Source organism: Eublepharis macularius, chromosome 4 (genome assembly GCF_028583425.1).
Source record: "Eublepharis macularius isolate TG4126 chromosome 4, MPM_Emac_v1.0, whole genome shotgun sequence".
Lineage (NCBI taxonomy): Eukaryota > Metazoa > Chordata > Lepidosauria > Squamata > Eublepharidae > Eublepharis > Eublepharis macularius.
This window is the reverse complement of record NC_072793.1, coordinates 70,122,143-70,194,231: the sequence shown is the minus strand read 5'-3', so window position 1 is coordinate 70,194,231 and position 72,089 is coordinate 70,122,143. Positions and strand designations below refer to the sequence as shown.

At 41.5% G+C, this 72,089-nt stretch overlaps 1 protein-coding gene across 3 annotated transcripts; it reads right to left on the bottom strand.

The window, feature by feature from the left end:
• Window positions 1–14,244: 14,244 nt before the first annotated feature.
• On the bottom strand, window positions 14,245–61,652 carry P4HA2 (prolyl 4-hydroxylase subunit alpha 2). Of its 3 annotated transcripts, none has more exons than XM_054976288.1 (16): window positions 61,435–61,652; window positions 61,130–61,178; window positions 46,796–46,895; window positions 42,581–42,677; window positions 40,992–41,143; window positions 36,172–36,309; window positions 33,554–33,793; window positions 30,873–31,072; window positions 30,118–30,294; window positions 27,011–27,081; window positions 26,623–26,722; window positions 22,468–22,521; window positions 19,778–19,837; window positions 17,828–17,896; window positions 15,570–15,666; window positions 14,245–14,731 (listed from the first exon to the last, which is right to left on the bottom strand). In XM_054976288.1, exons 3-16 carry the CDS (start codon window positions 46,875–46,877, stop codon window positions 14,661–14,663), a joined length of 1,608 nt encoding a protein of 535 aa, XP_054832263.1. In that variant the 5' UTR covers window positions 46,878–46,895; window positions 61,130–61,178; window positions 61,435–61,652; the 3' UTR covers window positions 14,245–14,660. The 3 variants fall into 3 exon arrangements, with proteins under 3 accessions (XP_054832263.1, XP_054832262.1, XP_054832264.1); XM_054976287.1 differs by lacking the exon at window positions 19,778–19,837 and adding an exon at window positions 19,651–19,716; XM_054976289.1 differs by lacking the exons at window positions 19,778–19,837; window positions 61,130–61,178; window positions 61,435–61,652 and adding an exon at window positions 19,651–19,716 and having other exon boundaries at window positions 42,581–42,672; window positions 46,796–46,818.
• Between the last annotated feature and the right edge of the window lie 10,437 nt (window positions 61,653–72,089).

Genomic DNA, 72,089 nt, shown 5'->3' with positions numbered 1-72,089 from the left:
AGTCTATGTGGACTAGCTCATCACCTTCATGGGCAAGAGCAGCTGCTTCCTGAGGGGCCCCACCAACTGCCTGTGCAGTGCCATCCCTGGCGCTGGGAGCCCTCACCAGGTGCACCACCAGCACTTGGTCCATGAGTGGAAGCCCAAGGCAATACCCCCATTAGGTATGGGCTGCAAATGAACTGAAAATGGGGTTGGGACAAGTGTGGCTTCTTAAAAAGAAGAGAGGGAACCCAAACTAAGAACACCACTGCAGGAGAGAAGGGAGGGGAAGGGCTCCTGCCTTCCTTCCAAGTTGTTTTCCCAAACAAAAACAGCACTGGGAGAGTTATTTGCCTTTTTTGCTGCTCTACATGAAATAGAAAGACAGGATAATGGACTAGATGGATCACTGCTCTGATCCAGAAGGCCTCTCCTTATGTTATAAACAGGAGCCACATTGTGTTCTAGCCCTGCCAGCCCAGCAGTTTTGCATTCATAAAAAATAATTTATGTGTAGGCACACTGTGGCCAGGTAATGGTAAGAAGTTGGAAGTTTGGTCAGACATTGGTCCCTAACAATTTTTCATCACAGAGTTAGAACATTCTTGTGAATGCAAAAATACATTTTAAATCAGCTACAGCTAAAACTTTATTAAAACCTGGGGAGAAATGCATTCCATTTGGGGGCTACAGAATCCCTGTCTTCATTTTAAGAGGTTTCTCTGTCAACACAAGAACAAGGAACAGGAGAAAAGTTAATTGCTGTCAAGCACCCCATCAGATTGATGGCTCTCCCATGCACCCAGTACCTAAGGCTTGGATATGCAAATACTAGTCACTAGCACAGCACAATCAAAGGGCCATCTCACACTCTGGCAAGAATGTTACACTTTGGAGGGAACAGAGAGTGGGGGAACGCTAAAGGCCAAATAGTATTTCTTTCTAGGAAGTACAGGAAGAGAAGGAATGGTCCACAGCAGGGAGGGAAGACAGAGGTAATATATTTCCTGGACACAAGGAGGAACAATGACCATTTTGTGAGGTCCATTTCACAAGGTCTTTTTGCAGGGTCTATTTCACCAGAGCTCCATCTTAGATGGCTACCATATGCCACTGGGGACTAACAAAGGGACAGCAGCCTGGACAAAGACTCCAAGCTTTTAGAACACTGGGAAGCTTTTAGAACACTGTGGCTGATTCCACACACGTTGGATAATGCACTTCCAATCCTCTTTATAGATCATTTGTAACAGATTTTTTTCGTGTGCAGAACAAAAAATCCACCTCAAACGATTGATAAAGTGCATTGAAAGTGCATTATCCAACGTGTGCGGAATCAGCCAGTAACATCTAAGTTTAAAGAGCCTGCCTTACAATAAGACCAGCTAGGGCATGTACAGGGCTGAGGCAGAGAAGATTGAGTCTATGCACAATTTCTTTGTATTTCTTTCTCAGGCCATTCCTGTGCATAGTATGTGTGTGGACTTTAAATCCTGTACTATTTTAAACACTGCTAGTCATCAGTAGCAGAACCTGTGATAGCATCCCCATATCGCTACCAATGGGGGCTTCCTGTGAATATGCTCCCTGCCCTCCCCATCCTTTTCAATGGCAACTGGGCACATTCCAAAGTGGTGCCAATGCATGTCTCCACCCCTTCTGTAGTATTACACCAGCCCTTTCTGTCTCCTGGTTCCCACTTAACTCACAGCCAGCGGTAACGGATCTTCATTTTCTTCCTGTCCAGCAGATGCTCTGGACTGCAGGGAGGAGTAGCCATATGACCATTTAAAAGGGTAGTTACCAGTGGTAATCAGGACCACCCACCCACCTGTCCTTTTATTCTCCCCATTGGTTGCAGCTGTGCTGGCCAGTGCACCCAGCCCAGGGCAGTAGGGTATCCAAATCCTTCCCACTGTCCAGGGCCAACATCAGTACACAGTGAGGTGGGGCAGCTGCTAGTTTGTTTCTTGCCTTTTCAAACCTTTGATTCAGATTTCTTGGCTTGTTTAAGCATAGAGAGTTTGTTTCTGGAAAAGTACAGTCATCGTCACTCTGCAGTTTTCAGAGGTGAAACTGAAATACACAGGTGGAAGTCGATATCAGAGTTTGAAGGTTAGAGCCTAGAAGGGAGTTTTGCATCAATATTTCGTCATCAGCACAAGGGGTTCTGGGTGTGAGTACATGCCAGCTGTACAGAAACCCTTGATTGGTCAATCAGGATCAGACCATTGCAGCCAGTTTGGAATAAAGAAAAGGTCTACATTGTGGTCTGCCTCCACTTTGTTCTGTGTGGTTGCTGGTGAATATTTGTGCTACATGTTCTTTAGATCTGGTTATCAGGAGGACTATTGCTCATGGATTTTGGAGCTCTATCTGGACTTTGTGATTTTAGCCTGACAAGGTAACATCTATATCAGAGGACCAAAGCTTGTCTAGTACTTTAGGGTAGTAATTGTTATTTTCCTTTCCTGTTTGCACACTTCTATGTTTATAATCTTTGCACTCTTAATAAACTCTATTGAGTATACTTCTGTGGGTGTGGGAGAGGGCCCTGAGCATTCTCTGCCCAGGACCCCACAAAACCTGGAAATGCCCCTACCGCTGCCCAGGACTGGATTGTAGCAGTTGGCCCTCCTGGGTTAGTGAGCTTCCAGCTACTCTCCAAGAGAGTTCAAAACACAGCTTGAACTGGACAATCTTTACCACCTTTTGAAAGACAACACTGAGCCGCCAAGGTGAACCTTGCTTAGCAGAAGATTCCAAAGCTACACTGCTACCACAAAAAACCCTTAAGTCCAACAGATCTAAGATCATAAAAGAAACATATTTATTTAAAACATTTATATGCCACCTTTCCACCCAAAGCAGCAAACATCAGACATTTAAAATGTATATATAAATACAATATGAACATATAGACAGAAACACACACAACCAGGGAAGAGAACCAATAAAAGTTTACTGGGGGAAACACCAAACAAAACAGAAAAGTCTTCTCTCACTGGTGGAAGACAGTGACAGGCAAATCTCTCTGGGGAGGTAGCTCCAAAGTTTTGGTGCCACAAGCATGAAGGCTCTTTTCTGGTTTGTCAGCCAAATAGCTTCAGATGGTGGGAGCACCTGAAACAAGGCTTCCAAAGATGACCAGAGTAGAGGGTTATGTTCATATGGGTGAAGATATTCCCTCATATACAAGTGTAAGAAAAAATTCTGTATGCTTTCATATTGTTATATCTTGCAGTTCACATTAATTCTTGTAGCTAGTTGTGTACTTTGTAAACGCATAAGCCAAATGAAATACCAGGACTTAGATGAGGACCAGCACAATTATGAATTTGAATTAGGAAAGTGGTCAATGCAGCTCCTTGAAGACAAGTGTAAAATGGTCACCCAAGGTATCAGCTAACAATCTAGCCACAGTTCTCTAGATTAGCTGAAACTCTGGCAAGACTTCATTGGCACCCTTATAGAAGACACTACAGAAAACTTAACGAGACATTATCAAGGCATAATGGATAATGGAAACAAAAGTATTTTCCAGAAGGCAGCATGACTGGCATACTTTTAAAAAGGCGGTCAGGGTGATCACAGCTACCTCCTGGTGCAATAAGGGGGCCCAGTAGGACCTGTTCTTCAGAAAGAATGCATTCCCTTCCGAGACAAGAAGCCCATTCGAAATTTTACTGGCCTATCCTCAAACGACAACTGTGTCCTCTCCAAACAGAATTTCATTTTTTTTAAAGCTCTCATTCAGAAAATGCATTAGTTGAGGAGTATGTTCTGGGCTCCCATTCAAGGAAGAAGAGAAGACACATAATTAGGTGTTATTTGCATAGTTATTATGCTGGGTTCTAAAATCTTGTATGACATATCCCTGCAGTTTTATGTAGATGTTTAAAAAGGGAGACAAGATGGCAGCCTTGTGGAAGCCAACAGGACCATTCCCATGGGTGGAACAACAATATTCCATTTCCATCTTCTTTAAACTGCCTAGCAGAGAGGAACAAAACAATTGATAATGCAGACATGTAATCCATGCAATATATATACACTTATTCCTGTGGAAGAGAACTACAAAGATCCACATCTTAGAGGGAGTGATGCAGCCCAGAATACTGAACAGATTTTCTGCTTCTAACAGCCCAGTTGCCTCACTGTGAAGTTTACCCAAAGGCAACCTCCAGCTTTTTTTCTGGAATAATTAAAGCCAGCTATTAGGCAGTTCTCAAGAAAGATGTTATAAACTTTTATATGTGGTTCCATCACTTGAGGTTAGATGTGTTAACCACTACTTTTGAACAGGTGTTTTTTCACATTTTTTTTTACTTGTAACTGGGTAAATTACTAGATAAAAATCTATCTAGATAAAAATCATTATATTGTCAGCATTTTTGTGAAAAAATGTATACTTTTGCTTAAAATATACTTGTATTTCAGTCTGGCAGAAATAACAAATTGGTTGCAGATTGATAGAATCTGTTTCCATACATTAGAAAAAGCAGTGTTTTGGAAACATTAATACACATTTCCAGACTAGGTGAAGAATCACAAAATGAGCAAGTTTGTTCCATGGAGTCTAGCAGATAGCAATGGCAAGGGTTTTTTTAAAGCATGTTCATATCAAATGCACACGTTTTTCTTGAATAAGAGTACTTTTTTAAAATGCAGGTGTCACATACTACTCTGCTTACTAAATATTAAAAAAATTGAAGTTTATATGCATTTCTATAAAGTAAAATTCAGTCCCTCAAACATTGTACCAGCTGAAATGTGGAGTTAGCAGGCTGTAATACAAAGCACAAATTTGGTGAGCATGTGTATTTTGAACTCACAGTGAGCTATAGCTGGAAGGTCTTACAGGACCTGGTTGCTCAGATGATAAAATAATTATTAAGAAAAGATGAGTTGCATATGGCAGAAACTGGGTACAAACCAGCAACTGGTTCTAAAACTTGCAGTTTCTCTGCATATTAGCAGTGTTACCCAAATCCATCCAGGTCTGTCACATGGAGAATTCCCCTACACGTGAAAGCCTCCTGGCAGGGAGGAACCGGGAAAAGCCTTTTTGTTAGGAGCAGCTGAATAACATCTTGCTGAGTTTGTTCTCCTCTCTGCATACTGTTATATACAAGGACTGGGTGTGCCCAGAGGGGCAAGAGGCTATGGACTCTTATTCTTCACCTCATAGAATGAAGGCCAGTCTTAGAGCTGGGCAGATCAGCCAGCAAAGATGAAGTCTCCTCCTTCCTGTTTCTTGTTTGTTTTGTTTTTCTTCCATTCATTATTAATGGTTTTGGGTCCCTACAGGGATAAAATCAGAATATAAATATGATAAATAATCCTGAAAACAAAAGTTCAGAGGTAAGGTGGGACCATTGGAGTCTAATGTATGCACAGGTTAAATCAAGTCCCACAATGCTCCTGGGAAGAAGAAATGTGAAACGAGTAGTTTAACAGCAAGAAACTTCATTGCTGTATCCAAGGTACAGAAATTAAAGAGATGGAGTTAAGGTTAAAGCATGTGATAGCAAACTGTGGCAAGAATATTGCAGCAATCTGTATGGCAACCCAATAAAACCATTCTCATTTGTACAATCTTGATGTACAGTCACATTTCCTTTAGCTAAGTTCTCAGTTCAAGTTGATGTTGGCCTAGATTGTGACCTCCTGCATGTTAGTCCAGAGCAAACCAACACAGAGGGATGACCTAGGTGACAGGCGGTGTAGGGAACTAGAACATGCAGTGGGAAAGATGAGAAGGAAGTCTTCTATGAGGGAGAAGGAATCCCTAGCCAGTCTGGAGTCCAATGGGGAGAACTGGCTGCCAGTAGCACAGGCTATCCCCAAACAGGAGAATTAAGAGGTGGGTACAGGTAAGCTGGACCTGTAAGGTCAAACGTCAAAAAAGAAGAAAAAACATGAGACAAGAAAACATACTCTGCCTTTCTTAAAGAGAAGAGTCTGGTGCAAGGTGTTTATGATGCTAGAAGAAGGTGCAGCACCAATTCCAATAGAGATCTCGAGAGGCTTTTTTTTATGTTCTCAAGAGTTGCCAGGGCTTCAATAAGGGAGCCCTACTATTCACCTGTTTAAATAATTAAAATAAAACATACGGTGAGCAAATAATTTGAGGAGAAGGTGATGCAATATAAAATATTTTATAAATGTGTGAGGAATTACCACGAAATTCCTGTCCAAAATGGCACCACCATGTAGACTAAGAGAGTCGCATAATGGTGAGGCAGAGGAAACATCCGCTGAGGAAAATCCTAGTCAAGAGGTAGAAATTATGGGAGGTAGAAATTATGATTAAAATTGAATTGGCAGTAATTGAAGCAGATAAACAAAAAGCCAGAATTAAAGCAGAAAAAGAACAACAGTTAACCAAAATTCAGGTAGATTAGCTAAAATGGCACAGCAGAGGAGAGAGAGAGAGGCTGAAAGGGCACAGCAAGAGAGGGAAGCTGAGAGGGAACATGAAAAAGAAATGCATACTATGAAGAGAAATTATAAGAAGGTGGGGCAAAACATACTCTTCGGCTAGGTTGTTGTTTGGACAGAGCTTTAAACAGATGGGTGGAAGGAAGTAAGGTACAGACATTTGAAGAACTGAAGTCTAGAACTATGTATAAATGATGGACATGTTATTCCCAAATTGTATACATTTTTGTTAAAATTTGAAGCAGAAGAACAAGTGAAAGACTCTATGATAAAATGAGCAAAAAACTTTGGGTACAATATACAAATGGATCAGTGGGAGAATATGTGGTGAAAGGAATTAAATTTACTTTGAGTTCTGTGCTTAAAGAGCATTTTTATAAGCTGATGTATAGGTGACATGTATCTCCAGAAAAAATAGCTAAAATATGTAAAGGCATCTTGAGTAAGTGCTGAAAATGTGAACAATGTGAAGGAATATTTTATCATCTTTGGTGGACTTGTAACAAAGCAAAAAATATTTGGACACAAAATCATATGTTAAAACAGAAAATCTTGAAGATTAATATACAATTTAAACCAGAAAAACATAGAGGATTAAGTGAATTAGTGGCCCAGAGTTTGAGGTGAAGTTGGCAGAACTCCCTATTACATATAAATGAATCCAAGGAAAATGGATTATGGGAGTATGGAAAGAATTGAACATTCCCATTTTATTAGGAAATGTCCTGGCCTCACAGGCTAGGGTAGTTAAAGTAGTGACCAGGAGTGGGCTGCAAAGTTAGGCTTCAGGGCAGCAGACTATGCCTGAGATTCAAGGGGTGCTATAAATATGTAGTAACTACCTGGCAGAAGATTTGCAAACTGAGCCTAGAGGAATAGATACAGGCAGCTTGCTTGAGGAATCCATGCTTCAGAATTCCTCAAGGAGCAGAGGCCAGATGAAATATTGCAAGATTTGTGGCAGAGGGCAGAAACCTCTCAGAAAGTGACTATTGAAAGTTCTTGTTTATTTAAGATCCTAGAGACTGTAAACTATCTAGTAAATGTAAATTCTGAAGCGGGGGAGGGGGGGAGTGCAAAGTGTTTCATGTAAACATACTAAATCCTTACCACGATAGAGGTAACCTGGTCTTTATGGTAAAGGGCAGAAAGAGAAAATAGCATTGACAGGTTGGGGAAAGGTAACCCAAGGTAGCATGATTAGCAAGGTGAATTTGGCAGAATATCAGAATATCAGACCATCTTTTCCAATTTCCCAGGGAGAAACACAGTTAGCTCAACACCTGATTGATACTGGAGATGCCAGGCCCGTTGCTCCCCCACCTTACAGAGTAACAGACCCAAATGCTATCAGTATCAAGAGGGAGGTTAAAGAAATGTTAAACCTTGGACTCATGGTTCATTCCAAAAGTCCTTGGGCTTTATTGGTTACTAGCTTGATGCCCGTGCTTCGCTATGGTATTTAACTACTTTAAATCCAGTTATAATATTTATGGGTATGTAACATTTTTTGGTTTGGGGAGGGGGGTTGTGTTGGTTTTTTAGTATAATAGCATAGTACCCGAGCTTCACAAAGGTGTTTGATTAAAGTGAAGCTTGTTGATGCTGAAAACTGATGAAGTGAATTTCAAAATGTAACATTTATTGAAGAGATTTTAAAAGAAAAAGATTGTAGTGCAATAAATAAAGTGAAAAAAACATACAACCGGGTTTTTTTTCTACAGAAGGACCTCTTTGTAGACCTCATTGGTGGATTTCCCCTCAGGTGCTAGGATCACCAGGCTGCTGGGTGAGCTCCCTCTGCAGCAGGCCATATAGAACTGCCCATGTGAGAAGCAGTCATCTCTCAAGTCAATTCCTGCCACTTTCAGTATCTGCCCCTGGGACTTGTTGCTCGTCATAGCAAAGCAGACCTTGAGGGGGAACTGCAGCCTCTTGAACTTGAAGAGATTATCTGATGGTATGAATGGTATATGTGGTATGACCACCGACTACCCCTGCACACTGCTGGTGAACAACATGGCCTCAATGATGTTCCTGTGGAGGGCCTTCACTTCGTAGTCTGGTGCCACTGCAGAATTTGGCTGGGTTGAGGTTCTGGAGCAGCATCACTGGAATCCCCATTTTGAGTAGAAGCTTGTGGTTTGGGAAGCCAGGAGGGTTGAGCATGTTGAGGAACTCCACAGGGTAGTGGACCGCATCATCCATTTGCACCACTGAGTCTGCAGATCTGCACTCCATTTCTGCCCCTTCAAGGGAATTATATTTCATTAGTGATAGTGATGCCAGCCTGTTGTTTTTGGGGGTCAGAATGGCACGCTTGCACAGCCAGTCCATGGACATCTCCGTGATAGTGATGATATCAGGGTATATCATGGCTGTTAGGTCTGCTAGGGTCGTCACTTCTGTGCCCAGGCCTGCAGGGATGGTCACCTTTCCCTTGGACTCAGGATACGCTCCACCCCCTATTTTTAGTAGGAGCTCAGAGAATTCCCCAGCCTTTCAAGTGGACCCTTTCTTAGTGAGAGTTTCCTGATGACGGGCCACAGATACGATGCCTTAACAATACGTGGTAACCTCGTCAGCTCGAGTTCCCCTTGGGACTACTGGCAGAGTCTGCCAGAAGTCTCCAGCCAGCAGCACTGTGACTCCCCATCACTCTCTCGTTGCCCCTGACATCTTTGAGGGTTATGCTCAGTGCCTCAAAACACCCCTTAAGCTCCATGGTGCTCTCATCCCAAACAATGAGCTTACAGTTCCGCAGCACTTGGGCCATGTTGCTTTGTTTTGAGATGCTGAACAGGGGTGTTTCTGCATGGATGAGGTTAAGAGGTTAAGAGGTTATTCCACTCCTACTTGGTGCACCACAGGAGTACGATGTGCATATTTCTTTGCTGCATCTCTAAGTTGCTTCCTCCTTTTAGCGTTGGTGTATCTTGCACGATGTCTGCCAGAAGGCTTCTTGGTGGCAGTAAGACAAGATGGCTGCAAGAGGTGTGAGGTGGAGTTTGACTGAGGGAGGTGTGGTGTGGTGGACACTTCAGCAGGTTCATGTGAGAGGTTCACATTGAAATGGCCCCTAGAAAGGTCATGCACCATCTCCCCATGAACATTTAAAAACTCAGTTGCCATACTGACTTTTATATAAAATTTCTATTCAGGAGTCTTGTACTGTCTTTCTTCAACTGTCTGCAGTTTCCTTTACCTGGTTTTACCTCAGAACACAGAGTTCTACAGCTGACCCATCAGGGAGGGGAAGGGTGCAAGCAGGCAGGAGCCTGCCAGCCACACAGGAAAGCTAGGCTAGGCCCCTCAGGGAGATTGGCAATCCTAGAGGGGAAGATTGGGAGGTGTATTTTTACCTCAGGACACATTCAATGTGTCCAACCACAACTACATACTGTTTAGTGTGTTGGGGTGATGACCAATCAGGCCGCATATGCAAATGACCTCAGGGAAGAGTGGCCAAGTTGGCAGTTGGTGGTGGTGGGGAGCAGCCTGCCAGCCTCACAGGGAAGCCGTATCCCTATGGGAAAACACATTTTACCCCTTTTTACCTCCTTAGGGGGTGAAATTCTTAAAATCCCTTCTTAGTGAGTCTCTAAATCACAAAGGGAATGTTCTCCCCAATTTCACGTTTTTAGGTCCAGGGGTTTGGGCTGGGCGTTGATGAGTCAGTCAGGACAGTTGTCTTTATATAGATAGATTTTAGTCCCCAAACCGGATAAGACAGTGAGATTTTGTTTTGACTATTGAAGGTTAAACAAGGTTACAGTCCCAGACATATACCTGATGCCAAGGGTAGATGAATTGATGAAAATCTTTGGGGCTACACATTTCATTTCCACCATTGATTGTTCTGACCCATACAGAGATGAAATGGTTGAGGTTTTTCCACAGAACAGGGTCACATATATACAGACTAAACTATTTACACATACTTCTCAAGTTTCAGATTAAAAACAAATTCCCTAAATTAAAAGGACTAAGAATGTGTCCAGCCTGTAAAGCAACCACCTTTCAGAATGTTCTCACCATAATAAGCAGCAGAACGATGATCTCTGTACAGCAAGGTTTAGTCAAGCCAGTTGTAAAAGGCCTAGACTCTCGTTTAACCCATGTAGAGCTACAGTTTGAAGTCCAAGGATCCATTCCACTTCCTTCCTCCATAACTCCTTGCTTTTCTTCTCTACTTTACTGTATTTTGTTGCACTTGCTGAAGTCACTATTGTCTGGACTAGAAAACCCTGTTATCTTGATTTGCTATGTAGTATGTTTTTTCTAGGAATCGAGCAGTGTCCAATAAGAGAAACTTCTGCTAATTTATTACTACTGGTAACTAGCTCTAATCGTAACTGTCCCACAGTGTCATTCTAAGGAGATTTATACCCTTCTAAATCCACTGAAGTCTTAGGATGGGCTTAGGCATTTTTAAAATCGAAAACAGTATCAATTTGTATTTGAGTTTGCCATTCAAACATTCCAAGAACTTTTAGTTTGAAGCTTTGTTTTTGGATTCTACTTTATCCCAAAGTTTACATGTCCACCATATGCTGCACACATTTCTATAAGTAATAACACATGATTTCATGTGTTGTTAGGGTGCCAGAATTGGTTGTGAATATAGCTAGCCAAAGACTACACAAATATTTGGAAGCAGTAACTGGGGGATGAGAACTTGGAAACGTTATACAGAACAAGGCAAACAGCTGTAGTCACTATCATATGGAAAGGGAAATGCGTTCTAATGCCTTATTTTGGATCTAAGAGTGGCTTTACACTCAGGTCCTGGAGTAGCCATTATTTTCATGGTCATTCTATCATGCCAGGTGCATTCCTGACACATTATATTATCTACTGTTTAGTACACTTGTAGAATATATCCGTACTGCCACTGGCTTGCAAAAAATGCTTTACTGTTCCCTATGGGTTTTAAAAAAATATATAGTTCAAGTATAATGTTAGCTACTTACACTATGTAGCATACAAAGACTTAATCTGCATATATTCTCATGCCCTTTGCAAATAAAAAATTGCAACTACCTATTTAAGCTGCTACAGTGATACAGTATTCTCAAGTTTACTATTCCCTCCTGTTCTACCATAATGCAATTAACTTAATCTATCTTCCCCATTTCCCTAATCTTTAATGTTAATTTGTAATAACAGGCACCACACCAACATCCCACATGATGTCAGTCCTCAAAATTCTTCTGCTGAACATCTGATTCTCAAGGTGTCGCACCTCCTGAATCCCAAGCTTATGCTCACAACCCTATCTGTATGACACAGATGTAAGTTTCATATGTGGATATAATCACAGAGATGGCAAACATGAAATGCAGAACTTTACATGAATGATCTGTTTACACACCATCATGAAGAAAACAAAAATTTTCATCAGCTTTCAAACAGACATTTCAGACAGCATGGCACCTATATCTCAGTCAGCAGAGGCAGTGAATGCAACACCTAAGAGAATCTGGAGAATAGGCACTTAAGTTGCATACATTTTAGTTTCATTAAACTGGATTGAACTGTACTGTAATTTACATCTTAATCTCATGAGAGGGATGTCAAAGACAGTTGTAAAGAAAGCACATTCTTTATGCAATAGCATATTTTAAACACAGAAGCCAATTTTTTAGAAATTTGAAGAATTGGTCATATTCCAGTTCTAGATTTCCTTTAAAAGACAGATCAGTTACCCTACCATTCCTCCAAGGAGCACAAGGTAGAATACATAGTTCTTCCACCCAATATAGATTATGCTGAGGGATATCAACTAACCCACCATCACCCAAGAAGCTTCAGTAAGGATACGAATTCTGGCCTATTCTGTCCTAGCTTAGCTCTCTAATGACTGTCCTGCAATGGGTGGTTAAAACTAAATCTTTAATTAAATCTTCATTCTGTTCTGAGAAATCACCATGCTTATCAAAGAATGTCAGGATCTGCTGTGGGATAGGAAATAGATGGGAAGGGAAAGGAAGAGATTGCATAAGTAGAGACGGAAATTAGAAGTAACCAACTGTGCAGGAAAAGGCGAGACTAGCTTCATAATACTTACTACCTTAAAGAGTGTGTCGATGTGTATATGCGTCAAAGGTGATGCTCTTTGACATCTCTGATAAGCAAATGCCAAATGTTCATTTAATCATAACTAAAACATGGGTTACTAATGATGCTTTTCTTGTAACATTTGACCACAGCATGTCAGGATGTCTTGCAACTGCCTGCAAAAGAGGATACAGGCTATGTTCTGTAAACTAAAGAATCCCTCTGCTGTTAGAACTCTGAAGACTGGATTTGTTCCAAGCCTATTTCCATAGGCTGCTTGAGCCACCAAAGTGAGAACCCACACACACAGTAGATTTTTTACTTTTTAAGTGGCACCAAGTTACTGCACGTTCTTGTTTCAGTTGCATTCTACTTATCCAACGGAAATCATTCAGAAATAGGCTTTGCTTGACCTATTATTTGGGTCTTTTGGGTCTGAACCACCTTCAGAAACATTCCCTTTATCTTGCAAACTAAACTTTAGCTGTATTTATTGCTAAGGCTCAAACCTCTCCAGCGTAGTTGTGCCTCAGGATTATGCAACAAAACATTGTTTAAAACAGAAAAAGAGAAATCCCTGGATGAAGAGAAAGCTGGGACTCTCGACAAATTTATATGGTATGCTAGGGACCAATGGGGTCAGCACTGCATCCAGATCTGTTGAATTACCCCAATGGATCGAATTCATTGCTTGGTAGGACAATAGGGACTTTCAGTATTCAAGAATGAATACCATCGCCTTCACAATTTCGCCAAATGAAGGAATTCTAGCTTTGGAATTCTACTACTTATGAGCCTTGAATGAACTGCAGGTCCTTGTTTAACACATTGATAGTATAAATCTTTTTGGAAAACCAACAGTGCACATGGCTTGCTATAAAGGAAGTAAAAAACAATTCTGTATGTAATTTATGGCCATGCCATAAATAGGGTTGCTGCAGCTAGAACAGCAGCTTATATACTGGTGAGAGAGCCAAAGTTGTGCAGTTCTACTGATTAACTATTAAAATGTACTTATTACTGGAGAAGAGAGATGTGTAACTAGTTTCCATTGCTGTGGGTTTGTGTCTCTGCACTGGCATGGGTGCATTGTATGTCAGTGCTGGAAATCTATTCAAATTAGCCACAGGAAAGAAACAGATGCAATGCATGACAGTAGGTAGTATATCAGCTGTACTGTACGGTCCTAATCTTATCTCAACTGGTTTGACGGACTCAGTTCTGTGCATGTTCACTTTCAAGTAAGGTCTGCTGAGTTAAATGGCAGCTAGGTATGTGTAAGACTGGAGCCAGAGTATCCTTTCACCTAGTAAAAGTTTCCCATTCATATGAATCAAAATTTGAAAATCATGACACATTTCTTATTAAGAGGCACACAGGATTAGAGATCCAGGATTTCACCCACATGAGGCTCCCATTTTCTAAATGGTATATATACAATCCAACTTGATTTCTCTAGACCCATAGCAATGCAATAACCTGACTTCCTTCCTGGTCTGCAAAAAAGGGGGGAGCAGGCCCTCAGACTATACAAAAAGTAAGGTATGAGACCAAAGGAAAAATATAAACACGTACTGCAAGTGAAAAACAAAACTGTTCGATCCTTTCCCTTGCTTTTGTACTTCCTCTAGTCCTACATGACTTTAAGATTATGGGAATAATAAAATGGAAATGGGATTTCTCAGGGAATACAAGAATAACAAAGGGAATAACAAAGGCAGATTCTGCCATGAAAGAAATACACACCACAAAAGCAGCTTCTTTGAAATAATATTTATGTTTTTGTTAAAGATGGCACATTTTAGAAATTCAATAAAACTGTACATTTGAAAACTGAATCAATGAGAAATCTTTAACATCTAAAACACTGGATATTTAAAAGGCACAAGACCATAGTGCCCCAAAGGAACTGAATGGACAAAAGGATCATTTCTGTTGTTGTTACAAAAACTGAACAGGACAGGGAAACTGAAGAAGGCGACATGTGGGCAAAAACAGACTTGTAGCACCAAGTGTGAAAAGAGCACTTTTCTTTCACTGACAAACACTGACTTTTCTTTAAATAATTAGTGCCATCATTCTTTTATAGCAGAGTAGGAGTCATTTCTCAGAAATGAACTGGACTGTATATAAAGAAGTGGGCAGAAAGGAAAAAAATAATAAGTAGGTCAGTTTCAGTCAACTTCCGTTCTTCCACAAGGTCTTAAAAATTCATTTCCTCGTTCGTGAAACCACTTATTCGATACTGCGGCAAAGAAAAAAGAAAAAAAATGAGTGTAAAACTGGGCTCCATGTATTACTTTCATCTTGGTGGTTGTGGTACAAAACACAGCTGTGGCAATAGCAAAAGACAACTGGGAAGCATGCAAGCAATCTCCAATTTAATTTCCCTCCAAAGAGCACCAGCAAGAAGTGTCTGTAAAGATTTAGTGAGCAGCACATGCCTCCAAATTAGGTTTTAAATAGGCATCGATCTATACATTCAAAATTAAATGATCAATTTTCTCCATGGATGCCGTTATGTGCACAGGAAACAGCATAAAGTCTCAGTGGAGCGCCCCCTTCCTGTCTGACCCTTGGCTGCATAGTCATACAAGTACTGTGGTCTGGAGCACTGAGGAAGAGAGGTATAGTTGAATGTATCAGATATACATTCTGCTGCAAGAAATGCCAGAAAATTATACCCCAGACTGGCAGGGCTGGGGGGCAGGACACAGCTCTGTCAATCCCAATGTACACGGAAATTTCAAATGCATAAAAAGCACTACTTAAATGTGGATTTTCTCCTGGCCGTCCATATTCTGCTGTTGCTCTGGAAATCACAGCAGATCATATTTTTAAAATGGCTTACTCTGCTTGGACTTCAAAATCATAGAGACAAATCTAACAGTGAAAGAATCTTAATGTGACATCACACAAAGTTATCAAGGGATAAAATGAGGGATAAAATGGCTTACGGTCTGACTTAATTATTTCTATGTATATATCAGAATCCTAGACGATAAGCTACACATCATTTTATCCTTTGAAAGCTTAGAGAGCCTGCTGTTTTTACCATTATGATCAAAGGGAGGATTACTTACCCCATTTACACCCTACTAGCACTGGGCATGCTGCGTGCCTCGTTCGGTAATCACCCTCTCCACTTCTGAAAAGATTATACCAAAATACTGCAGTCCCCTGAAGATGAAAACAAGTCATTACTAATTTAAGTAAATTGGGTATCTGAGTGAGAGAGACCTACCTTCAAATAATAGCTGGCTACTTCAAACATTTTGCCACTGAAAGCCAGATTTAGGTCATGAATCCCCAAACATTGGGCTTAAACTGGATAACACAAAAATGCTATTTGTTTTAGGAATTTGCCAGTATCAAAAGTCCTGCTTCTTTTGGCAGCAACTTCTTTGAAAGTGTTTACCTGCTTATTTACATTGCTCCCTCTTTGTCTGAACTGATTTTTACCTCAGTGGAATTCTCAGGCAAGCAGATTTTCATATATGCTGTATGACTCCTGCTTGGCTAGAATTGTTCATTATCTAGGTATTGGTTTCAGTTGCTTCAGGGATGTCATGGCTATGTGGCATGACACTCATTATAAGATTCCTGATTGCCTGAAGCAAAAAGCATGTGACTAATCCAGAAAGGAGGGAGAGGGAAAATGGCAGCAGTGGTAGCTTGGGAAAGCTCTAACAACAAGCATGATTGAGAAAGGGCAACATCAAAGTGGGAGAATATTTGTTGCAACCATAGCATAAACTTCAGTGCATGTTATTGATGAGTAGTTATTACCTGGTAAGCACTGAGTCAAATCAATAATTTCAAACCAGTCTTAATCTGTTTGTGCTGTTTCATGAACGAAAATAGCAGTCATTTCAATGCTGAAAGGCACATCAAACAATTTGTCACTAGATTTATCAACATAAAGCAGGGACTCAGTGGATGACACACAGGCAGAGACAGCTACCACACCTCTTCTTATCCAGCTGCAGGATCACTGTCTATGGCATGCCAAGAAGCCCAAATCTCTATCCATCATATGGTCAGAATCTCTGTCAGGACCCAGCCTCTACTTCACAAATGCACAACTCCTAGCCTTTACACAAACTATTTATTTTCATACCCATTATGAAACTACAGGTAGTTGGAATGCTACCTGCTTTTTACTACCAGAGAAATCTAGAAAAAAATAACAAATACAACTATCCTCCCAAATGGATTCTTTTACGTGTTTGCAACATTTGAATGGTGAGCTGAATTAGAATTTCTAAGGGGGCTGCATGGGCTGCCTGATATCTCATTAGTTTTTGATCAATGCTTTCCCTGGACTGGTGCATTTATTGTTTTTGCAGATCCATTCTAATTTGAGCAAAAGCTTTGAAATTATGTATTTGCTTCCATGAAGAAGAAAATGTGAACAGACTTTTGGCTCACACCGCTTCCCTGCTTCTACCAAAAATGTCTCCAGTACTGGAGAGAGAGAGAACTGGTATTCTAGAATTAAATGTCGAGGAGGGGGTGGTGGTGATGGTTTGTAAATGGTCCTGTGGCACAGGTGGTGGGCAACCTTGCTCATACCTGCCACCACCTGTGCCACAGGACCATTTCCAGACTACTTTACCTCTCTACCTCCTCTCCCCGCCCCACCCCGTTCCAGTATTTAATCTTAGACTTAGAAGTTTAAAGGTTCCCATTAGCGTAGTACAAAAGAAGCATTCAGCCTCCAAAAATAAATTTAATTTTTTATTTTAAAAAACATATTACATTTGTTTCAAAATGCAGAACCCATAAATACACTGAACTACAGGCACAGAGGATCACCACCAAGGCAACCACTACCCAATGACAGTTGTACCGGCACAGCATTCCATGGAAGCTAGGCCAAGACAAGCAAACACCACTGCTGTTTACTGCTGGGAAAATGTGATTTCCAAACTCTAATGGCAGCAACTCAACCAAACAAGTTAAGAGATTTAAACTCCCTTAATAATTAAGAGCATAACCAAGCATTTATTATGTAATAAACAAGTGTGTAACGTCCCTGAATATGCCTACCTTTCAAACAGGAGCTGCTTTTGATAGAGAGACAGACTTCCTGAATACAGTTTAAGAGGACCTCATTATACTTGAACTAAGGGTGTTTGTCTTTAAATCAATTTAACTGCATATATAAGAACAGATATGATTACTAATGTTTAGATAAGGGCACCTATTAATCAAGCCTATGGACGCCCTACTTGCTTACTATGCCAAATAGCTGATTGAAGAATGCCAGAAAAGAGTAAAAATGGTGTTCAGCATAATTAAAATAGTAAAACACTAGTTATAGACAAACTCAACCTACCTTTTTGGGCCAAACTGCAGCCCCAAAATCTGGGAAAACTGTCGCACCTCCAGCTTCTACATCACTCATCTGGAAAAACAAAATATCCATAAAAGAAAACAGTTGATGATTCAACATCACAGCCCACAAGACTACAGACAGAGCCTTGTTTTACTCTACAGTTTAATTAGATTAACTACTGTTGATTTTTCAGGATTAAAATATAGGTGGAAATGTATACTTTTAGTAAAGATTCTCACACTATCCTGCATCTTTATTCATTCTTATTTACATAATTTTAAATGTTAAATAGCAATCACTAGTTTAGTATTTGTTATAAAATTAATATAGCACCAGTTCTCAACTGAAATGAAATCCTGTTACAGTACACATCAGACAGACATTTCCTTAGTAAACTGAAGGCATATCTAAGGACTGCCTTAACACATTTTAACTATATGCGTCTTTGAGTAAAGCAACTATCTAATAAACAAAACTGATACTACTATTTCTAAAAGTGCTAAAGACTATCGGATCAGTGAGCCACAAATTCCACTAACCACCCAAATCCTAAGCACAAAGTTGAATGTGTTAGACTGTAATCATTGGCACTTATTTCCTGGTAACACAATTAACAAAGAAGCCACAAAAGGGATGTAATTGTTACACTGGGATTTTAGATTTAGCCAGTTGCTTTTTAAACGCAAATCCCAAATTCTTGCTTAAATAAAGTCCAGTTAAAACTCTATGAGTGTGGTCCATAGCAATAAAAAGGTTGCCAAAAAAGAAGTTAAGTCCTAACTTGGCTATTGTATAAACCTATGAAAAAATCACAAAAATTCAAGCCTATACAAATGTATTTATTAGTAGTTTCCATTAACTTCAGACATTATCTCAAACATTATTTGGCTGTAGATCATTTGTCAACCTATATGCATATTCCATTTGCAATATGAAGTCGGTAGCCAAAAATGACTAGCTGATGCTAAGCTTCTGCACTAACTGATTTGGCTGAGATGAACAAACAGGTTTGGCAATTCAGATTCCACTACCCTGCCCAAGACATTGCCAGGTTTTCATGCAGTGGCCATTCCGACATACGTGCATGCACACACAGAGAAGACAAAATGGAAATGAAAATATGGTAATAGTGCTGATGTCAGGACAACCTGTAAAGGTCAGAATCCAGCAATACCTATTCCCAGTACCAAAATCTCAGAATCTCATCCATGCCTAATTGATGTTAATGTATACTACACAAACGTACATTATCCTTAGACAACTCACTAAACATGCTGTGTTGATAAAGCATTATTAAGTTACATTAGTTAATATGCAAAGGGATTAATCAAATCAACAGCAATCTAAAAAATGTTCTATTGGTAAATTTACTACAGTTCACTCATTTGGTGAGAGGCATTTAAAAGCAAAAATGAAGAAGTTTCCTGAGAGACTCACAGCATCAGATGCTATCAGGTGCCATCTGATAAAGATGGTACCTGGTACACATACTGCAACCTGCACCAATAACTATGTTGAAATAACTTTCTCAATCAACTATCAACAAAAAAATTCTACTTTGGAAATGATATTTATCCCTCTAGTACTTAATTTTTAGCTCATCCCAAAGCTACTACAATTTTAACAGTTAACACTCTAGTATAGGTTGCATTCTTTCCCCTCACAGTTATTGCAATTGCATCTGATGTTGAGACAACCAGAAAATCCCCGCATTCAGAATCTGCCACCATCAGTAAACCCCAACAATCTGTGCAATTGGTTATAGTTATGCTGCTGTTGGACAAAAGGTCTTACTCAGCACAGCTAGGGCTGGTCATACTTACATAGTTTAAAAAAGTGGCCACTCGATTTCCCGTCCCTAAACGTTTGAAAGCATCAGGTTCATCTTTCTATAAAAAGAAAGTAAACTGCAAACTTCAAGCACACAGACCATGACACAGAGGTACTTACATAGTTAAGAAACGTTGCTAGCCTATTTCCTTCCGTTTTGAGTGTGCTGTCAAAGGGCCGCTGAAACAAACAACAACTTTAACCCAACTTCCAAACTGGAACACGTTTCTAGAGCTGGAAAAAGAATATGCAGCCCAATTCTTATGTATGTATACTTGGAATCAAGTCCCAGTGAGTTCTATACAACTTACTGCCAAGGACTGCAGCCTATGTCTCAAGCTGAACAGTGTGAAACAGGATGTGTTGATGCAGTGTCAACATTTTCTGTAACTAAGAGAGGTTTATCTAAATACATGCAACATGCACCCTGAGGTGCCACTTAAAGAATATATATAAACAACTGATAGCAGAATGGTAATCCTGCAATGTACAGGCAACTACTATAAATCTTTATGGGTAATTCATCAAGCTGCATTTCTTGCTTATATCACAAGTGACTGAACAGCTGTCATTGCTGTATTTGAAGAAACTAGCTTTGGGATGAAACTGAAGCTTAAGAGGTTTCCCATCCTGAAAAAATGTTATTCTTTGATGAGTTATAACAGAAATAATTATTGTTGCTGAGGACAATTTTGACTTTCTAGATTAATGAGAATTTGTCATACAGAAATGCCATAACCGTCCTTCATTATTCTGTCAGGCCACACAAGAGCTCAGCTGGAGAATTTTAACAATCTTCCCTCGCAAAGTATTACAATGAATGCTAATGCAAAAAAAGATAACGAGGAAAGAGAAAGAAGGCCCCTCTCAGAGGGAAAATGTGAGAGAAAAATAATTTAATATATGAATGTTTATATATAAAAATCTCAGAACTTTTTGGAAGGCAGCGTTACAAGGTTTTAAGAGATAAGGAGTGGGGAAGACAGCAACCAGGTTACTAAAACTAAAAGGGAGAACCGTAAGAACACTATTGTGTGTAGAGAGACAAAGGGGCAACACGGGGGGCAAGGGGGCTTAAGACATGGATAGCTGAGATGCAGAGGGACTTTTAGGGTGGGGAAAAGTGAAAAATACAGAAACAGAAGAAAAACTGAGAGAATTGAAATGAGGAGTGGAGCCCCCTGCAACAATGCAAGCAAGAGAAGTGCTATGGGGTGCATACAGTGAAAAAGAGAAGGTTGTTGCAAAATGGGGCTGCAGAGAAATAAATAGGGAGCACAAGGGATCTGGGGGGGTGCCGGGAGGAGGCAGAGAACACTACAGAATACAGAGACGAATTATGGAAAGGTTAGAAACACCTCCAGAGAAACAAGGAGCACTGCAGACAGAGAAGACAGAATTCCCTGTAGGGTGCAGAGAGAAAAGTGGGTTAACAGAGGACAAGCTAAAAATACTAAGTTTAAACTGAAACCAAATGCTTTTGTTAATATAGTGATGTGGCCCTCTTGTGTTTGTAAAAATATAAAATAGGCTAAAAAGGGATTCAAGTAAAATAACTTAATTGCCCCAAAAGCAATTCAAACAAACAAATAGCTGCAGAACTGCTATGGGATCTTTAATTACTGAAAGACAAATTTACAGTGATTCAAGTTTCAATCTGTGCAGCATACAGAGCCTAGAGGACCCATCCAAATCTATAATAAATCCAACAGTTGACTTCCCTTAACCTTGGCCGTTAACTACCAGCTAAATTCCAAGTGCAACTCTTCCCAAGTCCACAAGGGAGGAACCCGCAGTTTGTTTTTAAATTCTGACTTTGTTGTGTTATTTTGCCTGAGTGGAAAAGCTTTAAATGCATGAGGATATGTTTCAAAATACAACTACCTAGCTTGGATGTCTCTCTCCTCCACATTCTCCATATAAAGGAAGGTATGATGTTGCTCCACCCAGGAACACAGGAAAAGGAGAGGTAAACAGTATTGTCTGAACAAGGCCAGCACACAACGAAAATTAAGAATGCTACTTGCAGCTACAACGAAAATTAAGAATAGTGGTGCTAATATTCAAGTTAGTTTAGAAATATTGAATGGCCAGAATGAGGATTTGGTTCAACTGATTTTTTAAAAATATACTAGCTAAGATTTCAGGTCTCTTTGAGTGAGCTACCATGATCATAAAACCAAACAAATGGTGTCCGAACAGAACAGAAATAAATGCAAAAACTGAAATTGAAATAAATATTCATCTTTAGCCTGCCAAAACAAGTAAAGCCACAAATTACAGTGCTACATTCAGAATTTCCCTGCATTTGCCCCACTACATCTGATATTGCTTGTACAGGCTGGGAAACCTTTGAGTACCATGATGTCATAACACTTGGGAAGACACGGGAGAAGAGATAGGTCAATTGCAGCCACACTGTCCTAGTAAACATAGAAGAATTGCATATTCTCATAGAAACAACATACCCATTGCCACTGGTATTTCTTTACAGTGATATTTTGTCACACTCAATAGTTCAAGCATTCCAAATAATTGGAAGAATGACAAAGTAAGGTAAGTACTTTAAAAAGAACCTCTGAGGAGCCATGCAATATTACAGCTACTGCTAATAAGTCTGGTTTTTTAAAGTACATATATTCAGTGCCACCTAGAATGAACGGCACTAAGTTTCAGTGGCAACTTCCTAAACCAAACCTGCCATTGGCATAATGCTGATATTTGACCATAACTCATTAATCCATAACCTATTAATATTGTCGCCATTCACCTACAGAAATAAAAAAAAAGTTTGACATTGAGGCTCTTACCCTTGAAAAGTCAAAGTGTGGCTCATATTGTCCTCCCATGCCATAATTAGCAACCTAAGATGTTGAGAAAACGAGAACGTTTTGAATAAACTATACAGAAGTAGAAGATTTGATCTTCAGATCAAAAGGAAACAACACATTTTTGTTTTAGATGGATTTCAACAGCAGCGATACTAAAAGACATCACTTCCACCTGTCAGCATACCAGCAGTTCTCAAGTATGCACTGTGCCCCAGATGTTCACCACTTCATCTCTCAGACCTCTTCTACACTGCCAGGTGTTAGCAACTTCCTTAATAATCAGTGTTCATATTCATTGAACTGAAATGAACCCATCAGATTGAAAAACAGTATGGAATCTGCTTAGTGTTCAATCTCTCTTTAATTTTAGCTAAGAGCCCTAATTAAAAGAAATTTGAAAGATGCAGCAAGACAGTAAAATTCTATACAGGATTCTAAGGAACTATTTTCAAGGTCAGTTCACATGTATGTGAAACTCTCCCTCTCAGACCCTCCCTCTCACAGAAAGGGCAGTTTATCAATATGGATCTGTAACTGGTTGACAGTTTGTACCTAAAGAGTGCTTGTTAATGGTTCCTCATCCTCTTGGGGAAAAGTGACAAGTGGAGTGCCTCAGGGATTGGTCCTGGGAGCTGTTTTGTTTAATATTTTTATAAATGTTTTGGATGAAGGAATAGAGGGAATTCTTATTACATTTGTAGATGATAACTAAATTGGGAGGGGTAGCAAATACTGTAGAAGACGAAGTCAGGATACAGGATGATCCTAACAGGCTGGAAAACTAGGCTATAACAAATAAAATGAATTTCAACAGAAATAAATGTAAAGTTCTGTATTTAGGTAGTAGAAATCAAATGCATAATTATAGGATGGGGGAGAGTTGTCTTGGCAGTAGTGCAAATGTGCAAAAAGAATCTAAAGGTCTTAGTAGATCATAAGCTGAACATGAGTCAGCAGTGTGATATGATAGCTAAAAAGGCAAATGTGATTTGGGGCTGTATCAACAAAAATATAGTGTCCAGATCATGTGAAGTGATGGGATTGCTCTAATCTGCTCTGGTTAGACTTCACCTAGAGTATTGTGTTCAGTTTTGGGCACCACAATTTAAGAAGGATATAGACAATGTTGCCAAGCAGGCCCCCTCCCCTGCTTTAAGGCCTGCCATGAACTGTGTTAAAGTTTCCTGCGTTGCTGCTTTACTGCTACACAAAGATTGCTTTACACGTGTGTGTGTTAATACACGTGTCAGTTTCCTGCCTGCGTGTCAATTACTTTACTGCTGCAATAAACTGTGTAGTTTACTGACTCCATGTTTGGATAACTGCACAAAGGACTCTCTGACAAAGAGCCAGTTTGGTGTAGTGGTTAAGAGCACGGGACTCTAATCTGGAGAGCTGGGTTTGATTCCCCACTCCTCCACAAAGCCAGCTGGGTGACCTTGGGCGAGTCACAGTTCTCTTGAGCTCTCTTAGCCCCACCCACCTCACAGGGTGATTGTTGTGGGGTAATAATAACACTTTGTAAACTGCTCTGAGTGGGCATTAAGTTGTCCTGAAGGGCGGTATATAAATCAAATGTTATTAATGTTATTATTTCTGGGCAGCCCTGCCCTGACCTGTATCTGAACTTCCCAGTGTGTGTTTGGACTTTCTTACAAGTGTGCCCCGTGCCTGCACTGCCATCTGCCACGGACCGTGCCTGTTCCCTGCTTTGGACTGTGTTTTAAGTGTCGTTCCCCCTGCCTCCATGGAAGCCTGCCTCATATGGGCCCAAGCCGCTACTAGCAGCCGGGCGCCTGCCGGGGAAACCTCCAGCGAGCCTGGCTAGGCGCTCCCTGGTCAGTTCCCGCCTGGAGCCTCCCGCGGGCCGGTCCCTGAGCTTGCCCTCGCTACCGGGCAGCCTGCAAACCAGCCCCAGCTATGCCCAGCCGGCATCCATGTTCTCAGGCAGCCAGAAGACCCTGGGAAGAAGACTGCTTTGGGAAGCCATTTCGGCGAAGCGGACACACCACGTCCGCAGCGAGAGCCCCTCGCCCCGCTCTGCATATCTTAGGAGCCGCCCCGGAGAAGAACTAAGTGCCGACCATCCCAAGCACTTAGAGAATGCATCTCAAAGAAACCTCCGCATTCCAGAGCTGATGACATCAGGACAAGCCCTGTCCGCTGGAACATCCTTTCAGCCCACTTGGATTTCCCCCTCCCTCTTTTGTCCCCTCTTCCTGAGGTGTCACTTATCACAATCAGATTACTAAAGTGGCCCATCCAAGCCATTCAGTAGCCCATTAGACCCTTTGTTTTAATCTGTGAGAACCACCAAGTACAGCACCAGCCCCAGGGTACGTTTTGGGGTATTTAAGCCGGCCTCTCAGACCGCATGGTGCGCGTGCCATCCTATCCAGACTTCCTTGCTGTCCGTCTGTGGTTCCAGTGCTGGCATTGGACCACTACCCTCGCTGCTGTGTCTCTGCTTCGCTCCAGGATAAGTGAGTATTCCCCCTATCATCGTTGGGAACCAGCTAATGCGAACGTCTCTGTATTTCCTACTCTGTATTTCCTAGATCTTGTGTGTTCCTTGTATGATTGTGCAAGTTAGGCTTACGCCACACTGAATACACGTGTTTGGAACCTATTTGTTGTCTGCCTCTTTTTCACTAGAGTGTCTGGGATCGGGACCTCCGTATACATAGGTTATGATCCGCGCTTAATTTTAAGTTACAGACTGCTATAGCTAATTCCCCATTATAATAAAGAGCAGTTCTGGTAACAACAAGCTGTAACATGTCCAGAAGAGGGCAACGAAGTTGGTGAGGGGTCTGGAGAACAAGTCCTATGAGGAAAGGTTGAAGGAGCTGGAGAGGAGACGACTGAGAGGTGATATGATAACCATCTTTAAGTACTTGAAGGGCTGTCATATAAAGGATGGTACAGAGTTGTTTTCTGTTGCCCAGAAGGTCAGACCAGAGCAAATGGGTTGAAACTGAATCAAAACAGTTTTCAGCTAGGAAGAACTTCCTGTCAATTAGAGCGGTCCCTCTAATTAGCTTCCTCGGGAGGTGGTGGGTTCTCCTTCTTTGCAAGTTTTTAAGCAGAGGCTAGATGGCCACCTGACAGCAATGCTGATTCTGTGAACCTAGGCAGATCATGAGAGGGAGAGCAGGAAGGGTTATATCAGTGCTTAGGATTCATGGCACTTTCTTAACACGCCCAGCGTAATACTGATCACCACTTTGGGGTCAGGAAGCAATTTTCTCCATACCAGTTTGGCCAGGGATCCTGGAGGTCTTTTGCCATCTTTTGGGCACAGAGCAGGGGTCACTGGGGGTGTGGGAGGAGGCAGCAGTGAATTTTCTGCATTGTGCAGGGGGTTGGACTAGATGACCCTGGAGATCCCTTCCAACTCCATGATTCTATGATCCTATGACAATTATGAGGAGATTCCCCTTTCAGCAGGTGCCAGAATTGTAGCAATTGGTAGGCAGGTGTAAAATGTTTGTCAACCAACACAGAAAGGCTTTCAGCCACTGCAACTACTGCATGAAGCTCTGCCACATGGAAAGTGCTTCTGACAGCTTGTGCATACTTTTTAGGTAGCATTCAAATATTACTATAATCTTCTGTTGGACCATGACCAGCACGTTTGCAATGATCATATGCTTTTTTCTCCTTTTAATTCCAGTTCAGAATCCCAGTTTGAAAGGAGGGAATGAACTTCCATTTGCTCAGGCACCTGCTTTCAGCTGCCACAATCCTACTGAAGACTTCTCAAATCACGAAGCTTTCCATTTGTGCTCCATGTGCAAGGGAAATGGGCAAGCACAGCAAAAAAAGCCATATTCGTGCCATCATACAGTTTTATTGCAATATCTGAATGCATTCTTAGGGCTTCCCAAATAAGTTATTTATCCACAGATTCCCTTGACATCCTCCTTATATTTTAAAATTGATGATCTCATGGTCAACAAGCTTCCCAAAATTCTGCTACACAAACTGAATCATGTAACGGTTTTCCATACCAAGCATTTGAGTTTCCTATACCATGTTTTCCACTCAGGAAACCAGGAACAGACTCAACAGGATGGGAAATAGATATGGAATTACCCATATCTTACCACTGGTAATGTACTTCGTACTAACCTGCAATAATTCAGCTGTTTTCACTGTTAACCCTGTGATTTGTTCCATTCTATTATTCACCTTGGCAACAACAGGATCATCATCTTCCTCCAGCCATGAACTGGCAGAAAAGAAAATTTTTACCCAGGTATAAGAAAACTGTCTCCAATAATCTGTTCAAAAGTTTCTTTATACTATTCCTGAATCCTTTTGCTGATTTGGGGGGGGGGGGAGTTCCTGTGAGTTTTAAATGTTCATAATTGCTCAGTTTTGAATGTTGCTTATTTCAAGCAAAATATTTGTACTGCAAAATATAAAAATAGACTTTACAAAGGAAGTTTTTCACTTGAGATTTAGAAAGACTTTTGGAAATTACACATGAAACGATCTTTATTCCTAAATGTCTTACCTTTTAGATACCCTGTAGCTGGCTACAGTTAGTACGCCAGTTTTGGGGTCACGTACTGTAGCTCTTGCAAGCTGTAGAAAAGAAATATCAAGATTTATTAACTGAGGCATTACTGAAGATACATTAAAAAAGCAAGATTTGACACCCTGACCTCCATTTTCAAACATACATATGTATGATGTCATGGAGTAGCTAGAAATTTATTCTGTACACAGAGAAAAGGGGTACTCCATGTTAGCGACAAACATATATACATCTAGGTTCCATCAAAAAGTCTATATAAATCATATCACCTAAGAACCAGATTCTAAAACCAAAACAGTTCCTTGAATTGTCAGCTGTCTTGAAATCTTGGGAACTCATCTTGCTTTGGTCAACGTAACACGAACTATGAAAACTGCAGTCAAGGCTTCTGAAACAGCTGCACAACTGACTGTAAGTGTTGGGTGGATTTTTACTGTTCACATTTGTTGCACTTTATCTCAGTTTCTTATCTAGTATACATGCCTTCCCTGTGAAATTGCTGCAAGCATGAATTAATCATGTCAATTTCAGTATCTGCACTGCCACATCCCTACAGTCATATTATCAGTTTCGGATTTGCGGAGGTTCCTTGAAAAATTTCTCCCCGGGTAGTCAAATGACATACAAGTAGAAAAGCTTAAAAGAGCTGCAAGATCTGTATAGCTTGATATTGGTGAGAAAGATTAATTATCCTAGGAAACCAGGAAATCTAACCGAGGGCCAAGCTAAAAAGTGACGAATGACACTTGAACGGCAAGTGGATTGAGTGGAGCGCAAGTGAACAGGGAGAAATACACTTGCAGTTCAAGTGTCATTCGTCACTTGTAGCTTTGCCCCAAGTCACTAACCCAGAGGAACAATGGAGGGAATGGTAGCATGAGACTTGCTAGCATTCCAGTTTATGGGACAGAGTTTGCTGACCAGAGAATTCCCAGATACACATGTAAATGAGAAAAGAAATCCAGCTAATCATTCTTTCCTTATTTTTTCCTTTGATGTCTTGATACTGTTTTTTCTGCCTATTCTCTCTTCTGTCTCTTAATCCTCTTTATTAATTTGCTTGTCTAGTCATGTAGTTTTTGGCACGTTGAGGGTCCAGAATTCTGTCTTATCCACTATTCTCTCGCAGGCGCTTACTATACAAATCACAGCTGGAAAATCACTGTGGAAAACTTTCATTATACAATGAAATATTGCTTGCAGTGATGTAATTTAGCATTCCAAGCTTATGCCTGCATTTGTCTTAACCTCACCATATGGTTCAATTTCCTTGGGTTTCAGTTGCCCTAAATGAAGAAGAAATTAAAATGCACTGGCATATGAACTGGTATTATTTTTGATTGAATGTTATTGCTACAACAGCCCCAGCCTACATACTAGAACATGTTAGAAAAGTGATAAGAGAAGATTGCACATGGTGGCTGGAAAATAAAATTCCTTCCCAATCCAATCATTTAATTTCTTGTCAGACAAACCACATATTTTATAGAGCTGATGCAATTAAAGTTCATCCAGTAAAATTTATTCCATTATGATTCTTCTTCTTAGCTTCTCATACGTTAGTAAAACAGTGCCTTGCAAACAAAAGTTCCCTTAAATTTAGTATTTCTCTACCTAGGACTATATCACCATTGTTTCAAAGTATAAGTTTTTGTTCAACCTAGGCAAGTTCACTTGGAATAATTCTTTTTCTTGCTTCAACTCGGAAGGAACTGTGCTCCAAATACAGGTTTATTATATTTAAGACCTGTTGAACGCTTTTCAATGCTCCTTTGTCTCTAAAAAGGCATCCCTTAGCAAACTCAAACATGCCTTCATTTAGAAACTACATGACTTCATACCAGGTTACAATACTACCTTTATTGAGTAGGTGTGATAATTTACCCCCCCCCACACACACACAACTGCACACAAGCAAAGTACTTATTTTGAATAACATGAACTGAAAGTGTGTTGCTGCTGCTTTCTATATATTGTCCAAAGCAGTTTTAAAACTAAGCACAGTTTTTTTTAAAGTATGAAGTAATTGTAAAGCATCGGAAAAACATTTAATTTTATAGGGGTGAAAGCTATGAGGCAAACACAAAAACTTTAGCCAAGAAACTGACTGATGAACAAAGAGCTATGACTTCAGAAATATCCTGAATAAAATTCATGTTCTTCAGAAGGTTTTTCCATTCCCAACCTTTTTTTCACAATTCAATGCAGAATTCTACTGAACCTGAAGCACCGTATTTCTTTGTATGCAAGCTCCATGAACACTGCAGTCCATGCCATTACATTTTCAGTATGAGATAACAAAGTTAAAGGATGTCACTCAGGTACAGTACAGGGCAGCTGATATAAGGCCAAAGAGGCTCATCAGATGTTTGGATGCATCTGAACACAGGTTCCACTCCAAAAAAAAAGGAACAGCCTTTAAAAACTGTATGCAACTGAGCTCAGTAAGAAAAATAAACTAACTCTGTGGCTGGATTAAAGTTATAGGAAAAGAAAAAGGTCAAAATGAAAACGTTCATTATAAAGTAAGTAGTTCAATAAAAATTATTTTAGTTTCCTGCCAGGATGTGCAAATTATAACGAATAAAATATTAAAGTATTCACCATTGGTCTGACAACTGACATTACTTTATGTAGTCAGAGTCGGAAATTTGAGCAAAACAGGTCTAGCAGTGATGCAGTCTGCTACTATGTATGTTTATTTAGAAGTCAGTGCTCCTGTACTCACTCTGACTTATTCTAAAGTAAGTGTATATAGGATGGTAGCTGAAACCACAATTCCTCCTCACAGATGGTAGCACTTGGGCTGATACTGAACTTGTGGTGTGGATCCAAAAATTAGATGTGTTTTGTATCTGTGCTCACTACCACCCATAAGCCTTTTTAAAACACTATGATGCAACTAGTCCCAACTTAAAAGTTTTTGGATGGAATTTCCTTAAGTATATTGTTGCAATCAGAACTAGCTTGGTTGGTTCTCGCATACCCAAGCAGAAAATTCATTATTTTCATAAATTAACATGTCATGCTAACCAAATGAAACTTTAACACAGCATCTTGTCATTGGAGAATTGAATACTTACTTTTGGCTTTGCCAGCTCCTTAATCTTCTCTATTTCTTCATCTGATAAGACATCATAGTATCTGACAATGTGTGGACTATCCCATTCATCTTCTTCTTTAAAAGGTGCTATAAGCAAGTTGGGATTTTTGTTTCCATTGTGATACCTACAAAACAGCCTTTTCTGTCTTCGAGGAGTCTGAGAACAAATCCAGATAAACAGGCTACAGTTTTAAAATGTTGAATACAAAACCTAAGAAGTCTTCTAAACTTAAATGCAAAAACAGGAGGCATACCTTTTCTTTGGGTGGCACCTCACCTACAGAATAGCCCACTATGAGGTATGAAAATGTCTTCTCTGGCTCTCATAAACTGTTCTGTTCCAACAAGCATTTGCTGGCTAAGCAGCAAGTTTTTTTTTTAAATTGTGCCTCTACATTTTAAGCAGTTGGCTAAAGTTTTTTTTATTTTTAAGCAATGGTTATTGTTTAGTGAGCTAGTGCTGTTTCAATAAATCTGTTTACTTTTGTGACAGTTTTTGAGCATGTGTTAAGATATTTGTTGAATGCTATTTCAAGTACAATTAGAAGCATGGCACATGTTTTTAGAAACAATTTTGGCAGACAGAAAGAAGGTTTTGCTGAATAGAACGTGCTGGGGGAAAAGATTTAGCTATGTGTAGACTTTTCTATAACCCATAATAAGTATTAAATAGTTCCAGTAATGCAGTATTGCCTCTATGAACATATTTTGACCATCTTTTTCTCTCTCCCTCACCATTTTCACACCTTCTCCTCTGCACAGGGCCTCATAGATCTCACGTTCTGGAAGGTAGTCCTGTGGCCTTTCATAGATTCCACCCTGTGTGGTTGCTTCTATTGCATTTGAGGTCTCATTTAACATCTGATCATCTTTTTCTCTTTGCAGCAGTATCTCAAAGTACCGCATGTTACTGCCTGCTCTTTCATGACTGGGATCTTGGTTGGAAAGAAAGATAAAAGGAAGACATCTGGTTATATTATCCATGGAATCTCATCAGAGAAAGTCTCCAAGCTTACAACATTACCCCAGTTACTTTGCACAAGTACAAGTTACTTCCATGCTTCTCAAACAACACTTTTAAAAACAGAAAAACTAAGCCCATTAAAGTAAATTAAAATAAGTATTTGAGGAGAGGCTAAAGAAATGAGAGAAAGATTTCAGTCAGCTTGAAACGGTATATAAACAATAGGCTTAGACTGGAGTAACTCTGTTCAGGATTTCACTGTTAATCTTCCATCTTTGCTCTGGAGAAAGCATTAGCTTTTTCTCCATAAGAAACAATGGAGAGTAGATGGGCCAAATTTATTCAGATGCCCGTAAGATTCTCTAGTCCTTGAATGCAGAGGAGTTAGCCGTGTTAGTCTGTAGTAGCAAAATCAAAAAGAGTCCAGTAGCACCTTTCAGACTAACCAACTTTATTGTAGCATAAGCTTTCAAGAATCACAGTTCTCTTCGTCAGATGCATCTTTGTCAAATGCATCTGACGAAGAGAACTGTGATTCTCGAAAGCTTATGCTACAATAAAGTTGGTTAGTCTTAAAGGTGCTACTGGACTCTTTTTGATTTTAGTCCTTGAAAAATCTTTTTGAAATTTGTAGAGAGTCTTTAATGGACAGGCAGGACTATTTTGATGTAGCTATTCTGATTGATATAGCAATTCTAATGTAGTCTATTTGAAAAACAGACCCTTTGTGCCCCACCCCCATGCTCCCCCATAGGGAATAATAGCTGAATACTAAGCTGGTATTTTCAAACCCAGATATTGGGAATACCAATATCTATAGGATTCACAGTACCTGAATCTTAGAAATACTGAGGGGTTTTTTTAGTGCATACTCTTAATTTCAACTAAGCATAGGAATAAGCAAAGTTTTAGTCTTTCTGAAATAATGTGATTTGTCAACCTCACACATCATAGAAGAAAATGAGAAGATGGTTAAGAACATTCTAAAGATCTAGATGCTTCAGAACTGGGCTTATGAAAAAGTCTACCAGACCTTATCAACTGTACTGCAAAATTTACACTGCCAAGTAGTTTCCCACAATACAAACTGAACCATTTTTAGTCATTAGGGTTGACACTGATTCTTGACCCAAATGGAAAGAATTATTGTTCCACATGGGATGAAATGAATTCAATGTAACATGAACTGTTTTGATTGATTCAAGAATTTAGAAAAAGTACCTTGAATTACTCAGTGTAATGAAAGGAGTACCAACTAATTTAGTTAAGATTATATGAAAGTTCAGCAGAAGAATCCTACTGTAGGAGAAAAAATTAATTGCATAACATATGTGCATAACATTATCTTATAGACATGACTGGCCCATGCTTCTTTTCCCACCCAATGATAATCAGAGTGCAACAAACTTCTATGGTATGAGGCAGGGAGGGTGGCTGCGGATATGAGAAGCTCACACGGATGCATCTATCCATTATATTTTACTAATTACAGGATGGCACATATAGTTTCATCCTCCTCTATTGTACCCCCTCCCCCAAACAACACTGCGAGTTACCTGAAACAGTGCATGTTTGTACTGGCAGGGCTCTGTTGTCAATTGCACGACCTACCCAAAGGGTCACGTTATTCACGTATTTTCAAATGAATAGCTGACTTGATCTGTAGTAGACAAGCAAGATTTGGGTCCAGTAGCACCCTAAAGTCCAACTAGACTTCCAGGGTATGAGCTTTCAAGAATCAGAGCTCCCTTCATTTCATATGTGTATCAGATGTATTAGACCCCAGCACAATGAAGCTGCTCTTGTGCACATATAGATCAGGTTTTAATATTTTTTTTGTACAGATTGACTTTTTTGGCTCAGACCTCTGTATAGTTACTGAAGCTCTACTTACTGCATCAAGGCTTTGCATTAGACATTATGACATTTTTTTTTTTTAATTAGCAAGCATGTAAGCCATTGACTCCAAACTAAGGGCACAATCACTTGTATAGTGGACAGGTCCAACAGCAGGGGATTCTGATATTGGTCAAGTACCGGGAGTACAGGATGTTGTTAGGAGGGATGAGAGGCCTGTGTGTTCCTCTCACGGAGCCATCGAGCCCTCTCTTTCCATAAGCCTTGTAAGTCATGTGTTCGGAACACACGATAACTTGCATTAGGCCATGAAGGAGGACTGGATAGAGATATGGGAGGCACACACAGACTTCACATACTCTCTAGCATCTGACTGCATCCCTTGCATATGTGCCTGTATTTGGGCACAGGTGAGAGAGGAACATATAAAAGGGCTCTACTGAGCTCTATCAGAATCCTCAGTGGTGCTGCAAATGGATCATACTCTAAATGTTTATTGCACTATACAAGGCTGAACGTTGTGCTTGCTCAGCCTCTCTGTAAAAACAGCTGCATCTTGAGATGAGGCAAACTTTCCAAATCACAAGCTTCTTACCAAGGGAAACCAGACGCCTGGTGAGCTCCATAGCCCGGAGTATATCACCAAGCTGAAATACGGCATAGCTGAGGTAATCCAGAATCTCTACTTTAGTGGCAGTGGCCTCTTCGGCATCATCGTGCTGTTTCAAAGCTTGCTGCATCCACAGCACTGTGTGGTAATAATCTCCATCATTATAAGCTGTTTTCCCCATGCCAAAGCAGTCATCCACTGTGAGGAAGGATCTGTACTTTGTTCCTAAATTTAGAAATGTAAATAAAAGCATGCATTAAAATCTAACACTGCTGCTTTGAAACAATATGTGACTGGGCTTCCCAATTCTGTTCATTTCATTCCCTTTCTTTTCAACTGAAAGATGCTCAGTGTAGAAATACTGGTTCCCAAAACAGGGGACAGAAGAAGGAAGGAATGGATGTATGAACACAAGAGGGACCATTGAAGTATGCAGGAAAATTGTAGAGTTTTAAAATTATTCTGTTTCCCCACTCGACACTCTGAAAAATGGATAAAAGTAAGAGTTTTACATGCTCACTGCCCTCATGCTGTCTCAAAACACTAGCAGCAGTGTGCGGGCACAAGTTTTCAGCTGACACAACCGGTAATTCTGGTGAAGGAAAGCAAGCAGCCTAAAAGAGAGAATGAGGTCATAGAATGTATTTCATCTGGTATGTGTTTTCCAAGGCCCACCCCACATCCTTTCAACTGCCAGGTATAATACCTTTCACAAATGTCTTTCATGAGACTTTAAAAAAATACATTCCCACTGCCATTCAGAAACAAAGAAATGAGAACTATATGGGAAAGGAAGTTATTTTTCAGAAGTATTTGCTTTATTTGGTATGTGTGTGAATGCATAAAGCAAAGAGTTAAAACAGAAGTGATGATCCTCTCCTATAACAATGCTTATACCATCAGTCTGAGTCGCAGAGCAGAAAAGAAATCCAGACAAAATGAAAAATCTCCACGTCTCATTAACACAAACCATAGTTTGCTATATCATCAGAACAAATGAGAGCTTGTGCTGGCTTTCCAAACAGGATTGCAAGCCAGCTTCAAGCCGCAGTTGTAATCTTGATTTGGAGGGCTAAACAGGAAATAATCAAATATGAGAACACACACAAAGAGGAGGGAGAGAGAGAGCAATTGGTGAGCTGGAGTGCACAAACACAGGGCTCAGTTACGACATACCAATATATCACTGGCTGCTGTTACATGTTAATCATTCTACTGACAATCATCTACTGAGCTTCATGGCATAGCACGAATCAAGGTCCCTCCTCAAAAGCAGGTTTTTTAATTCCAAAAGTGAGAGAGAGCCTCTCTGCCTGACTAAACATAGTATCTGCTCGTTCAAGCAGCATGCTCTAGTCCAGTTGTATTCAGTCTGTAGCTCATACAAAGCTGCATTCACAATTACCCTCAACTTACAGAACCATCTCTCTGTAAGAGAGACCTGTACCTCAGAGAGGCTCACAGCTTACTCATTTCTCCACTGGTGACTGTGTCAAGGTAGGAACTACCAAGCACAAACCCCATTAGGCAAGAGCCTTGCCCACTTTCCTGAAATGTGACACAGGTCGTGCCACACTGGGAAATGGGGCTCAGAAGTGTCACCTGTGTCTCCCAAGCCACTGGATATCATTGCTCTAGTTGACGTGTGGTAAGGAAGTAGGGACCAAGGCTTCAAGACCACTTCCTATCTCCACATCCACTATCCTTGTACACAGAAGTTCTGGATGTCTAATTTGAACAAATCTTTCTTAACCTAAAACACCTCAAAAGATTGTAGGTGTTTAATGAGCTTCTGAGATAAAAGGCAGGATACAAATGTGATAAATACTCCCTACTTCAAGGCTCAGTATCTTTTGCTTTGAAGAATTAATAGGTCATCATGGTCACAACTGTGAGATAGTAAAGTTACATGGATGTTAACCTCCAAACATTGTAATTAGCATGTATAGACTGTGAGACTAGAATTTAAATTTAAACGATTTAAAGTAAAACACGTTTACACTCAGCACAAAGTCTGCATCTGAGTTATTAATCTTGCTTCAAAAACTTGTGATAAACACATGCAAGTCTCAGTTATAACTCAAGTGTTAACAGCTTGCCAAATTCTTGTCCTGCCTGAAATGCTATGAGGTGACCTTAAATTGCACTCCAGACCAGCAATGTTGAGTTAGCACGCCAGCTCAAAGGCACTGTTAAAATAACTTTTAACAGCACCTTAGCATGAGCATTAACAGTGCATGAGTAAGTAGAATACACTTTAAATGTTTCAAACAAAGATGCACAAATATATCAAAACAAACTCTACAACAAGAGCATTATACATTTCCAGGCTTGCTTCTGCGGCTTCACAATGAAGCTATAACTACGACTGAATAAGCTTTACTGAAATCTGGTGCAGATTAAAAAGTTTTCATTGCTAACCACAGCTCTGAGAATGCAAAAGGAAACTGGTACGATACCATCAGAAATATGCCTAGATTTAAAGGAAGCAGATTGTAGAAAGCAACTTTAAAGTTTTGTGGCTCGCCCAACTGTTATTGGTATTAATGGGGAAACTAAAACAGAAGCAAAATACTTTGGAAGGCCAATCAAGTAATCATCACCTGGAAATTCTCCTTTTGAAATCGTTTCTGGGTCCAGCTTGTATGTGTCTTGCAAGCGCATTAATGCCTTGGCAGCTCCCATCTCATCTTCATCATTTGGGAAGAACTGACGCTGAATTGTGAGATTTGTAATAAAGCCTTTATATGAACAAGATCGGAAACAGTTAACATGGGGTCTCAGATGCTTATAATCGATATCAGACCATTCTACAATTGGGAACATGTGCTTTGCTTCACACTACATCCACTGTTGGATTCAAAAAGTTGAAATTTAAACTTAAACAATGTTCTCATCAGGCACTCTAAATTATAAAAACAGATTGTTCTTTGGCATTTGGCTGGAAGATAAAATAGATAACAAAACACACCAGCCTTTTGGCTAAGATTAACTGCAGCCATCTAAACTGTGTACCAGGAGGCAAGTAAATTTAGGCAAGGGAAAGAAATATTTTCAAATACCACATGGTGGGTTCATAAACAGGAAGTAGATAATCTGAAGAGCTCTCAAGCAAGATCAATTCTGTAAACACCATACTTTCCCACCATGTTTAACTGACAGCATGATGGCCACAGAATTCACAGGCATAATTTCAGGAAAAAAGGGAAAGATAATGAAAATTAAGATTAGTATTGTAAAACACAAACACAAAAAACAAGGGTGTTTCCAACAATAGTAAGACACATGCCAGGAGACAGATCAGGTACTCTGCAAACACAGGTGGTATGGAGCCAGTCAGAGTGCACACTTTGTGACAGAATCTAATTCCAGTTACAGGACAGGCAACCAAAGTCGAGAACAAAAGTTTATCTTCTTTCCATACCTGGAAAGAGGGAAAGTGGCAGGTGGGAATAGAATGTCACCTGATCAGGAAAAGGAGTAGGGAGAGTCAAAGTTGTGAGGATATTGCAGGAAAAAGGTAAGAAAGAGAAGACATGGAAGTGGTGTATTTTGGGGCAAGTCTTAATCCGATCTGGGAAGTGCAATTCTGGGACAGCGTAACTCTGGAAAGTACTTCCAACAGCCTTAACTACACCAGTAGGACAATCCACCCAATATGTATAGAATGCAAATGTAAGTATAATTCATTCTTTGGCAGAGTACAGATGCAGTAGAATTCTTTTGCAGTCCTACTCCTTTCGCTAGCTCCTTAGCGTTGTTTTTATAATGGATAAAGCTCACTTACTAGGCAAAATGCAAAGACAGGGAGAGCGGAAGATGAGTACGAGGGGGAATAAAATGACAAATAAAAAAAAGAGGCTTGATGGCAACAGAGCTTACACTCTAAACTAGGGAGAGGGGAAAACAACAGAATGGATAATGTTGGAAAATGGTTTTGGTTACAGTTGGGAATGGGGATTAATAGGACAAAACAAAAGGCTACACATAAAAAGTTGGTTTTGAGGAAGGAAAGCAGTAGTACCACGAACACCTTAGAATGATGCCGGTGAGAATTTCCTGTTTCATTTGGTGTTCCTCACTGATTTTAACTGATCCTCCTTCCCACTCACGTGTCTGCACGTTTTGTTAATCTTTTCAAAATATTTTTATTATTCACTGCCTTGGTGATCTTAAGTCGGTAGAAAGGCAATGTAAAAATGTTTTAGTTAAAATTAATAACCAGCCACTACCTCAAAAAAAATGTTACATAAGTCAGACAGCAGAGTCTTTTCAGTAGTTCTATCCTCCAATGACTGGAAAAACAAAGAAGCCATTTGAAAAAATTTTCTTTAGATGTAAAGGAACAGAGTTCCAAACTCCACCCCCAAGCCATGATCCAACAAATATTGCATACTGCCAAATCTCACTATCACTTATAGAAGGCAAGAACTTCAAGTGCAAGATGTTCCATAGCAGACAATGGGACAGGTCTGGCTGCACTCCCAGGATGCACTCACATATGGCCAATATCTTAAATGTGATGGAAGCATGAAGCACTAATTGTAAAGAGACTTCTTTCACCATTGCTGTTGTAATTCTAACACAAATAATCTTCCAGCGAAGACAGCCACGTTCCTGAAGCTTTCAAAGATTGCCATTTTCATTTGGAAACTGTCCCAACATTTGCTACAACTCCTGGATAAAAATAAAATATACTTCAAAGCCTCTAAATTTTTAACTTTAAAGAAATGTGGTCTAGTTCTGAGAAAAAGCACTTCCTCCTAACACATTAAGAAAGCAAGTTGTTCTCATCTAAAGCCGCTTCAAAAGAGAGGTTTATCATACAAAACATTTACTGAAGAGCAAGTGAATGATAAATTATATATAAAGCTTCTCTCATACACTGAGATTCTCAACCCTTGGTTTTATAGATCAAAAACCTCTGCAAATCACATCTGGCTAACAGAATTTGATTGTCATATATCATAGTAATTCGTTAAGATTAAAGATTAAAAGAACTAAAGGCAGTTTGTACACAAAAAGAGAAACCTGAATTATGAAGGTTTGTGTGTCACAATAGCAACTGGACATTGTGGGAGAGAGCAAGGGAGACCTTATCCTTGCCCCAAACCCCATGCTTGGAATCATAAAGTGCATTACTTACACATATTGAGAAAAGGAGAAAAATAGGCCATGCTCACTTTTACTTGCTTAAAATACCCCTGCTATGTTTATTTCAAGATTTTTTAACCTTTTGACAAGGAAACTTTCTCGAGTAGGGGACCTTATCTCTGCTGAACTTGTGGGCACTTTTGAAATCTTGAGGAAACAATAGTGAATGCTAACACAAAATGGCTATCACAGGAGGTGGAACAGATCACAAAATGCAGAACTTGAGGGCTATCATAAAATGGTTGGCGTTTTCAGACTAAGCATCCTTCTATGTTGGGGGCAGATATTTTCCAATGGCACTGCTGCAAACCCAAAGGGTTTGGGTTGGCACCTACGGCTCCACAGCGGTAAAGGAAAGCCAGTGCTGGGTTGTTGCTGTATGGAAGAGGCACTTTGGGGACAAAGCAAATGGCACTACAAAACACATCAGCAGGCACTGTAATATCTTTAGGAAACATTTCAAAACTTCTTTGTTTAAGAAACGTCTGGGGTCTCCCGAACTTTTTTATATAACTTCACAGTTGTAATACTAACAGTTCTATCCCAACATTAAACAAACCAAGGGGCTTGAAAGGGTAATGCTTTAAGTCAAGTAGTTAAAACCCGAGTAGAAAACAAAAGTACAGTTCCTCTTTCTTGATACCCAGCACAGAAGTTCCAGTCCCCATTCCAGGTTCACGCCTTACAGCACAAGGTAAGTTTTACAGCAGTATTTTCTTTAGGGACCATGTAATGTTAGAAATGATAAAAAGAGTTTCAAAAACATTACAGATACGCACATGAACCAGGATATGGTGCTGAACTCAAAGTATTTGGAGATGAGTGAATTCCACTCATGTTTTTACATGTTCTCTACAAGAAATACCTGTCTAAACATAGAAATCATTACTTGCAGCTCACCGAGTGGCCTACAGCAAATCCAAATTTGAACCTACTTCAAGAGCTTCCGCAGAGGCTACAATGCTACTCTGAGAAAAACCACATGCCACATACCAAGGTATTTGTGACCTAAGCACACCTCACTTCTACCACCAGAAAAGCAGTTTCAGGAGAAGGCACTCTTCACCCATTCCCTGCCCACATACCCTATGACAGCTTTACCCACCTACAACGTTCAAAATACCTGTTTAAACATTTGAAACTTTGCAAGGAGGAAAGTTGTGACTTGGAGAGGAATAAAGGCAGGTGGGGGAGGATTAAGCACCATCATCTTCCATGATGGATACACCCTCCCAAACTTCCTAAGAAAAAAAAATTAACGGCCCTCATTGATGGCAGAGATGTAATCAAATTGGCACTTATTATCATTGCTGGTAGGAATGCCTGTGGATCACTAAATTTGGGGGGAAATCTTAAAATAAAATAATTACCGGGTATGATATACCACACCGTCTAGAAATTATACTTTCAACCTCTAGGAGACCTCAGATATACTTGAGATACGCAGAGAGCTAATCTCAATTTTGTTAATTGCAGCAAAAACAATAATTGCAAAATGCTGGAAACTAAAGGAAACCCTACAATACAACAATGGGTTAACAAAATTTGGGAATACCTAGTCGGGGACAAAATATCAGACTATATTTTAACAGCTGAAAATAAGTATTTTCATTCTAATTTCTTGGAAAGATGGTTCCCTTTTCTTGATTTTATAGAGAAGAAAGAGATGAAAAATATGATTCCAGGTAGTCTTAAAATAATTGCCATGTATTAACTTGCTAGCCAATTACTGTTATATCAACCCGATGTTCATATGCATTGTTGTACTGTGACTTCAAATTTTTGTCATGACTTCCATTTTTGTATATGAATATAAATGTTTGTAAAATTCAAAAAAAAAATTTAAAAAAACAAAACAAAAAAAGTGCCAAGGCTCTAATATGTATGTTTTCCTTTAACACAAAGTTAGCCTTGAATGCCTTAACATCTATTCTACCATCTCTTTATCAAGGACATTCCAAGCGCATAGGGTGAAGTCTGTTGTACTAGAGTAAAATTCAAGAACCTTGAAGACCAATAAAATGGCATTTTCCACCTCTACAAGTATTTCTTAGCTCTGCTCAAGCTTGATTATGCTTTGCATTGTATCTCTGCATCCTTCCTGACTTCAACCTGCCCTTTATTATATATCCCATCTCACCTTCTTTCCTGAATATAAGGACTGATGGACCTTCATTCTCATTCATACCTGACAATCTACCTTTGACTCACAAAAGCTTATACCATGGAAAATTTTGTTGGTCTTTAATTTTATCAAGGTCCTCCTCACCCTTGGTTGAATCCTGGAGAACAAGATTCTCTAGCTCCAGCCATTCTCTGTTTAGACGTTTCACCAGTTTATAGGCATTGACTGGGTGTGCAAGATAACCCTCTGGATCTGAACTGGATTTTATAGTTAGGGATTCCATCCTCTCAGCCCAACTGGAAAATAAAAGAAGCACAGAACATGATTTTATTTTTAGCTGCCCCACACTAAGTGTTGAGTTAGTAACACTATTTATTTTAATACATGTATTAGCCACCTAGAGGAGCTTAAGGTTGCTTAAAATATAAACATACTCATACATTAAAAAATGGCTAAACAAAAGCCAGACAAAGGGAAGATTGCACTAATGAGGTCCAGGGACAGAAGGCAGAAGAGTAAGGGGCAATAGGAGCGTTGTTTATTGTTTGTAAGTATCACATGTTCCCAGTAGTTAGCTCTGACCAGCAGTCTAGCTGGAGAATTCTGTACTAGCTGCAGCTTCCAAACACTATTCAAGGGTAGTCTCAAGCTGAGTTCATTGTAACTAAGGCATGGATCCCTGTGTCTAGATCTGACTAACGAGGAATGGGGATGGGCGGTATATAAATTGAAAAAATAAAATAAAAATAAAAATAAAGCTGTGCAAATGCACTCAGAACCACCACTGCCAATTGACTTTCTAAGGTAACTGCTGTGTCAAGCAGTACTCCTAAGCTCTGAATCTGATTTTTCAAGGGGAGTGTAACCCCATCTAAAACAGGAGATTTCATATAGCTGGTCAGCCTTTCTACTAACCCAGAGAACATCTGTCTTGTCAGAACTAAGCTTTGCTATATTAATCTAAAAGTCAATTCTTTAGCTGTACTATGTATAGTTCTGAGGAGTGTTCCCTTTTGCTCTTCTAACTTATTTAAACAATATATAAATATCCAAGATCAAGTACTGTATATGGGGTTAGTCATCATGTTAAACCAGGTATATGAAATGAGACCAAACAAAACTTAAAGAAGCCCTGGGAAAAATGTTGCATGTAAGCTTCCACTTTGTTTACTTGGAAGTTATATATAGAGAAAATGATTTCTCCTGAAATAAAAGGAAATTAATGCTAGGAATACTGTTAATTTAATTTACAAAAAATCCTAAATTTGAAGCTATGCTTTCCCCAGCCTACGCTTTACTATCCCACTGAGGATACGAACTAGAAAATAGTAAGACTGGAACTTCAACAAGATTTTGCTGGACTTGGGTAATATTGCAATAAAATGAAGTTTGCACAAATTACGATGATTTATTGTAAACTGCTTCAAGTATCTGGTAAGCCAAAAAGGCACTTTAGAAATATTGTAAATAAATAAAACCAGTTGCAACGGCCTATCCTCTGGGGAGCCAAGTAGAGGAAGGGCAAAAGTAGGTTCGTACCCAATTCAAAGCATAGGTTGAGGTGTAAGGAAGGACACAGGAGAATATATTAAACAAACCCAAAGCCTGCTTCATATATTGTTTTCCTCCAACAGTAAGAATAATATGTATTTTAAACATAAGTCTATGTTCTTTACATGATACTTTAATATTAAAATGGAAAGATAAAGATTTGTCATAGCCTAGCCTTTTACCTTTTGATTTTTAACAGCTTAGATTCTTCATCTTGAATATACGACTTTAATGACTGTACCAGATCTTTTTCTGCATAAATCAGGTCAGTCATCTGGCCTTAAATAAAAGAAAGTCAAATGTTATTACTGACTGGTAATACAAGAATCCACCCCCTTACATCTAGCAAAGATTAAGGGGCAATGAAACTAGAAAGGTTAGTTCATTGGGTTAGATCCTGATTACTGTATTACAGTGTGCACTGCAATTTAAGGCTTCCAAAGGAATGGGAAGATGGGAAAAATCACACTCCTCAGGCAGAGGTTCTCGTGTTTTTGAAAACATTAGTCTGGATCCAAGCAATTGTGATGAAACTTAGCTCCATTAACACCAGCAGAATACATTTCCTAAATTTGAAATATCTCAGTATCAAGAAAAGGAAGTTTACTCAAACAACTTTTTTTGCTGGTTCCCTCCTTAATAGCACCTTTTCAAGAAATACAAAAGAAATTATGGCATTGCATCTTTTACAAGACCAGTTGATGTTCAAAATGCTGGATGAATATTTTCAGATTACACAAGAAGTATTTTGAACATCAGCTAGTTCACTTGTGTGCTCTGTTGACCGTAATACTACCAAGACAGCACCGCAAAGAGCCTTAATAATCATCATGACATTTTCCCTACAAATTAAGTCTGTTTATGGATTTATTATTTTGGAGGCATTTTCTCCCTTTTCCTTTGAAAACTCCGAGGAAGAGTCTATCTTCAAAGGTCTTTCTACAGAGAAAAAAAAACGGTTTGTGTGTGTGTGTTTTTTAAAAAAAGAACTGAAAACCCAGGAGATGTTAGCACTAGTTCTGAACTTACTTCAATTAAAAAATGACTGTAAGAGATTAAAATTATCTTGAAATGGCAGGGGCTTCATTATACAGAGGGGCATGTGCTCATTTATGCATAAACAAAACAAAGGTCCAATCCAGGTTTCTAATTTCTTCTTGAAGAAAACTTGTGACATGTGAGCAAATCAGCAAACGTTGATTAAAAGGCAAATCATCACCTTACTACAAGAAGGCTTTCGTGACTAATGTTTTTTCAATACTACTTTATGAAAAGGAAACAGTGGTGAAAGGTTACAGAAGTTAACAACTTTAAGTGTTCAGCAACTAATATAGATATAATTGTGGTATAAGCTTATTCACACTTGCCATATCATTTATGCATTTGATTCCTTCCAATTCAGCCTGTGATGAAGTCACACAACAAGAATTGTTCTTGGAACTAGAAAGGGGTTCAGGGTTTGTTTGGGGTTTTTTGCAGAGCAGATTTGGAAAAGTCATTTTGGACGATTTTATTAACTGCTTCTACCACTCAAAACTATTTTTGTCTACAATAGTAATAAACTGGTTGACTCCTGCGTGGATGACAAAACCCATACCAAACACTAAAAGCATTCAGGGTGGAGAGGTAGATTGCAGAGAGCAACTAGAAAGAAAAAGAGGTGTCTACCTGCTCAGGCCCTAGAAAACGGAGAGGTTTTGAAAGGGAGAATGGCATTTTTAAATTGTGCCTCCCTGCAATTCCTTGGGGGTCAGAGGACCAACTTGGTTTTGTCTAGTTCAAAACATTTTTGTTTTTTAAAGGAAGAACTCTCTTAAAAAATTAAAATCAGATCACTTTGGGGAGAATGGAAAACAGAAAACAAGTTAGTCAGGGCACAAAGCCTCTATTGTAATATAATATAACCAGTAAAAGATACTTCACTACCATTCCACCTGATCTCCATACAGAACAGAGAGGGTGATTTTTATCAACAGCTATTACGTATTACACCTGTTGTTCACCTTCATTTCTCTCAATCCAGAGGTACTTTAAACAACATATTAAATTTAGGGGTGTGTACCTTGAGTGAAAGAAGTAGACGAGAAAAAGTGGCATTGCTGCATGTTAACTATACCAACATTTACAAGCTCAACAGCAGGAAATGCCAGTAACTTTTACAATCATTCCTTAGTATGGCCAGTTAAATTTAATGTGATATTTTTGTTTACTGGAACCATCTGAATCTTCATTGACCTTGCAAAACTGTCATATCTCACATAAAACCTGCAAAATGATCTTTTAATTTAATTCCTTTTATAACATGTCTGTTTAACAGAGAATGATTTAATACTAAAGACTGAAAATGCCATGCCTAAGGCACAACAGGTGCTAAACTCCAAGAAAGATACATCGATACTGGGAGTCTTTTTTTCTTTGTGTATTCTACTAAAGTCTACACAGTGATGCAGGTACATTATAGGGTTAATTAGTTGATTAAAATCCATGCAAATGATCAGAGAGATATGTAAGCTTCCCATCTCCTATTTGGATGCAACTGAATCTTCATGCAAAGAATGAAGACAATCATATAGCATTGTTAAAAAAAAAAACACCAGGAGGAAACAAATTCTGGAAGACTTCAAAGAACATTTGCAAGACTAGTTAACATGAATTAAACATTAACTACACTTCCAGAGTGATTAAAATGATAAATTTGTCGATTTTCCTGCATTGCAAAGAGTGACAGTTCTAATCTGCACTGAATTTGCAACAATCCTTCAGGTTTTCCAATAAATTCAAATATCAGTCTGCATGCTGATAGACATGGATTGTATGAATGGTTTCAACATTCCTATGCTGTGTCTTCAACATAGTTATGTCCTCTATTGTGCACTGGCTGCTATGGTTGCTGGGTCCCCCAGGGGGCAAAGATGGGACTGAGGGAGCTGGGGGGCAGCAGGGTACTCACTTCCCCTGCATGACTTCATTTTCCAGCACAAAGAGAGAGCTGCTGGTTATGCTGAGGTCTATTTGAAGGTGATATTTAATGAACTGGGCTTCAGCACAACCGGCAGCTCCCCCGTAATTTTTCAGTGCAACAGGGGAGCACAGGCGTGCATGTGTGCTCTTCTCACTGCAGTGCCTCCCCACCCCAGCCAGCCAGGTGAGCAGGGCTAGAGGGAGGCAAGTGGGGGTGGGGGATTCCCCGCCCTGGGTGAGGGTGGATGACAAGCCTAGTGACAAGCCTCGTGGATGCACGTGCGTGTAGGTAGCTTGTGACAAACAATTTTGAAGACATCTATCTGATCAAAACAAGTTTGTGGCATGAAAAACTGCTGCATTTGCCACTGCAGTAGAAAACAATACTATGTTGTGAAAAACTCATTTTAAAACAATAGTTTTATGGCTATTTTATGGTAATTTTCTGTTTCCCCTTTTCTGCAATGCCCATTGGTTTTAAACAAATAAACTAAACTCATAGTAGCTCACTGCTCTACCTGTGTAAAGGAAAGCTGAAACATTAACGGAAGTCACTGTTTGCTGACTGGCAACATCGGTAAGAACTACACCTTTGAAAGAATTCAGTTTCAGATCTGAAATGCAGCCTTGGTCAACTGTTAAACTGCAGAAGGAAAAACGACATCCACTCTTATGTCAAGGCTTGCAATGCACATCCCAGGGTTTTGGCAAAGAGATGAAAATTACTAGCTAAATCATGCAAGAGAAAACTCTCAACTTGACCTGTGTAGCCAAAAGTCAGCAACCACCACCACTACCAAATTCTACATGTTAAATCTGGCATCAAGAAATGGAAAGAATGAAGTGCCTATAGCTAGATTTTTTAAAAAAATCAATTTTATTTATGGCTTAATGCTAAGTAGTAAGTTGCTTTTTAATTTCCAAGGGATAACAGTACCTACCCTACCTTCTGGTCACAAGTTGGTGTTGTGGGAAAATACACATGTGTCATTTCCCTGGTGAAGAGTACATGAAAGCATTATTCATTGCATTGTCATTCAGTACTGGAAGTGTAACTAGAAATGAGCAAGCAGTTCACGCAGTGACTATGATGTCTTAGCAAAATGAAAGTTTCATCTACTACATATATATCTCAAAAAGTGTTAATAATGATATGAAAGAACAATTCTGGAATAAAAGACACTAATAAACACAAGGTTTTGAGAACAGACACAAACATACTTTGGAAGGCTAAGCAGGGACAGAGGGAAAGCTGCCATATTTTAGACATACAAAAATATTAAAATGTGTCATAGCTTTAGTAAGTGATTGTGCAATTTCCTCCCAAAGACCAGAGAGGTAATTCTTACTTTAAAGGAGTGGAGCAGGGAGATATTTTTTAAATACCATATTTTACCATAACACCATTCTGCAATCTTTCCCGTGCTGTTTCATACCTATTGAAGTGAAAAATTCTGCTTGTGTGTGCCACATGCATATACTGCAGGTGAACAGCAAGGATGGTATCCATGGAATCATCTTGAATAAATGGGAAATCTGCAAGAATACAAGAAAAACAATCATTATGTCTTGGGGTGAGGGAGAATCCAAATTGCTACAACCTGAAGTAAAAAGAATGTTTTCAACTTTGGTAATATAGAAGAGTCCAATGGCATTAGTAACAGAAATAGCCTGTTTATTGTGAATATTCATTTCTAGGCTTTGAAAGATCCATCATTCTAACCAAAATGCAATTTACAGACTACTGAGAGCCAAAACACACGTTAAGAAATACCCAGGTTCAGCACGTGTTCTCTTACCTCAAGGTTTGCCGGGATCTGTAGGCGTCCTGGAAGCTTAAAGATCTGTAGGCGTCCTGGAAGCTTAAAGTCCTGGAAGCTTAAAGGATCTGTAGGCGTCCTGGAAGCTTAAAGGCGTCCTGGAAGCTTAAAGCTTAAAATACAGGCACTTGTATTTCCCTTCCCCTTTCTGCTGCTCTGTAAATGCTAAACTTTAAGCTTCCAGGACTCCTACAGATCCCGGCAAACCTTGAGGTAAGAGAACACGTGCTGAACCCAGGTATTTCTTAACGTGTGTTTTGGCTCTGAGGCACCAAATCCAAGCCTCAACAGTATATCCCTTTGACTTTGGAGCAAAGCAAAACAACTTATTTTAGGTCTTTATTAGCTTTATTATAAAAGCTACAGTAGTGCATGGTAAGTTAACAAGCATCTCTTCATGAAAATAAAGTACTGCAAGAACTTCCTGTCTTTCTTTTGGGAAACATCGCAGCTCAGTGGCAGAGCATCTGCTTGGAATGCAGAAGGTCCCAGGTTCAATCCCTGGCATCTTCAGTTCGAAGGATCAGGTAGTACATGATGAGCAAGACCTCTACTGGAAATCCTGGAGAACTGCTGCCAGTCTGAGCAGGCAAGACTGACCTCAAGGGACTGATGGTTTGATTCAGGATAAGCCAGCTTCATGTATGCCTCTATTTGAAGTGCAACAGCTAACCAAGGGGGTCAGGCACTTCTGTGTTATCCGCCTCATACAGTTGTCAACTTGTTGCAACATCGAGACAAATCACTCTGAAGCAAGTCAGCGCATGATATAATTCACCTCATGAAGCAGAGAGCTACACAGCAGTTATTTCAAGCAGCCTCCCCCATATGGCAGCCTTTGCATGGGAAGTAGAAGGCTTAGAAAATCAAAACAAAGTCACTGGAATTGTTTTAGTCTAGCAACAGTAAATTATGCCTTGAAATACTGAGTTACTATGGTGCATATTTAAACATTCAGTCAAGAGAGGAAAAGCCTAATGTTCCAGTGCTTAAGGCCAACAGTCATTTGCACATCCAATACAGTTTAATTGCCCAGGTGTGGGATTTTTGAGTTCTGGTGCTATTGTGAAGAATTCATTCAATGACACTACACGTGTGTGCTGGTGAACCAGAAGAGTGAGCGAGCACTTGCTTCTCATCTGAGACCGTCATGCAGGCAGTGTAACACTTACGGCACTGCTGCCACCGAAAGCGAAGTGCAAAGACCTAGCACGTACACCAGGTTGGGTAATATCCAGGAACCACTTTCTTCACAAAACAGCATGTGCTTCTGAACATTTCAGCTTAAGTCATTTTTAACCAAGTATTTCCTCTTAAGAAAGATACACAAAAATAATAACTTGCCAAGCAAGAGATAGTTCTTGAGGTAAAGCCACAGTGAAATGTATTGTGCCGCTTTCAATTCATCTGCTGCAAAGATTACCCGCAACTCAGCTTCCCTCACCCTATGATGGCACCGGCTGCTGGCTTTCCTTCTGCCATAAACACACACACACATATATATGGCTATAACTATGGGTGCCTGGCTAGCAAATGAAAAAAATATTTTTCCCAATATTAAAATATTGGTTCATAATAGAGTAGAGCTACTCTAATATAAAGAGACAGTTCTGCTTCTCAAGTAACTCACAAGTAACCTGAACAGTCTGTAAAGCTGAGTGACAAGTACCAAGGAAGGTCTGCCAAGAGTAAAACCACAATAAGTGATATAACAGCACTAGGGGAGAGAGCCAACAAAAAAAATTCTGTAGGTGCATATATTTGGATATATTAAACCACAGCTGTCCATCTGCAGCACTTGTTCTTGTTTCCTGGAGACATTATACACAACTTGGCTGAGTGAGACCATGAAGGGATTTTCCAGCTCAAACAGTTCAAACCCCTTCATACCCCCTCCGCTTCCCTCCTCGGAACACTGTACCTGCCAAGTCAAAGAATCATGTTTACCTCATCTAGTGGTTTGAATCTTTAGCAATGTTACCATCATACAGAGTCATGGGAACTAATACGCAAAACACTCTCAATGAGTAAACAAGGCAGATTTGGGTTAGAAGAAGGAAGACACCTGGCTATGGGATTTAATAATCCTTGAGTGTCTTCTTTGCACAGCTGTTCCACTTCCGACAACAGCAACAGCATTTCATCAAACTAGAAGAAATACTGCTTGGTAAATAGGTTTTAGAATGGCAATGAAACATATACAGGCACCCCTGCTGGGATACTCTATACGTCCAAGAGGTTCAATATCCAGAAGAGGAAAACAAGAGGTGGTGGGACAAGTGATGGATGGTTAAAAAGCTACTGTGTTCAGTCAGGCAAACAAATATCGAACACCATCAGCCAAGAAATGCTTTGGATTAGCTGATGAGGGGAAATTCATTCAGTGCAACTATTTATGCTTGCACACTACAGTTCACATGTTGGCCAGGTGTCAGAAAGGAAGGTCGTGTTGTGACAAGCTGAGTTTCCAAATTCTTTTATTTGCTGAATATGCCGTTATCTATCATAATGATTTAAGAGATCATAACCACTAGATTTTCTGGTCCTCAGACTCAGTCACGAGGAATGTTTAGCTATTCCCTTGGAGGTTGTTGGCAGAATGAGGAGGAAAGTATGCAGCACAAAGGAGAACGCTCAACAAAGCAAGTGGGGACGTTCTCCACAGTATGAATGTGTTTTGCAGTAATTGTTATTTTAAATATGTCTGTCTGACGTGTTAGTGACTCACTTAACTGTCTAGGGAGGTTTTGTACTAACTAGAGTTCTCCAGATTCTTAAGTTTTCAGGCACCATGAATGCATTGCCCTGCTAGGGTGCTAAATTGTCCAATCGTTTTGAGATACTTTTCAGTTTATTCAGTCTGTGGATACGGACAGGATTCTTGGAAGTTTGAGGCCTACCATCTGCTTGCATGACCCTTGTCTTTCCTAGCCAGTTAAATCTGCTGGGGTGGTGGCTGACTGGGTCCGAGAGGCAGTTAATGCTTCCATGAGAGGGGGGGGGGGGTGCCCTAGCTGTGAAACAGGCTGTGGTGCATCCAATTCCAAAGAACCCTACCCTGAATCCAGAAGAATTCAATAACTGTCAACCAGCCTCAAATGTTCCATTTTTGAGTAAGGTGATTGAATGGGCAGTAAGATTTCTTGTATGAGGCACATTCTTTAAGTCTTTTCTAATCCAGGTTTTAGACCTGGTTTGAGACTGAAACAGCCTTGGTCGCCCTAGTGGATGTCGTTTTGGAACATGGACAGTCTGTTGATTCTCCTGGACCTTTCAACAGCTTTCGATACCATGATATCTTTCTGAGCTGGGATCTGAAGGCACTGTTCTTTGATGGTTCTAGTCCTACCTGGAGCGTAGGTTTCAGAAGGTGTTGTGTGAGGACTACTGCTCAGCCCCTTGGCCTTTAGGGTCCTGCAATGTATGATTTTATACTTTATTTTTTTAACATCTACATGAAATGGCTGGGTGAGGTCATCTGGAGATTTGGGCTGGGTTGCCATTAATATGAGGATGACACTTGGTTCTGTATTGATCCTAGGGAGGCTGTAGAAACTCTAAACCAGTGCCTGGAGACAGTCTGGAGTGGGTGCAAGCTAATAAAATTAAACTTAATTCCAACAAGACAGAAGTCCTACTGGTGAGCGGAAGATCTTACCCAGGATTTAAGGATTGTCCTATCCTTGAAGGATCAGGTCGGTAGTCTGGCAGTGTTCTTGGACACAGGTCTACTGTTCGATAGGTGGGCAGCTGTGGCCAGGACTGTCTTTTACTAGCTTTCACTGGCTAGCCAGCTGCAGCCTTTCATGGGCAGAAGACATCTGACCACAGTGATGCATGCCCTAGTTACATCTAGATTAGATTACTGCAACAAGCTCTATGTGGGGCTGCCCTTGGAAAGTGTCCAGAAACTTCAATCAGTGTGGAATGCTGGACATTTCTGAACATTTGGAATAACTCTGGGTGGACTCATTTATATCAATGGGACTGGATACACCAGGAACTGTTTAAATGGCTTTTTCATTGTATCCCGATTGGTGAATGTCACTGTACTGCATTACTCATCCACTCCTGCTTTTTTGGGGTCTATTTTGTGTTCAATAAAAATCAAGCTAGACCAATTTATAGCACTTCCCTGACAAACAGTGCCCCAAGAACATGCCAATGTACCAGGGTCAGATGGTGCACCTATAAGGATCATGCTCCCCCAAGCATTTTGAGGAGCAGACTTACTGGCTGGCAGTAACTGTACAATAGCTGTTCAACTTAGATAAATACCATGGTTTCTGTTGGCTTCATTTTTATCACTCAACTCTGCCCCTGGACACATGATCTTTATCCCTTTGACCTCACTGGCCCTGCCTCTTGCCAGATTTGTATCTTCAAAGAATTCCACCCTCCCCAGACAGCTAGATTTGATATTCTCCAAAACAGACAAAGCCTGCAATCTTAAGAACATTTTCCTGGGAGTAAGGCCAATTGGAAAATGTAGGGATTACTTCTAAGTTGACCTGCTTAGGACTGCTCCACAAAATTGCAACTACCCATGACCATTCATTAGAAATTCCAAACCAAACAGACGGTTAATGTCCTTTGTCACAAAGAATGTCACAAATTTGTTAACAGGTATAGAGTAGTGGTTGGAGTGATTAGAACTGGGCCAACTATTTTCTCTGACTAATGTTCTTTCAGAGTTGTAGGAATAAAAGAAGAGGGGAAACATGAAAACCACCTAAGGATCTTTGAATGAATGGGATTTTTTAAATGTTACTTGGGAGTTCCCCTGAATTTTTTTTAGTGTCTGTTAAGAAAAACAAAAATGTAAGTGAAGCCTGAAATATGTTCTGTAGCAAGTATGATTAACCAAAATTAAACCTGCATAACGCCTCTTGCATTTGTCTGAATACTTACAAACTACAGAGGGCAAGTCTTCTCCGCCATGGACATAAACAACATTTTCTCCTTTTTTCTTTTGTTTGTTTTTATTTTTGCAGTAAGCAGATATTACTGACTTAAACAAACCAAAGATATAAGGAAAAATAAATATATTCCCTCTTCTAAAACTAGCAGCATTCCATTGCTTAGCTTCCACGCACAGAACTGAAAAACTGTTTCTAAAAAAAGGTCAAACTGACCTAGAGCAGTTGAAAATATTTTCTTTATGTCTATAGAATACATAGGAATTATCAATATATCTAATTCTCAATACGGCCAAATCTGTGGATGCTTAAATCCAGAGACTGGAACCATGAGCAGAGATCTTTCTATAAATCTGAAAAAAGTGCCAGGTTTGCAGAAAAATCTTAAATCTAAAGCCAATAAAGAAATTAAAAACAAGCAAACAAATATAAGCAGTACCTATAGCTTTAAGAAATGAACGCCCTCAGTGACCATTGGTAGGCAGCTATAACAATATTGTCAGCCTTCAAGCCTTGATTTCTGTCAATGTAAGGGAGGGGGAGGGCCCTTTCCAGGGCTATTTTAGCCCTTCAGGGACTGTGGCCAGGCCCGACAGCAACTGTTGAGCAACTTGATACTTTGCGACATGCATGACTCACCCAAGACTGGCTGCTTACTGCCCTTTCTACAACAATCAATCCACAAACACCAGTTTAGTACAGTGGTTAGAGTTTCAGACTAGAATCTGGGGGAGACAGGCTTGAATTATCAGTCTACTGTGGAAGTTACTGGGCGACCATGGGTCACTTACATATTCTCAGTCTAACTTGTTGTGAGGATAAAACAGAAGAGAGGAGAATGCTGACAGGGATACCTGACAAGGTTGTTGTAAGGATAAAACAGAAGAGAGGAGAATGCTGTAAACTTCTTTAAGTCTCCATTAGGGTGTGCAGCAAAAAAAAAAAAAAAACCTGCTATAATTTTGGATTTGGGGGAGAAACCTTTACCAAGACTTTACCATGATCATTTCATGGTAGGCCATTACAGTTCAGGATTCAAATATGTTTTTAAAAAAACCAAGACCATTATTTTCAATGGGAATCCAAATTGAGGCTCTGGGGCAGCTGTTCTTAAATAGCACCAAATTTGTCCACAGTCCTCCCTCTAATCTAAAGACCCTCTAAGTTTCAAGCAGACATCAGGGTTAAATTTTACAGACCTTTGAAGCAGATGCCTTTTGGCCCAGGCACACTTCTAGCCACAGATTCTGGGGGCGAGGGGGGTGGGGAATGGCGCTGGCCTCCAGCATTTAGAAAATAAAATTCTGCATTTCTGCACTGAATGGAGACTCACATAAGAATATTAACAACAAAACATTAAACACAACAAATCTACCCATCATCAACAGACTAATTCAGAGGGGAAGGGAGTAGAACAGGGGGTAAAAGCTCTGCCTCAATGACAATAGTCTCTCTTCAGGCACTTCCTTCCACAATCAAGCTTCCCTTTATGTTTCTGGGAGCTAAAGGGGAGGAGCACATCAGGTGGTGATAGCTCTGCCCAATAGCAACAGTCTCTTTCCAGAGCTCCTGTTCTGATAACCTTGATAACTACCTGATATCCAAACTAAAATAAAACCTTGCCTCACCATGTATCTAAATTTAAACTCTGATATTACGCAGTTTAACCATCCTAATTTTGATGAATGCCTGCTTCTCTTATACACGACTCCTGGTATTTGCTTCAGAGGTGTGGTCATTTACCGAAGCCATAGAGGCTGGTCTCATAAACAGCAATTTGAGGTTAGACAGCGTAGGCCTTGCTCTGGGCCTATGAACTTTTCTCTCACATGGGTACTTTCAGTTTCTACTACTGTCACGTAGTTAAGCAGTGAAGAGGAACACCAGCATTTCAATCACTGAACACACATTATATTTCTCATTTAAACCAAAGGGGTTTGCTGTTTAAGAGACCAAAGCATATTAAACGCAAAACATATGCCTCGCTGCTGTTAAGACCTGAGGGTTCCAGTTATGTGGCTAAAAGCATGATCCCACGCATGATTACCCAAAAATAAATCCGTGTCCAGCAAGACTTAGCCAAATTAACTGTGCAAAGGACTGATGCATTCAAATGGATAGTGCAAGTGACAAAATATAGATTATAAAAATACTATGCTGGATACAATCCAAAGCCTGAGTTTTAAAACTGTAGGACGTTTTTTACTGAGGTATTCTTCTGCACTCAGCAGATTTTCTCCAGCTCAAAGAAATTCTTTCCAAAGAATACTATCCTAAGGTATCTTCAGACATCACAGGTACAGAACTCAAGAACAATCTATTTTACTATTCTTTTATACTTAAACATTTACCCTGGAGAGTAATCTTTCACATAGCTCTTTAGTCTTTCACATAGCTGTTCAAACTTGCACTTATCATTTCTAGTATGTACAGTCAAATTTTTAAAGCCAATTTTTTTTAGCCAAAAACTCTTTCGATTTAATTTCAACCCGTTCGTTCTGGCCTGACCTTCTGGGGCAACAGAAAACAACTCTGTGCCATACTCTTTATGTACCCTTCAAGTACTTGAATATGGTTATGTCCTCTCCGGGCTAAACATTCCGAGCTCCTTCAACCTTTCCTCATAGGATTTGGTCTCCAGACCCCTCATCATCTTTGCTGCCCTCCTCTGGACATGTTCCAGCTTGTCTATATCCTTCTTATATTGTGGTGCCCAAAATTGGACACAATACTCTAGGTGAGGTCTAATCCGAGCAGAGTAGAGAGATACCATCACTTTGCATGATCTGGACACTATACTTCTGTTGATAAAGCCCAAACTCACATTTGCCTTTTTCACTACCACACCACATTGCTGACTCATGTTCAGTGTATAGTCTACTAAGACCCCTAGATCCTTTTTGCACATACTACTGCCAAGGCAAGTCTCCCCCATCCTATAATTATGCGTTTGATTTTTCCTACTTAAAGGCAGAACTTTGCATTTATCTCCAGTGAAGTGCATTTTGTTTTAGCTCAGTTTTCCAGCCTGTCAAGATCATCCTGTATCCTTCCTGACTCGGTCTTCTATCATATTTGCTACCCCTTCCAATTTAGTATCATCTGCAACTTTAATAACCATTCCTTCTATTCCTTCATCCAAATCATTTATAAAAATGCTGAACACAATAGGTCCCAGGACCAATCCCTGAGGCATTCCACTTGTCACTCTTCTCCAAGAGGATGAGGAACCTGTAGCCACACAGCCACTGCTGCCAGCTAGGTATAAACTGAATCTCTGCAATGCTGCTAGTGTAGCTGAGGCTCAGCTTGCTCCACAGAGTGAATCAACAGTGTTATGTTGTGGTTAGTTACAGACTAGAATCTAGGAGACACAGGTTTGAGTGCCCAGTCTGCCATGGAATCTCACGGGGACCTGGCCAGTCGCATACTCCCAGCCTAACCAACCTTAGAGGGTTGTTATAAGGATAAAATGGAGGTGAGCAGAATGATATAAGATGCTTTGAGTTCCCATTGGGGTGAAAGGTGGGGCATTAATGAAGTAAATAAATAATTGGGGTCAGATAAAAGACTGGTTAGTTGGTGGGCGGAAAAGAGGATAGGTGGAAAAGAGGAAAGGTAAGGATATGAGGGCTACCAGGAGGAGGGAGAGGAAATCGTGTAGGGAAGGGGATAACAAAAGGGGGACAAAAGGAACATATCTGTAATGCATTAAATACAGTTACTTAGAAATGCCACAACAATGGGTATTAAGAGTAGATAACATCAAACGGCACTAGGGCTTTGTTTAAATGATAATCGCCCTGCTCCACCTCCTGGATACTGAATGGACTCTGAACTGGAAATTCTGCGTTCAAGAGCTGAGGAATCTTCCAATGTTACCAAGATCTCTGATTTCAATAAATGTGTGATTTCCCATTCTGTCTTTTATTCTTCCTGGTAAAAAGGAGGAGAGGGAAAGGGGAGTACAGTAAAGGAGAAAAGGGAGAAAGGAGGGTGCATATGAGGCTCTTTGGGTACAACAGGCTGAGTACAACAATATCCATTTTTGTCATCAAACTGTATTGCCACATATTTATTCCCAATTACTATAGATACACTGGAATCTCTGGGACCCAGGAGCTCCATAACTGTACACTAGCAGTTCTTGCTAACAGCAAGAGGTTACATTTACTTGTTGAAGCCAAGGACCTTCATCTTGTCAGTCCCTCTTTCCCCAAAGATAACTGTCTTCCAGCTGACTCCTCCCTTCAGAATTATAACCCTAAAGCACTGCACACAACTTTTTTACATGCCTGCATCACCACCCCTCCTGCCAAGTGTTTAATGTGCATCTGCAAATAATTAAACATTTAAATGCTGAACAATCAGTAGAGAAACTTGAAGGCCTCCAAGTTTTTTTTCTTTTCTTCATAAATGGCATATGGAGACGTGTTGCCTAAAATGCTGTTTGTTTGCACAAAAAGCAAGGTTTTTATTCCAATAGCATTCGTAATCTGGAGATAGCTTTAGTTATGCAATTCTCTTTTAAGTTACAAAAGAAAGTAAAATGTGTTGAAGTATTTTTAAACCTCCACACACACAAAAAGCATAAGTTATGATACTTTAAAATCCAGCAGTTCTTCTATTTTATCCTGAGAAATCCTAACATGGAGGTGGCTGTATGAACTGATCAAATTTAACAGCAAGTGTAAAGAAAATCTATGTAGGCCAAATTGTAAGCTTTATCTTCCACAACTGGAGCTAGCCAAGACTTTGGCGTACCAGATAAAATAACTGGCTTTTTGCTATTCACAGCCCAGAATGCTAATATGCAACATCCCTTCATATAAATCTGAAAACAGTCTCGAAATACACAAGATTTTTCAAGAAAACATCTCTCAAAGCCAATTTTTAAAACACTTGGAAACAAGTACCAAGAAAAATAAATATGCTAAGGATCTCAGATTAATCATTAAGAAACATTTATTTTAAAAGTTGTCTATGACTATGGAACATTTTCCATATCTTTTAAGTATTCTTCAGCAAACAAGCCCTATGTAGCAAACCAATAAAGCCCTTCCTCCAAGGACTTTAAATGCACAGATCTACCCTTGGGTAGGTAAAGATAGTCCCCTCTGCAAGCACATCACTACTGACCCATGGGGGATGTCGCATCACAACGTTTTCTTGGCACATGTTTTACAGGGTGGTTTGCCATTGCCTTCCCTGTGGCGCAGAGTGGTAAGCTGCAGTACTGCAGCCCAAGCTCTGCTCACAACCTGAGTTCGATCCTGGCAGAAGCCAGGTTCAGGTAGCCGGCTCAAGGTTGACTCAGCCTTCCATCCTTCTGAGGTCGGTAAAAAGAATACCCAGTTTCCTGGGGGTAAAGTGTACATGACTGGGGAAGGCAATGGCAAAGCACCCCATAACAAAAAAAAGAAAAGAAAATGTCGTGATGCAACGTCTCCCCATGGGTCAGTAATGACTCAGTGCTTGCACAGGGGACTACCTTTACCTTACCTAACCTTGGATATATGTCAACAGTTTATAAATACAGTAAATCCTCACTATTTGTAGGGATCCGTTCCTGGAGTTACAGAAAACGGAGACATCCACCAATCCTAGGAAGCAGTAGCAGAATGACCAGATTTTTATAACATTTAATGATGTTATGATTATCATGATCGCTTGAAGGAAGTAAAAATAAGCAAGAAAGCTCACATGATTGAAGACCATAAGTGAAATTGTAAGTCATGAATCTGCAAATGGCGAAGGTGTATGTATGTATAAAACTTAGAAAGAGTAATATGAAATGTCATATAAATATGAATCATTTTATAACAGTCAGTTGTAACAGTTAAGTTTGCTCCACAAACTTCCATTATTTCTCTTTCATTTATTGTGTATAGAAGAACAAGAGTGACATTCTAAAGCAGTCCTTGAAGTTCCAGGGTCCAGCTCAGAAAGAAAAGCATCTTTTAATTTTCTAACCATTCATGCACGAGGTCCAAGTCTCACCTGAAAGGACAAGAAATATGGGCAAAATTTCTGTGTTGTTTTGTCAAAAAACTGAATGGACAAGGAGAGACAGGTTTAACAATAAATTAGAAATTTAAAAGGGAAAAAACAGGAAGTAGGAAAATGAGGAAGGATTTGTTTATTGCATCTGAATATTTGTTTGGCAATTAAAAATAAATTCAATTTCACATTGACCATATATCTAAAGCAGAACTTTAATATTTGTGTTTGAAACTATAAAAAAGCCAAGTATAATTATATAAATATGAACAATGAAAGCCATTATTCATTCACCCAGTCATGGACAGACCATATCTTAATAAATCAATATTTAAAAACAAGAATGAAGAAATAATACATGCTAGGAGATGTTATAAAAGAATGTGTCATGTATGCCAGCATACCTGCCATGATTGTATTCTGCATTTTGTACTGGTCAAGGCTGTTTGCCAGAGTTATATTCTCTGTATTCTGTGTAGATCATCTGAGAGTGTCTTAACTGCTAATATTAATTGCAGGAGGGCCAGTGGGCCTCTCCGTTTATCTGTTGAAAATATGTACTTTCACTTCCTTCTCCATGTGTCCTTGAAAGAGAGCTGCTAGCAGCGGACATTATCTCTCTTCCCAGACTGGGATATTTTGCTTTGTACTTCATGTAGTCTAAACTAATCTGTTCCCATGCAACCTCTTGGGGGTTTCGCGCCAGAATGTGAACGGACCCCGGAGGGTGGGAAGTTTCTCTATAATTAGTTATGCCTTTGTTTGAATTTTCACTTCTGCCAATTACCACCTTTGAGTGAACACCTGTACTGTATGGATTTCAATAAAGCTACTTCAACTGGAACACCTGCAAGTTAACTGTGGAGGGCTTGAGGGACCTAACTGCCAGGGGCTGACAGAAGGATATTGCCTTGTATTTCAGTCAGTCAGTCTCTGTACCTATGCATGACTGAATGTAAAGCACTATAATTTTGATGAAGACAAGGAGTTAATAACAGATACCATAATAATAATAATAATAATAATAATAATAATAATAATAATAATAATAATAATAATAATGTGCTTGCAAAAATATATATACAGAGCTGCTTTTTTAAAAATCTGATATAGCAAGCTTGGTTTTAGACAGGAAAAGACAGAATTTGCATACAGTGATGGACATAATCCTGCCACAGTTGAGCTGTTTTCAGTCCTACTGGTTTCAACAGAGAAATAAAAGTATGCTGAACTTTCTCCCACAAATCAATCAGACCAGAAAGTACTTAACTGTAGTTGGATTTCATCTAATCTTATTTGGATTCTTGGAAAATGCAAACCATAGCATTTGTGGATCATGAATGTGGCTGAATGTGAACATGTAATGCAGAGAAACTACATTAGTGATTCAAAAACTCCAGCTGGCAGAGTATATCCTTTGGGATGTTCTAGTGCCCATGGTGGATTGCTGTAACAAGTTTTGCATTTTGGGGTCTGTTTATTATGTGGACTTTCCTTACTGGGTTTAAGGATTTTTCCAGTGCTTGTAACTAGAGTTACATAATCATTAACAATGGTCTAAAAGAATCTTGACATTCAACACCCTGAAGATACTATAGACAAATAGCCTGAAAGACTGGATGGAATTATGATAAAACTACTGCTATTTCTATTCGGCACATTTATTATTGCTGCCACACAACCTTTTTTTAGAAAAAAAACCTGTATAATTTGACCAGAGACTACTGCTGGATGAGAAAAAGTGAACATCTGTGCCACAATCTACTCAAATTTCAGCCTCTGTAATGCTACTTTTACATGGCTTGCGCAGAAATTTTCTGGTCAGTTTTACATTGCACATCTGCCTACACCATGCTGCAAGTTGGCTGTATATAGCAAACCTGTGGAACAATCCATACAACCAGGCTAATACAGATAAGGAAACATTCCTGTAAGGATTTCATTTGTCCCTTAAGAGAAGATCTATCACTGTCAAAAGAAATCTGTGTTTCATGCTTTCTTTTGGGAGCCAAGAGTGAAAGGGCACAGCCTTCATTGTCACATTTAAAAACCCGTTCAAGAAGCTGTATTGTATCTCTGGAGAACTTCAAACCAAGTGGGAAAGGAGGAGGAGCAAAAGGCGATGCACAGAAAAGGGCAAGAACAGAATACTGATGCCCACAACCAAAGGGAAGAAGTGAGGCCGCGATGCTCATTCCCTCTCTCCCCCCAGCTTTTTCAAGCAGCAAATAAGTTTATGATGTTCCATATAAGTTCTTCTATCAGAAAAAGGCTGTAAGTGCAAGATCAGTTGGCAGTGTTCTGTTCCAGATTCCTTCTCCAGTTCAGAAATCACACACTTTGGGAAGCATTATTAACTATGCTTGCTTCCTCAGTTTTGCTCACGTTCTATCCCCCGCCCCTGCCATTCACAATACCCTTCTTTTTCACACCCTCAGCTGAACCAGGACAGTCTATGAATATCTCCACGTGGATCTCTTCCTCAAACACTACCACACCATTTGATACTATTTCCCTGAACCGATCAGTTCTCACTATGACGTTCTCAAACACCCTCACTCAGGGCCAAGCTACACATGACGAATGACACTTGAACGGCAAGTGGATTAAGTGGAGGGCAAGTGAACAGGGAGAAATACACTTGCTGTTCAAGTGTCATTCATCATGTGTAGCTTGGCCCTCAACCAGAGGGGCCTCTCTCAGCATCTTTTCAACAGCCAACCCTTCCAGCCTGTGCACACGTTTTTGCTGCATTCAGATCCGGAAGGGTCTCTCAACTGTTCCTTCCTGAACGCTGTGATGCACTGCATAAAAACACTTCCAGCCAAACAGATGTTATAGCTTCCAATAGGTTTAAACCCGCTCAAGCTACAGTTTACCCGAGAAACAAGTGCCCTGCTTCCATCCGCATTTCCTAGGTAAGAAGCCCCCCCCTGCCCCGCCCCGAGCCCTCAATAAGTTTTCGACAAGACCGCCCCATCGAAGCGTGTACTGCACACCAGTATAGAAGTTTAACGCGGAAAGGGTTTACCTGTGATTACCGCCGAGGAGGTGCGGTGATCGCCTTGCCAGTCGAGCCCCTGAAAACAAGTTAGACAGAAGTTTACCTAGAGGAAGCCTTCGGAGCTAAGGCTCGTCCTAGCGGTCAAGTCATCCCTGCCACTTTCCCATTGCGCCTGTTAGTCCAGCATGGTGCCGGCGGCTTGGGATGTGTCCCGTGCGCACAAGCCACGCGAAGTGACCGGGCCATGCTGGAGCAAAGAGAAGGGCGCGTTTCCCAGGAGGTCAGAGAGAACAGGGAAGACGGGGCGGGCGAGAGACGGCCGGCAGAGCTACCTGGAGAACAACCACTCCGTGTAGCAGCGGCAAAGGAGCTGCAGGAGCCGATCTGGCTCCCGGCAACCGGCGTCCAAGCAGCTCCTGAAGCGGCCCGAGGGAGTGCGCCCAATCTGCCCCGCTGGCGCGAAGCGGCTTCGCCGGCTCAGCCAAGAACACGCAGCCCCGGGCTTCACACTTTCTAGAACAGCCCTGGCGTTTCCAGCCGGAGCTCCGGATCCTCCTCCCCTTCACTGATGCGCTTGGCGTTCTCCGCTCCGATTGAGCCGCTGCCACGTCGGAAGCTCCGCCTTCCCCCAGCAGAGTCCTCCGACGCTTCCAGACACTACCGTAATGCTCAGAATAGCTGCCGGGGCTCACATGTAAAGAGGCGCGCTTGAGAGGCCTGGCTCTTTATCCTTCGAGGGAGATAGGACTCTTGAGTTTCCTCTGACATCCGGCCGCATAGACAACAGTCCTGAAAGCTTGCACCGACTTTCCCCCTTACTTCAAGGGAGATGTTTTATTATTTTGTTTATTTAAAACAGTGCTAGACAAGGCTGCCTTTCCACCTAACTTTTGACCTCCAAGGGGCGACCAATAACAACATTTAAAACAAGTTAAAAACACATATGTACAAGACAATTAAAACAAACATAGAAACATGGAAAGGGAGTAAGATCAGGGAGGGAATGCCAGACGAAACAGAGAATTCTCTTGCTAGGAGAAGACAATGATTGAAGGAGACAGTCAAAAGGAAAAGAGTAAAAGCCAGAACCAGCATTAAACAAATACTGGTACCACAAAAAACAGTTGTATCTGTTAAAGACAATGGAGAACAATATTTTAGAAATGAGAACATGAAAATATCATGCTTTTATTAACCCTTTCCCTGCTAAAATGTTCCTGGAACAATACGGAACAGGCCGGAACCAGCACTATGAAATGATAGGACCATAAAATATTAATCACTATTTTATTAATGAAAGGCCAGTGTCACAAAAAGCAGTGGCATGTGTTAGAGACACTCCAGAACAATATTTTAGAAATGAAAACTCTGGACTGCCCCGCTTTTATTAACCCGTTCCATGCCAAAAAGCTCCCGGAACAGCACAAAACAGCCCGGAACGGGCACTAAAGAAAGGCCAGTGCTACAAAAAGCAGTGGGATGTGTTAGACACACACTCCAGAACAATATTTTAGAAATGAAAACTCTGGACTGGCACCCTTCAATTAACCATTTCCATGCCAAAAAGCTCCCGGAACGGGCACTAAAGAAACGCCATTATGGCCTCTAGGAGAAAATTTCCTATGGGAGGGTGGTCTGGGGTACCACTTGTCTGCACACAACACACACACACGTCAGTGCCCAGGCAGCCAGGAGGGCCAATAAGGCTGGCTAGGCAAGAATCAGCCAGTGGTCTAGTGGTGCAGAAAAGCCTGGTGCTGCAGCCACAAACGACCAATGATGAGGCAAGTGAGGCAAAGACGAGCCGAGGGAGACAGGCAGCAATAGTCCTTGGCTTCACTGTGGTGCTGCCTCCTGCTGCTGGCTTGTACTTGCATATTAGCCCATTATCTGTTGGATCTCCTCCAGATGAGGCAGTGTTGATGGAAGAGGGATGGGACCAATGGTGAAGAACCATTTTCCATGGCTTCTTTGGCAACCCTGTCCACCCCCGTTGCCAAGTCATAAAGATGATCCATTTCAGTCTGATTGTTGCCATCATCATGGCAGACTGAGGGCCAAGCTACACATGACGAATGACACTTGAACGGCAAGTGGATTGAGTGGAGGGCAAGTGAACAGGGAGAAATACACTTGCTGTTCAAGTGTCATTCGTCATGTGTAGCTTGGCCCTTAGATCATTTGTTGCCCTGATGAATGCCCTACACTGATCCTCTTATTTGGAAACTGCATTCTTGTTTGTTTTCCTGTACTTCTTAGTGCCTTTTGATATCGTTAACAATGCCATCCTGTGACAGCACAGCATTCATATTTGCTAACACTGTGACCTGGAACCAGGTACTTGGTACACAGGGAAGTTTATATCCCAAACATCTTTTTTTTAAAATATATATATATATATATATATATATATATTATTTTTAACATCTAAAACAGTAAACTACAAAAAACTACAATAGTACAAGGGGAGGAAAAGAAGGGGGGGAAAAGAGAGGGGGAAGGGAGGGGTGGAAAAAAGGGGAAGGCAGCCTACAAACACTAAACACTACACTTCAATGCTTTCCCTTCATACTGCCATAATTGAAAAATAAAGCTTAATAAAATACTGATGGAATGGTTAATCTTACAAAATACAAATTACAGTTCAAATTAAATCTTTTCCCCCCTCCTGGGCCTCGGACGCAGTTCTCTCTGAGCAGCTGCAGCCGCAGCGCTCGTTGCCTCCCCCCTCCCTTCAGGCTTCGAATCTTCTTCTTTTTGCTTGTTGTTTTGCTCAAATTCTTGGTTTTTGTCCACAAAATCCCTTAGCTGATCTTCCGAATTAATCTTGTAAGCTTGATCTTTATAACTAAACCCGATTCCTTCCGGAAATAGCCATTTGTACTTTATGCCACGATCCCTCAAAAGAGCCGCCAGCCTTTTATACTTGATTCTTCTCTTCCGAACTAAAAATGGAACGTCCTTCAGTATCTTGACTTTATTTCCCAGAAAGTCCAAGTCCGCATTATATGAGTTATATAGGATGATGTCCCTGACCCTCCTAGATGAAAACTCAATAACAATCTCGCGAGGCAGCTGCCGCTTCATTGCATATTTTGAAGATGCCCGACAGGCTCCCAAAATGGCGCTTTTTACTTCTTCTTTAGTTGCCCTCGCGGGTGTCGCTAAACGTTCCGAGGCAAGATCCCTTAAATCCTCGTTTTCCTCCTCTTTAACATTCTGGAGACGCAAAATGGTCTGAGTTCGCTCCACTTGCAGCCCAATCAGCTGGTTTTCCACCAACTTTACCTCCTTGTTCGTTGCTCTCATAAGTGATGCATTTTCCCGAGCAGACTTCTCTGCCCCCCCCCCCGCTACTTCCTTGATGGCTTTCACATCGCTCTCAATTAAGCCCACCCTTTGATCTGTTTCATTCAGCTTGTCAACAAAGGGTTTTATGGCTTCGATAACCTATCTTTTCACCAATTCCTCGAGCAACTCGCCTCTTCCCTGCAGGGCAGCCATAACTGACTTGCCCAAGGCGCAGCCGCGACCCCCGGGGGCCCCCGGCCCGCCGGAGGCGGGGCGGGGGGCGTCGGGGGGAGCGGCGCAGCCGCGACCCCCGGGGGCCCCCGGCCCGCCGGAGGCGGGGCGGGGGGCGTCGGGGGGAGCGGCGCAGCCGCGACCCCCGGGGGCCCCCGGCCCGCCGGAGGCGGGGCGGGGGGCGTCGGGGGGAGCGGCGCAGCCGCGACCCCCGGGGGCCCCCGGCCCGCCGGAGGCGGGGCGGGGGGCGTCGGGGGGAGCGGCGCAGCCGCGACCCCCGGGGGCCCCCGGCCCGCCGGAGGCGGGGCGGGGGGCGTCGGGGGGAGCGGCGCAGCCGCGACCCCCGGGGGCCCCCGGCCCGCCGGAGGCGGGGCGGGGGGCGTCGGGGGGAGCGGCGCAGCCGCGACCCCCGGGGGCCCCCGGCCCGCCGGAGGCGGGGCGGGGGGCGTCGGGGGGAGCGGCGCAGCCGCGACCCCCGGGGGCCCCCGGCCCGCCGGAGGCGGGGCGGGGGGCGTCGGGGGGAGCGGCGCAGCCGCGACCCCCGGGGGCCCCCGGCCCGCCGGAGGCGGGGCGGGGGGCGTCGGGGGGAGCGGCGCAGCCGCGACCCCCGGGGGCCCCCGGCCCGCCGGAGGCGGGGCGGGGGGCGTCGGGGGGGAGCGGCGCAGCCGCGACCCCCGGGGGCCCCCGGCCCGCCGGAGGCGGGGCGGGGGGCGTCGGGGGGAGCGGCGCAGCCGCGACCCCCGGGGGCCCCCGGCCCGCCGGAGGCGGGGCGGGGGGCGTCGGGGGGAGCGGCGCAGCCGCGACCCCCGGGGGCCCCCGGCCCGCCGGAGGCGGGGCGGGGGGCGTCGGGGGGAGCGGCGCAGCCGCGACCCCCGGGGGCCCCCGGCCCGCCGGAGGCGGGGCGGGGGGGCGTCGGGGGGAGCGGCGCAGCCGCGACCCCCGGGGGCCCCCGGCCCGCCGGAGGCGGGGCGGGGGGCGTCGGGGGGAGCGGCGCAGCCGCGACCCCCGGGGGCCCCCGGCCCGCCGGAGGCGGGGCGGGGGGCGTCGGGGGGAGCGGCGCAGCCGCGACCCCCGGGGGCCCCCGGCCCGCCGGAGGCGGGGCGGGGGGCGTCGGGGGGAGCGGCGCAGCCGCGACCCCCGGGGGCCCCCGGCCCGCCGGAGGCGGGGCGGGGGGCGTCGGGGGGAGCGGCGCAGCCGCGACCCCCGGGGGCCCCCGGCCCGCCGGAGGCGGGGCGGGGGGCGTCGGGGGGAGCGGCGCAGCCGCGACCCCCGGGGGCCCCCGGCCCGCCGGAGGCGGGGCGGGGGGCGTCGGGGGGAGCGGCGCAGCCGCGACCCCCGGGGGCCCCCGGCCCGCCGGAGGCGGGGCGGGGGGCGTCGGGGGGAGCGGCGCAGCCGCGACCCCCGGGGGCCCCCGGCCCGCCGGAGGCGGGGCGGGGGGCGTCGGGGGGAGCGGCGCAGCCGCGACCCCCGGGGGCCCCCGGCCCGCCGGAGGCGGGGCGGGGGGCGTCGGGGGGAGCGGCGCAGCCGCGACCCCCGGGGGCCCCCGGCCCGCCGGAGGCGGGGCGGGGGGCGTCGGGGGGAGCGGCGCAGCCGCGACCCCCGGGGGCCCCCGGCCCGCCGGAGGCGGGGCGGGGGGCGTCGGGGGGAGCGGCGCAGCCGCGACCCCCGGGGGCCCGGCTGTCTTTGTCTTTGTCTTTGTCTTTGTCTTTGTCTTTGTCTTTGTCTTTGTCTTTGTCTTTGTCTTTGTCTTTGTCTTTGTCTTTGTCTTTGTCTTTGTCTTTGTCTTTGTCTTTGTCTTTGTCTTTGTCTTTGTCTTTGTCTTTGTCTTTGTCTTTGTCTTTGTCTTTGTCTTTGTCTTTGTCTTTGTCTTTGTCTTTGTCTTTGTCTTTGTCTTTGTCTTTGTCTTTGTCTTTGTCTTTGTCTTTGTCTTTGTCTTTGTCTTTGTCTTTGTCTTTGTCTTTGTCTTTGTCTTTGTCTTTGTCTTTGTCTTTGTCTTTGTCTTTGTCTTTGTCTTTGTCTTTGTCTTTGTCTTTGTCTTTGTCTTTGTCTTTGTCTTTGTCTTTGTCTTTGTCTTTGTCTTTGTCTTTGTCTTTGTCTTTGTCTTTGTCTTTGTCTTTGTCTTTGTCTTTGTCTTTGTCTTTGTCTTTGTCTTTGTCTTTGTCTTTGTCTTTGTCTTTGTCTTTGTCTTTGTCTTTGTCTTTGTCTTTGTCTTTGTCTTTGTCTTTGTCTTTGTCTTTGTCTTTGTCTTTGTCTTTGTCTTTGTCTTTGTCTTTGTCTTTGTCTTTGTCTTTGTCTTTGTCTTTGTCTTTGTCTTTGTCTTTGTCTTTGTCTTTGTCTTTGTCTTTGTCTTTGTCTTTGTCTTTGTCTTTGTCTTTGTCTTTGTCTTTGTCTTTGTCTTTGTCTTTGTCTTTGTCTTTGTCTTTGTCTTTGTCTTCGTCTTCGTCTTCGTCTTCGTCTTCGTCTTCGTCTTCGTCTTCGTCTTCGTCTTCGTCTTCGTCTTCGTCTTCGTCTTCGTCTTCGTCTTCGTCTTCGTCTTCGTCTTCGTCTTCGTCTTCGTCTTCGTCTTCGTCTTCGTCTTCGTCTTCGTCTTCGTCTTCGTCTTCGTCTTCGTCTTCGTCTTCGTCTTCGTCTTCGTCTTCGTCTTCGTCTTCGTCTTCGTCTTCGTCTTCGTCTTCGTCTTCGTCTTCGTCTTCGTCTTCGTCTTCGTCTTCGTCTTCGTCTTCGTCTTCGTCTTCGTCTTCGTCTTCGTCTTCGTCTTCGTCTTCGTCTTCGTCTTCGTCTTCGTCTTCGTCTTCGTCTTCGTCTTCGTCTTCGTCTTCGTCTTCGTCTTCGTCTTCGTCTTCGTCTTCGTCTTCGTCTTCGTCTTCGTCTTCGTCTTCGTCTTCGTCTTCGTCTTCGTCTTCGTCTTCGTCTTCGTCTTCGTCTTCGTCTTCGTCTTCGTCTTCGTCTTCGTCTTCGTCTTCGTCTTCGTCTTCGTCTTCGTCTTCGTCTTCGTCTTCGTCTTCGGTCAGCAAACCCAGAGGTGGGGGGCAGTTGTTAAGGTATGGAGCTTCCAGCAGATCCCCCCCTACCCCCCTGCCCATGTGCCTTCTCTAATGCTTGCCTGCAGGCCTTTCCCTCATTTCCTTGCATCCCTCTCAATATGCAATCTCCCAGCAGCATGTACTTCCCAGTGCTATTGTGGGAGGGGCATAAGGATGATAAGTACATTTGGGAGCTTGGACAGCAGGAGGGCTTGTAAGCAGGGAACAGTGTGTGTGTGGGGAGGGTATGAAGGAGGTGCTAGCAGTAGGGAGAGATAGTGGGATAGGAGTCTCAGGCACCCTTTTCCCACTCCCCCAGTAACTTGGAACCAGACCTGTGTGGAAGAACTGAAGGGACTGGAAGCAATGAAGACTGTTCTGTGTAGAAATTCCACACAATTTCAAACCATGAAATTTGTATGCTGAATCCTTGGTAACTGCTATGGTATTTTAATAGTGCTGGAATCAAGGAAGATACATAATCTCAGTAATAAATACACCCACCTTGTAAGGTAGACTTAGATGAACATCCACAGCTGGGAATAATTTTTGAATTTCTCAGCTTGCTGTTTTGATCCAAAATTCCTTGTTCTGATTGCACCTCTCCCTTATATGAATTGAAGCTGTGATTTGTTGGCATTTTCTGTTTCCTCACATTGGATCCCCCCATAAAACATCCACATTATTCAGTTGTGTTTATGCAACAATAAATAAACATAATATGTATGTTATTATGCATAAATGATACATATTGTAAACCCTGATCTGCTTTTGGATTACCATTTTTATATATTATCTTATGCAGAAATCTAAGATCTTTTCATATGATAAAAAAGATAAATATCAAACCAATCATAATTTAATTCTTTTTTACTATTTCCAATCATCTGACATTCTACCTAGCCAAAAGTACCACTATGCCCAGCTGCAAGATAAGAGATATGGATACTAAAAATGACAGGAAAAGTTACATGACCAGATCATCCTTGGTCTCTGCTAACAATTACAGAACATGTATCTGATACTGTTCACTATTTTTAATTGGCTGTCAACAATAAAGCACCAGTTATACACCATAATAGAAAAAGAACTATAGTGATGTTCATACAGCGTTATTTAGAATGCATATGTTTCACGAAGTATGTGTTATAAACCATAATCAGCAGTCTACTGGTTTGAATCCCACTACTGACATGAGCTCAGTAAGTGGCCTTGGGTCAGCCACTCCTCTCAGCCCCAGCTCCATTGTGGGGATAAGAATAACACTAACTTGTTCACTGCTCTGGGTGAGGCACTAATATGTGTAGAAGAGCGGTATATAAGCACAGTTATTATTATTATTTATATTTCCATGACACCATCCCTTGACCTGTGAAATTAAGTATTTTGGTAAATATGAAAGTGATACAAAATTTAAATGCATTGCATAAAGTGTGAGTGTACATATACAAACTTTAAAAATTGTATTGGATAATACCGCAAAGCATGATTACTGAGAAAGCTGCTTTCACTGCTTTCAGTGTGGAGAGCTGCTTGTAGATCAAAACAACCTGACGAGCTGTCTTCATGCAGAGTACACTTGATTCTCTTGGCTTTCAATTCTGCTTTCGTTCAGCATGGGTGAATCAATGTGTCAGCAATAAACATTTGTATCACTCCTCTCTGAATGGCCTTTTAAATTTTACTGCCTATCGTGTCAAAGCAATTAAAATTAACAATACAATTACTAAACTGCTAAGATCAATTAATGGCTCTTAGGCTTTATTTATTGATCTAGTGACATCTTCAAAACCCACTGGTAACAGACTACACATACTTCTCTTCTATCCACAATATATACACAAGGATTGATTACATATTCTTATCTTCTAAATTACATATTTAAATGACATATTCTTATCTCCTAAATTAGTCAAACTCTTACATCAAGGATTGGTGACAAGTTGTGGACAGACTATGCTTGGACAGAATGTACACTGAGAATAAATGACATCAAACAAATTGGAAACTAAATAAATCACTTTTACTTAACAAATAAATTTCTTCTGAAATCTCTTTAGAAATTAAACAATAGAAACAAACTATGTGGCATTCCTCAAATCCACGTGTACGATGCTATGGAAGTGGTACTTAGAGGGAAATTAATCTCCATTGCCTCCTGTCATGAAGAGCAAAAAGAAAACATTAGAAATGAAATGATATCTAGAATAAGAAAACTAGAAGATGAACACATAAAAGGCCACCCAATCTATAAACTTGCTTGCATGAAAATTAGAGGAGAAAACCTCCTCACATTCTATACAAGCTATTAAAGGCACCCAGGAAAAACTCAAACTAATTCTGTAAAATTAGCCGATGTATTTGCTGAATACTACCAAACCATTTGTACATCAGACAATCCTGACACTAATCATATTTTAAATTATTTATCATCACAGGAAATTTGGAAAAAAACTCACAAGAACATAAACAATATCTGGACCAACCAGTCACAACAGAAGATGTTACAGTCACTATCAAATCACTGAAAAAAATAACAAAGCAGGGATGGATTCCCTGCCAAATTTTTACAAAAAAAAACATTCACCTACTTTCAACTCTCCTAACTGCCACATGCAACTTTGTTATGTTAGGAGGTAGCATCCCTCTATCTTGGTCAGAGGCTGAAATAGTAGTTACTCCAAAAAAGGACAACCATATTACAAATACTAAATCTTCTCAACCAATACCCTTACTGAATCAAGACCAAAAGATCTTTACAAGCATATTTGCCAAAACATTGTCTAAATTTAAATAACCAACTACATTCACCTTGACCAGACAATACACGTAACACTTTAAGTATAATTAATTTCTGTGAAGCATACAAAACCCCTGCATTACTTCTGGCCTTTGATATAGAGAAGGCATTTGATTAAGTGGAAATACCATATCTAAAACTTTTATTTCAAAAAATGGGTTTTGGCGACCAATTCTAAAATGCCATTAATGCTCTTTATTTTTCTCCAAAAGCTACAGTTAGGACTAACAATGTACATTCAATAGATATCCATATAGCAAGGGGAACTAGACAAGGCTGTCCCCTTTCCCCATTTCTGTTTGCCATAACTATAGACAGGGCCGGTGCTACCATCAGACCAACTAGGCAGCCGCCTTGGGCACAGACCTCAAGAGGGGCATAGTTTTATACAGATTACTTTCTTGAAAAAAATGCAACTGAGAAAACCTATTGAGCACCCCCTAAATGGTCCTGTCCACAGACTTCAAGCAGCTCAAAAGCTCACCGTAACTTTTTTATTTATTTGTTTATTTGATGTATACCCTGCCCTCCCCACAGATGGGCTAAAGGTGGCTAACATTAAAAAATACATTAAAATCACAGAAACATAAAATCAATAATATTTTTTAAATGATTAAAATAGTCCAGGAGCAGGCTATTTAAACAAATATTGGGAGTCCGTATACAGGCATGGCAGATGGCTGAGGGCAGCTCCAGAAGAAATGGTGGTCTTAGATGGAAGAAGGACACTCGCTGGCACTCAGCCAAAGGCCCAGCAGAACATCTCCGTTTTACAAGCCCTGCAAAAACTGTAACAGGTCCCACAGGACCCAGATCTCCAGCGGGAGAGCATTCCACCAGGCCAGGGCCAGGGCAGAAAAAGCCCTCGCCCTGGTTGAGGCCAGATGGATGTCCTTTGGGCCAGGGACCACCAGGAGTTGCTTGTCTGCAGAGCGCAACACCCTGCAGGGGACGTAATGGAAGAGGTGGTCCCGCAGGTATGGAGGTCCCAGTCCATGAAGGGCTTTAAATACCAAGGTTAACACCTTGAACTGGATCTGGAACTCCACTGGAAGCCAGTGCAGCTGGCACAGCACATGATGAATGTGCGCTTGGATGGGCGTTCCGGTAAGGATGCGTGCCGCTGCATTCTAGATCAGCTGTAACTTCCGGGTTAGACCCAAGGGCAGTCGAGGATAGAGTGAGTTGCAGTAGTCTAGCCTGGAGGTGACCGTTGTATGGATTACTGTGGCCAGGTCCTGTGGTGAAAGATAGGGCGCCAGTTGCCTGCCCTGTCGAAGATGAAAAAAGGCAGACCTGGCAACAGTCATGACCTGGGCCTCCATTGAAAGTGTAGCATCCAAAGTCACACCCAGACTCCTCACCATCAGGGAAGGTTTCAGTTGTACCCCATCAACAGCTGGGAGCCGGTTCCCAGCTCGATTGCCCCATGATCCAGACACAGAACCTCTGTCTTCACGGGATTCAATTTCAGGCGACTCTGATGTAACCATACCGTCACAGCCTCAAGACCCTTGACCAAGGAATCCAAAGCAAGATTGGACTGGCCATCTGTAATGATTCCAAGTAAATGTGTGCATGTATCTTTAAATGCTTGATGAGATAGGTGAAGAGTGGGGGGTGAAGGAGATGGATGAGTGAG

Coding starts and splice junctions, on each gene's coding strand:
- P4HA2 (XM_054976287.1), bottom strand. CDS start 46,877: ATGATTCCATGGATACCATCCTTGCTGTTCACCTGCAGTATATGCATG. Junction 31,073..33,553: donor CAGGCGTCTGGTTTCCCTTG/GTAAGAAGCTTG, acceptor TTTCCAACCAAG/ATCCCAGTCATGAAAGAGCA. Junction 30,295..30,872: donor GAGGAGAAGGTGTGAAAATG/GTGAGGGAGAGA, acceptor ATTTGTTCTCAG/ACTCCTCGAAGACAGAAAAG.